The sequence below is a fragment of the Pteronotus mesoamericanus genome, unplaced genomic scaffold (genome assembly GCF_021234165.1).
Source record: "Pteronotus mesoamericanus isolate MK-2021 breed Mesoamerican mustached bat unplaced genomic scaffold, CSHL_Meso_final scaffold_651, whole genome shotgun sequence".
NCBI classification, from domain to species: Eukaryota; Metazoa; Chordata; class Mammalia; order Chiroptera; family Mormoopidae; genus Pteronotus; species Pteronotus mesoamericanus.
This window is the reverse complement of record NW_026555325.1, coordinates 23481100-23542047: the sequence shown is the minus strand read 5'-3', so window position 1 is coordinate 23542047 and position 60948 is coordinate 23481100. Positions and strand designations below refer to the sequence as shown.

General features: G+C 38.2%; 1 pseudogene; it reads right to left on the bottom strand.

The window, feature by feature from the left end:
* Positions 1-13850: 13850 nt before the first annotated feature.
* LOC129061810 (nascent polypeptide-associated complex subunit alpha-like) lies at positions 13851-53313 on the bottom strand (annotated as a pseudogene).
* Between the last annotated feature and the right edge of the window lie 7635 nt (positions 53314-60948).

Genomic DNA, 60948 nt, shown 5'->3' with positions numbered 1-60948 from the left:
TTTGCTAACGGGCTGATGCTCCAAGATTTTATTGGCCCAGGGCCACAACACGGTTGGGACCTGTGGGGATGATGAATACTGTTTTTCTAATACCACCCCAATCTTATAAACTGTACTGGAGGGAGCAGCCAGTATCGCTAATTTGCAGCCTACCATAAATTTATGCCAAAATGTTGCTTCTCTAGTGGGGATGCTTGCATTTTATGTCTTAGAGACTTGTAGAATTATTTAATTGAATTTCTGGCCACAGGGAGGAGGCAGGGAAAGGGAAATGTCCTTATTTCTTACAATTCTTTTACTTAAAGTGTAACCTAAGTTAATGACTGGCCTTATATCAGTAGGTACATGTAGTTAGCAAAGTGTGCTCAATTACTTATTTAACAAACATATTATCTATTATGTAGTATTAGGTTCTGTTCTGGGTATAGGGATTATTAAAATGTTTTTGCTTATGATATTAAGCAAATCATAATATTATATTGCTCATGATATTAAGGCAGAGACAGACAGGCAAACGATATCTTCTCCTGCCTCCTGCCAAAGACAAGAGCAGAGATAGGTATAATGTGCTGTGTGGGGAAAGAGGCAGTTCTCAGCTGGAGTGACTCATGAAGGGAATCCTAGATATCCAGGAACTGAACAAGCAAAAAGGATCAAGGGTTGCACATTTATTTGATACCTTTTCCTATGTTTTCTATAAGTTCACTTGATTTCCTTTAGGCTAAACTTGGGGCTTTTTGCTCTTTTCTATAACACTGTAAGTAACATTTTTCTAAAAATCTTAGTTTGCTTTTCAACACTGTAGAGGTTTAAACAAATTTGTGAGGTATGCAGATATCCTCAGCAGTTAAGAAGTACCTTAACTGTACTATTATTAGGCCTATTATTTTTGAGATGAGTAATACAAGTAAGACTGGTTCTCTTAGCTAACAATAAACCTCATTGTATGATGGATACATAATTTTGGCTATTAAAAGAAAGATGATACTTAGTGATGTATAATGAAAAGAAGGTTAACAGAACTAAAATCCAAAAATAATCTTGACAAACTCAATTTATACATTGATGCTAGCATGCAATTTAAGAAGAGTAATGATAAAGTTGTTTAGTCACTACTCTCATCTTACATCCTGTACCATCCTACAGCTACCCCACAACCATCCAAGATTTTGTAAACAAACAAAAAACAGGAAATAAATTACATAAATTCAGAGAGGCAATAATGAGATGCAATTTAATAACAGTCATACAAAAAAGACTTAATTTTAGTTGAGGTAAGGTTATGGGGATGTTAAAAAATTCCAAAATGAACAGGAACTTAGAAGTCCCTCCAGAATGAGGGAAACACTGCTTTCAGATCCTCTTTGGGTACCACTCTTTAAGAAGACTGGCAACCAACTAGTTATTAAGTACTCGTTTATATTATATGTGCATGATTGTAGGAATGGAGGATGTTTAACTTAGAGAAAATGAGAAAAATATCAATCAAATATCAGCTAAATTTTCCCACATCACTTCAAGGTGGACCTCAGACCAGTAAGTAAGAAATAAAAAAAAGTAAATTTTGTTTCACTATGCAGAGATCAACATTCCTAGAGCAAAAATAATAGTAAGTCAGCCTGGGAGATAATGAGTTCCCGTTCCTAGAGAAAACCAAGCATAAGATAAAGGACCACTTCTTCAGAATGCTGAAAGGGTATTAATATCAATAGGAGATAATAATGTCTCACAAAGCATTTACTTTGGTCCTGGAACAATTCTAAGTACTTCACATGTATCACTTTAATCCTTTTAAGTCCCCAGTAAGGAAGATGATCTTTTGTTAATACAAAACTGAGGCATAGAAAAGTTAACTAACTTAAACTAGTAAGTGTAGTTAGTAAGTAGGAACTCAGGCATCTGTCTCCAAAGTCCATACTTTTAACTTTATTATAGTGCAGCTGCGATGTTCATTAGGGTGCTCTTTATCAAGTACAGATTCCCTTTCTCACTGAGAGTATAGAATATTATTTTATTTTACTTTTAAGATTTTATTTATTTATTTTTAGAGAGAAGGGAAGGAAGGGAGAAAGAGGAACAGAAACATCGACTGGTTGCCTCCCCTATGTACTCTGACTGGAACCTTGGCATCTACCCTGACTGGGAATCAAACTGGTGACATTTTTCTTTGCAGGGTGATGTCCAACCCACTGAGCCCCACTGGTCGGGGCTATTTTATTTTATTTTGTAATTAATAGTTTTAATCCTCATCCAAGGACATGTTTATTGATTGGAGAGATAGATAGATGATAGATAGATAGATAGAGACAAAGACAGATGATAGATAGGTAGATAGATAGATAGATAGATAGATAGATACATAGATACATAGATACATAGATAGATAGAATGAACATCAATGTGAGTGAGAAACATGGATCAATTGCCTCCCATTCACACCATGACTGGAGAAGTGAACCTAAAATCTTTTGTGTTCAGGATGGCACTCCAACTAACTGAGCCACTCAGGACCTGGCCAGCGCTAGCATGGAATTTTAGAGGAGGTAAAAAGAAATTCAGATGTTTACTCTACCACATTTTATTCCTTTTTATACCCAATTTTGAAAACTTCCAATGTGACAAGAAGTTAATAAACTGAGAGTATGCCATCTCCAATCCCTGTTCAATAACTACCAGTTTGGTTTTGGGATGGGCACGTAAGAATGATATAATTGAAAACAGCAGGAGGATGGGAAAGCAAAGGAGGATGGTGTGGAAGTGGGGCTTTTGTTGAGATGTGGAGGAGGGAACTAGACTTACTGCTATTTCTCAAATGCCAATTTAAGAAGAAAAGGCAGCCTTGGAGCAGATTCAATGCCATTAGTGAGGGATGAAGACAGTGCAAAATTTGTTTCTGCAGATTACTTATCCTGCAATTCTTTCCTCTTCAGTCTGTTATGTATAGCTTAGTCTCGTAAAAAAAAATCCGTGATAATTTCTTCAGGGTACAAGGTGAACTATCTAAGGCTCCATAAAAAACTTTCTATAAGTTGACAGAATTTTATTAGGGAATGAGACACCTTACTATAGAAAAGTCTGCTTCAGGTATTATGCATTCTATTTTCTCTTTTAGTGGCCAAAGTAGCAATACATTTAGTTTATTGCCAAATAGCCCTTTTATTTTGATCTATGTACTGAGATTTCTCCTGTTCAGGTTAATGGGAACCACCAACCAAAAGAATGAGTTTCACAGCATTTTCTTTCTAAACTGAGACATCTAGAAAAGTGGTTTAGGTATTCGAATAAAGAAACAGAAATTACTTGGTTCCTTCACAGGGGCCCAGGATTTATAAATGGCAGAAAAAAATTAAATTACCTAAAACATATTTCTTTTGGATTTAAAAATTCATGAAATTGTAATTTCTGTGAAATGTTTAAGTTCATAATAATTTTCTATGTAAGCACACACAGTACAGTAGTTTCTAATATTAATAGGATTAATAGTTCACACTTGTAATTCTCTATAAATGAGGAGATAAAAAACATGCAAGCCCATCCATAGCAGTAGCAGCAAGAGAGAAATTGGAGAGGAGAAAGAAAAAGAGGGAGAGACAGGAAGGGCAGTCCATAAACAGAGTTTCTCTGTGACTTGACTAAAATAAATCAGACTTTCAAAGAGATCTGACCTTTGAAAACTGCTTAGTTTGACTCCAAGGGCAGGTTGGGAGGACTGACTTGCGGAAACTTGCAGAGGGATTTCAAGATTCCTTCTGTTATTCATTCTTCAGCTTACTAGTTAAGTTTCCTTTTAATCTGATCGTATTTGAAGGATGTCAGAGCCATGACAAAAGATTCAATAACATAGGTTCCAAGTAAAATCACAAGCTATTGTTTGAGGGAGAAAAACATACAATGCTAGAGGTGTAGGAATAATTGTCTCTGCGTTCACATGCTATTTTTTAGATAATCTGGTTGAATCCTTTCACTTCAAAGAGGAAGAAACTGAGACACAAGGAGAAAGATTTTCTCAATATCAAGTAGCTGATAATGGAGTTAACAGATTTCTGCTGGCATTAGAGATCTTGGCTCCAAAGTACTTGATCATCTCTGACCATAATTTGAGGACATTGTTAATGTTTGGAAGATGAGTAGGGTGTGATTGGAGAACTTTCTCTGATTATTCTATTGGTGAAAGGCCCATCTTGTCTCTTTTCATTTTGTTTCAGATTTTAAAATAGCATTTGAATAATAAAAAAAAAAACTCCTTCTAAGAATACTTCTTTCCCATGTTATTTATTTATTCATCAGTTTTCTATGTTGATCACCTCTGGGGAGAGGGCACATAGAACCAAGCTCCACTTTTGGTAGCACATCAGAGGAATTAAAAATTACCTCTTTGTTGAGAGGCAGTCTAGCAGAGGGTTAGGCACTCAGGTGCTAGAGCCGTATTGCCTAGGCTCCAAATCCTGACTCCATTATTTAAAGCTCCTTGCCTAAAACTTACGGTAGTTTGAGAATAGGAAGAATTAGTATATGTAAAACACTTAAAATACTGAGCACATGGTGAGGTTATACAGGTTTTTAATTATTGTTCTTTATTCCTTGGTATATTTTTATTCACTGTCTCTGTAAAACCATAATGTGACTATATATAAGTATTGATGGAAAACTAGAGAGACAAATCAAAGTATTTAAGCAAGATCTTTTTGTTCACTTATGCAACATCCATATTGCCTTTTAGTCATCCCCGTATAGAGTATGTGCTGTGTGGAAAGCTAACTCCACCCTTAATTCATGGGTAAGTTAACATTGGCTTAAACCAGTCAGCACAACACATTTCCCTGGACTTTGCTGTTGGTTTAGGGGTGGTGAGCATGTGTTATAAGCCAGTCTAGTCTGGGTGCATCCCATGACTCTAGTTTGGAATACAGAGCTCACTATTCAATTGAGAGTGAACAGTGAAGCACAGCCCTCCTTATGGCTGGCAGCCAGCCAGCCAAAATCTACAAAGGGCTTCAACCCTAGGATGAGCCTCCACCAGGGGTTACCCAAAAAGAGAAATGATATTGCTGAACCAATATAGAAGCTCCCTTTACCTCCTGACTTTCTTATAATGTTATCACCCAAATCTTTTTTTTTTATTGTTTAAGTTAATTTGAGTTGGATTTTCTGTTACTAGCAACTGAAATCTTTTTGATGTAATACTCAACATAGTAAATTAGGATTCACAAATAACAGCAACAACCACAAAAAAAAAAAAAAGTGCCTTTTGGAGAAGTTGCTACATGACAAGCACTGTCTTAGGTACTGATCTTTACAATAACCCCATGGACAGGTATTGAAATTCTCATTCTCCACTACTCAAACAGTATGACTCAGAATACCATGCTCAAAGTATCATGACTGTAGATCTTATACTTTTCCAGCTTGGCTTGTTTGTGAACTACTTTCTGTTAATATTTTTGCAGGGAGCGAATGCAAAAGCCTAATTAGTCAGGCTCCCTCATCTCTCATCCCCCAGATAATTTTTAAAACTAAATTCAGAAGATACTTATTTGGGTACAGCAATATTGAAACTTGACAGTTGATTAAGGAGCTGCTGTATTTAGCTTTGCATTTTTTAGTTTTTTTGTTTATTTTGCTTTATTTTATTTTTAGTTGCAGGTTCAATATGAGAATCTATTTTTCTAGGATTTGAGTGCTCACTGCCTTCCCCCGCCCTCTATATTTTTTACTGTAACCAAGATATTAGGCTCATTTGCAATGGATTACTCTGGCAGAAATTCAAACTATTTCTCTGGTTGTTGGCATACTTTGGGTTTTTTAGCAAATGCTTTGAAGCTTTATTCCTCAAGAATGAAGATCTTTTCTTCCTCTTCTTTTATCAGTCAGGGAACCAGTCAAAAGACAGACACCATATGGTATTATCATTTGAATAGGGAAACTTTAATGTAAAGAATTACTGACTATAACAGGTGATGATCTATAAAGGGATGAAGATAACTCAAAAGAATACATTAGAGCTCAGGGAGGGTATTCAAGGAAGGAACAAATGTGGAAAAGAGGCCTCCTCCCCAAGGCTGGGATTCAGGCCATGCTGGAGAAGGAGTGCCTATTGGTCATGATACACCAGAGAATTTTCCTGGGGCGCCTGCATCAGAGCTGGTCCACAGATACTGGGCACATAGGAAACACCCTTTCAAAATGTAAGTGGGCCACAGCTGGGAAAGTGACTTCTGGGATACCTGTGTGACTTACTGGAAAGCTGTCAATAGAGATGGTACTGAAACTTTACCAGAAGCCATCCATCCGTATGCCCCTGCACCTTGAGGGGGGTGAGTGCAGCTGGATGAACCCCACACATAAAGCTGGAAGCCATGAGTTGGGAGCAAAAAGCAAATGGAAAACACTGAAATCAAGAACAGGAGCCCTGTTCCTCTTATAGTACTTCTCCAGTTTCCTGTACTGACAAAGCTTAACATTGTGTTGGAGCAAAGGAGACAATTCAAGTTCCATTTTTTTTTCAGGGAAGACAATCAAGGGTAGCTTTGAAATTGGGAAGCAATACATTTTTAGCTGGCAAACTTTTGAATGTAAGGGGTTAGTTTTCATTGTATCTTGTTATGTCAATATTCAATAGTAGCTTTTAAATATATTATCAATATTACCTGAAGTTATGTAAAGGAGTTGTTAATTATAAAATGTCTTTTCAGGTATGGTCCCATCAAAGTCTTGGGTTCTCTAAATCCTCCTTGACTGATGTCTGAAATAGGTTAGGCCTTTATTTGTAATATAAGATTTTGACCCCAGTTAAAATGTAACTACCTTTTGAAGAAGAACAATTATACTGGTAGGGGCCATTCAACCTTAAGATGACTGAAAACTCTAATGCTAACTGATAATAAAGAAAATGAGAACATTTAAAGTAACTAAGATGGGGGTGGTCACCGAAGAAGAACATGGGCTAAGAATGAAGAGGCTATGAGTATAAGTCAGTTTACTCCATTTCTCAATTTTGTCTGAACTGATTACATGGAAAAGAGACAGGGGATAAGATTCTTAAGGATAAGAGAAACTGACCAGAAATACAGTTACTGGGAACTTTGTATATAATAGGGTGGCTTAGATAGTTTAAAGTGAGGTAATGAATGAATGATAGCCGAAGTCTTTGACTCCAAACATTGAATGAAGGGAAGGGTAACTCTATGATGTTTAAGATGCCATTCAGCTCTAACATACAAATAATTTGTGATTCTATTCCTTGGCATGATTGAATTTCTTACACAGAACTTGATTATGACAGGAGAGGATATAGGACCCGATTAAGAAAATAAAAGAAAGTGGAGTGGAGTGAAGGTGGGAGGAGAAAGGATGTGCACAAGGGTGGATGCATGCAGGTGGTCTGCACAGAGATGGGCTTTTGTTCAATGTGGAAGGCTAAGGTTGAATTTGTTTGTTTTTTTCTTCTTTTTTCTTTTTTTAAAAATTTATTTTCTTTATTTTTTCAAATACATTTGTCTCTGCCTTCCCCCCACCACCTTCCCCTGCCCCCTCCCCCCCATTCCTTCCCCTTTGATTTTGTCCATGAGACCTTGCTACACATTCCCCGACCCTCCCATTCCCTTCCTTTTCCCCCGTCCCCCACTCCCTCCATCCCTCTTGTCTCTGTTCGTTTCTTTTCCTTTCAGTGTTGTTGGTCTTATTTTCCTTGCATCTTTGTATTGTTGGTTAGGGTCCGCTTACAGGTGAGATCATATGGTATTTTTTTGAGAAGAAAAATAAAGTTAACCAACTTGGAACAAAAATAATGTATTTAGTATTTGATGGCACATTCATTGACATTCTGTTGTTGCATTAGATGTCTTTTTTTGTTGTTGTTCCAAGATGAACCTTTCCCCTACCATTAGTCAGAAGACTTTCCTAACTATTTTGAACTTTTCTATCACTGAGACTCTGAAACACACAGTTTAGTTATCTTATACATATTGTTTTTGTATAATTGTTATAGAATTACTCCAGCATTTTGAGATCAGAAGCCATGACTGGCACATAACTTGTAGCTTCACAGCACCTAAAAATGCTATGCCTTGCTAGGTGCTTAATAGTTAATGATATACCTAGTACATGAAGAAATATAGGCTTGTGTTTGAGATATGACATCCTCTACCACAACTGAATAGATAGCCATGCAAGATGAGTTTATATTACTGAAAGAAGGATTCATTATTTGGCATTATATGTAAGGAAAACTTCCTATAGCAACAATACTCTTATTCAAAGAAACAAAAGGCTAAAGCATTTGGGCATTTACACTTCTCTTCGATTGAGTACCACCCAGAAACTTGAGGAAAATATCTAATTGAATCCTTGGCTCTAATTATAGTCCAAGGTATTAAACAAAGAAACTTTATGACAACACTCGATACAAGCTAAAGTCATTATTGGTGGCACTCCAGGCTTTATTTCAAGATTCTCTAGGTACTTCAAAGCATAACATGAGAGATCAAAAAATAAATATTTAAAAAGAAGATAAAGAGACCTATATTTATCAAGTAACTTCACTGTACCAGGCATCATACTAGCTATCATATACAAATACATTATTGCTGGGAAACGCCCTGTCTGGTTTCAGGAACTGTAACCCTGCCGACAGGTGGGAGAGCCCCAAGGCTGGAAATAATCAGGGAGGCCTTGGAGAAACAGGCTCCTGAGGAGACAAAGCCTGTACCCCGGGCAGGGGCTGTGCCTTCGCATCACCCTGCTTGGCCCTGTGATGGTCGTTTGTTGATGATGGGTAAGTTTTTTCTCATACAGAGAAAAATGATGTAAGACAGACATGGGCTGGTATGGGCAGCAGACATGGAAATGGAGGACACAGAGAAAGGGCAAAAAGGCCTGCACCCCTCAGCTCGGCTTGGACATGGCCGGAGTCCTCCTTCTATCCAGAAGAAGTCTCCTCGTTTCTTGGCAGCTCCTTCCCTCCTCCTGGCCCAGGCTTGAAACAATACCAGAGACAGTCCTAAACCAGATCTGGCAGTTCCCAGGGGAATCAGGCCTAAAAGTAAATTCTTTAAAGTGTGCTTTGCTGTTCCCTCAGAAGCTCTAGCTAGCTCTTGCTGGGAAGGAAATTTACATTATTCACAGACCCTAACCCTATACTCTTGGGCACTCTTGTGTTTGCTATGCTCTCATGTTTAGTCGTCTCTCTTGTTTACTAGTCTCCTCTTGGACCATGTAAATCGGTGTGTTTCTGCCATTTGTTTTCTTCAAAACATCACGTATTCTCTGTGAACATTAGCATACTGATGTAATGTGATAACCTGTGCATGCCTGTTACTTAGCCCCACTGATACCCTTTTCAATAAAAGCTTTGAACAAAGGGACTGGGGCCTTCCTCACTAGGCGGATGTGCCATGTCCCCTCTCCTGACAAAGACAAGTGTTTGCGACGACTCATGTTTATTCCCTCCATCTGTGACACCCCTGGGATGGGCTCTGCGGGATTCAGAGTCTGCGCTCCCATCTCAGCTGACCCCAGGCGGTAACCCTCAGATCCCAGAGCACCGCACTCCCTGCCATGTGCTCCATCCGCCCAGCGCCATCTCCCCGCCGCCCCCCACCCCACCTCCCAGCTGCAGCTGTTGCCCAGACCGGGGTGGAACAGCGACCTGCGGTGCTCTGCGCCGCAGGCCACGCAGCAGTTATCCTACTGAATCATCTCAAACATACTAGGAAGTAGATTGAACTCTCCTTCTATAGGTGAGAAAACAGAGGAGAGGGGTCACATGGCTACTAATGTAGAGCTAGGATTTGAATTGAGGCCTAACTCTGGAGCCCATGCTCTTTCTACCACACGACACAGTCTCTTAAGAAGAAAATTTATGATAATTAGAATGAGTTGAAAGTTCACTTAGTTTAGGCCTATGACCTGGGTCTCCTCTAAAAGCAGAGAAAATTTTCATGGGGCTTGAGTTTGTAGCTTTGAGTGAAATTGACTAGAGTGGAGTAGGGGCTAGTTAGAAAAGCTGCCTAGACAAGAAACACAGTTTTAGCCCAGATGGTGGCCCAGCCGGAAGGGAGTATGCTGGTGAAGATTTTCTCCAACTGGGTGCTCCTTGCCGAAGGCACTTGCATGTTCTGGAAATAGGAGGTGTCACAGCTGGGAGAGCTTTGGAGCCTTGTAAATTTTTGAAGATGAAAGTACCTTAGATATTTATTACTTGGGGTTTCCCATTACAATTTTATTTTTGGTTTCTGTCAACTAAAGGAGATACCCTTTTTATATACACACCTTTCTGAGGTTTCAAAGGAAATTGTTATTTAATAGCTGAAAGCTCTAATTGAGTTTTCAAGTAGGAAAATTACTCCGTACTACTTACCATGTGGGGTACAAACAGGAATAAAACATCATAATCTAATCTAATGAAGAAGAGAGAAATTAGAGGCAGGGAGAATAATTATTTGACTGTAAAGCTGGCAGAATATGGGGACTGATAAAAATGGGAGAACCAAGGAAAAGAAGTTGTTGAAGATGCTACTGGGTTTCTAATTGTGTGACTGAAAGTTGGTCATACCAGTGACTGTGAGAGCAACTGTGGTGCTGGCACCAGTCTAGCTGCGCACACAGATGTGTCATGGAACCTTTTCAACCCCATTGGAGCCTAGCAGAAAGGGTGTAGAGAAAAGAGGACCATGTTGATGGAGATGTTCAGTGTTATAGAAGCTGATGTTCAGGAGCTGGTAGAGCATTTCTGTGGAGACATTTAGTAAGTAGTTGGACATGAGGTCTGTGAGGTTTTCAGTTCACCCATAAAGTGTTAGGATAATAAATCCTACCAAGGGCCTGAGGAGAAGACTTTAACTGAAACTCTGTATCTTAATCCGAGTCCCTTTTGAAACTTTACAATAAATGGTATCAAACTGAACTCGCAAAATATTCTCTTCTTAAGAATAGCATAGGAAATAGAGAAGCCAAAGAATTTATGTATACGACCCACGGACGTGAACTAAGTTGAGGGGCGGATTGCTGATCTGAGGGGGGTGCAGGGCAGAGGGGGATGAAGGAGGAAAAGTGAGACAACTGTAATAGCATAATCAATAAAATATATTTGAAATATTCTTGTCTAGCTATAGAAACATGATTGTCTTGAAGTTAGTACTCCTGTTTAAACACATGTTTATGTTAAAGAGAAAAGGTTAATTATTTTATGTAGGAGAAATTGTTTACTTTTGACATGTGATAAGATACAGTATGGGGCTATAATATTTCATACATTATGTGTTAGAAAACTTGAAGATATAGAAGTCCATTTCTTCTGTAAAATGGTAAAATTTCTACAACAATACTGAATTGAATTCTAACTTTACTTTTTAGGCTAATTTTAATTTGATAAAAGTACGCTTCAGAAGCTTTCCACAGCTATAAGACATATTGTATGTAAGTTAATAAGCAGAAAGAAACTTTCCCTTCATTAACTGGTTTACTATATGCATTAGTCTGCCAGGGCCACCAAAACAAAACACCACAGTCTAGGCAGCTTAAAGAACAGACATTTATTTTCTCATAGTTCTGCAGAGAACCTGGAAGACCAAGATCAAGTTCTGGCAGAGGTGGTTCCTTTGAGGACCGTGAGAGAGGAACCTGTTTCAGACCTTCTCCTATGCTCGCAGATGGCTGCCCTCTTGCTGCCTGTTCACATGGTGGTCCCTCTGTGCAGGTATGCCCCCGCCCCCACCTGTCGTTTCTTTGTGAGTCCACATTTTATTCTTTTTGTAAGAAACCAGTCATGTTGGATTAGGGCTTACCTTAATAACCTCATTTTAACTTAATCACCTCTTCAAAGGCTCTATCTGCAAATGCAGTCATATTCTTAGGCATTAGGGGTTAGAGCTTTAACATATGATTTTGGCGGGATACAATTTAGCCCATAACATGATACGAACTGAACATGGCACGGTACCAACAGGAAGCAACTTAATTCCTTTCATCACCACTTTAAAAATTTTTGTCCCGTCTAAATAAGTACTATTTTCCCCTGCAGCTTAGACCTGAATTGGGCTCAGAACCTGCAGTAGGGAAGGGGACACAAAGTGGGCACGATAGTCCTCTTCACTCCTTTCCTGACTTACCCTTACACTCCCCAGTCCTCACCTCACTATGTTACCGTCTATGTCCTTGCCACCTAAGTGAGGTTGGCAGATCAGCAGCAATAGCACCATTAGATTATTAGAGATGCAGAATGGTATTTCTCAACCTGAATCTGATAAATCTGCATTTTAACAAGGTCCCCAGGTGACCTTGCTCTGTCTAGGAAACCAGGGCCTTCAGGACTAGCAGACAGAAACTCTGCATCTTTCAGACATGTATATGGGGTTGTGAGAATGGAGGAGAGAGGTATGAAACAGAAGATGTATTGCTGGAGTGTTAATCTGACTTGGAAGGCCTTTATGTAGGGTACATGTCCACTTGTTTGTGAGACACTTGACATGTCCCTGGCTTGAACAATGCACTCTCTGATTTCTTACCATTGTCCCTCAGCCTCTGCTTTAACAGTATATCCCACATAGAGTCTTTGTTTTTGGACCTTGACTTAGACCTGGTTCCCCCCCACGGTGTTCACCAGAAAACCTGTGAGAATGCTCTGCTTAACTGTGGCAGTGTGGGCTACTTCTGCAACAACTCTCTCTCCTTGCTCTGTCTTCAAAGTCAGGTGCAGGGCAGTCTCTTGACTTTAAACTCTTCCAGGTAAGTGTCTATACCCAACCCACTTTAGTGGACACTGTCAGGCTAACTCTCCCCCTCACCTGGCTGGATGCATTGTGTGTTTGTGATTATTCTCCCAAATTCTACAATGAAATGGCTAGAGAAAATGCCTTCTGCTCCTATTACTCTCTCTGAACAACTCCACTACTATCATCTTTTTAGGATTCATCACTTTGCCTCCTTTTATTTTTTGGGTTGAGTTACTGGACCACCTTTTTTTGAGTAATCCCTGAACAAATATATGAATGTGAGCTTTTCTGAAATTATTTTAAAATTTTTTAAAAAAAATTTTTATTCAGATAAATTTGTCTCCATTTTCCTGCCCTGCCCACCCCACCCCCACTTTCCCCTGCCCCACCCATCCCCACCTCTCAGGCTCGATACTCCCCACTTTGGCTTTGTTCACAGGACCTTTATACCTGTTCCTTGATTTGACAAGTGTGAGCTTTTAACATTGCTCCTCGCTCTGGGGCTTCAGATAAAAATGAGAGGCAACAGGAACAAGTCTACTTATAGTGCTATACAAATCAATAATTTCACTATTGAGACATTAAGCACAATATAAACAGAGCTAGATGACTTAATTTACAGACTTGTTTTCTCAAGGTATTGCTTCAGTCAATGTGGTTGGACCAGTTTGGTGTGTGGAATTAGTCTCAGAGACTTTTATCATTCTTTCAGGGTGGTTCCTACAGACAGGCAAATGGAAGTTATTTTGCAGGCTGGAGATGACAGAGGAAAACATTTCCATGAGGTAGATTAAAGGTCTCTTTTCCCAGAAAGTCTTCTTTCCCAGAAAGTGTGAATCAAGGTGCTTCACTTAGCCTTCATTTATCTCTGATCTTTTGTGCTCCTGCTCCTCAAATAATGACCTGGTTTTGATCTACTGTATTCTTAATTTGGGCATAATCACCAGACTCCAACAGCCTGTGTTTCTGTGCTATTTCTGTTTTACTCTTGATTTTTTTTCATCCCACAAGTAGCCATAACTTTAATAATGATAGAAACAGCACAAATTTCAGACCAAGCTGCAGTTACTCTTTTGAAATACAAAAAAAGAGCCCTTATTTTTAGATGGTTACATTTACAATTACTGTTGTTCCTCGGGCTCAGGCTGCCTTTGCTTTTGACACATTTGCTTGTGACATGACCAATTTTATGTCCTGAACTTCCATACCTGTTTCATCAACCTCTTCCTCTTCACTCTTGTCTTACACATTTGGAGTTTGTGTGTTTTCTTGAATGTTTGCAACCACTTCACCTTGAACTTTGAATTTCTCAGCAGCTGCCTCCTGTGCTTGCTAAGATAAATCCTTCAACTTGGCTTCTTCCAAAACTATGTAGGTATCTGATGCTGGACTCTTATAGACATCTGGTTTTGTGATGATAAAGAGGATATTCTTACATTTTTGGATAGTGGCTCGAGTAATCCCTGCAACCTGTCGAAGACCTAGTTTGTCCATAGCCTCTTATGCCTTCTTTTCACTTTGGCTCTTTTTTGCTTTATTGACTAGTTCTTCATGCCAGCCAGGCTTGTGTGGTTGTGAAATCTTGTTCCTCGAGCTCCAGTACTGATTCATCACTGTCCGATTCTGTTCCACATCATGTCTCAGCCTGGGGCTCTGGCAACTCCTGCTCTGTAGCAGGGACAGTTGCTGTGGTTTCCCCAGGCTCTTTGTGCGGGAACACAGGGCCGAGGGGAGTGTAGCAAAAGAAGGGGCAAGAGCATGGTCCATGCCTTTTGTAAAAGGAAGCCTGGCAGCTTTACTCTTGATTTCAATGATCATATTTCTAATCCTGAATTTACTTCTCTTTCGCTTGAGTTCTGGTGTCTGGGGCCTTCAGTTTGCTTTTTCATGATTCACCCCATTGTCATGACTCAGGAGGAAGGATTCTGCCATTGCTTCTCCAGCTTGACAATTAATAAAGATTTCAAAAGTTAATATAACTAAGTCCAAAGGCCTTCTTTCTGATTTCATCTTTACTGTTACTTAAATGACTTTGAAAACATGGGAGAAACGTAGTTTTGCCTTCTTTTCAAACCTATCACAACTTCTTGAAAATGGTGACGGAAATGAATGCTGACTAAGACTCAGAAGTTTATTCTTTTTCTAAGTAATTACACTGTGTGGGCTACTCATGAATGGGTTCAGAAATGCAGCCCTCACAGTGGAGAGCAGTGGCAGCTTGATGGAAATCAGAGATTCCAGTTATTTCTGGAATAACTATAAAAGGAAAAAGTTCTTCTTGCGCATAGCCTGGTATTTCCTCAATAGATAGGAGAGAGAATTAACACTGGTTGACCTTGATAGGTTGATATGGACCAGCAGGTAGAAGAAGGAAGCTGAGGTAGAAAAAATGGAAATAGAAACTGGCTTTCCAGGAACTTCTGGGTGTCTACTGCACAGAGCACGAAAAGCAGGCCATGTGCAGGAGTGATTTAGCAGATACTGGTTTTCAACCTCGTTTAAAAAGAGCCTATTCATTTCCTGAGCAAAGCCCCTAGTCCATGTTGTTGATGAGGAAAACATTACTTGCTGTCAAAAGCTCCAGTTATTTAAGCCTGTGGTAACCAAAGGAGAATGTATGGACTGTTGTCTATGATAAAGTTTTAATCAGACCATGTGAAATGAGAAGGCTAATGCAGTGACATTATCCTCTAAAGCTAAATTTAGGTACTTTAAAGAACTGCTTTTAATTCAGGGATTAGTTTCCTCCTACTTTTTTTGTTGTTTTAATACGTAGTTTTTAAAAATAGAACAATAGTGTTAGTAGATTACAGTTACTTGCTTTTATATCTTTGCTAAACAAATTAAAGATTAACAACCTTACATTGGTCCCCCAAATGTTTTTTGAAAATATTACTAGTTCATAAATTCCAAACGTTTTTGGAGTTCTGATTTAAGCCACTCACTTTACAGTGACATACCAATTGACAAAGAAACAGACAACCTAATCAGGAAGGGACCATGTTCTTTGGATAGTGGCAAACAGATTGTGGAACAAGAGAGGCAGCAAATTCCAGACCCTGTTCTCCAAGTCAGCAGCAGGGGCTGAGCCCATCATAAATGTTACCAATGGACTTTCTACCAATGCTACGTCTGAGTACCATTTGAAACTTTTGTTGTTTTGTTATTATTAATAGTATATGAAGAAGAAGAAAATCAAGGATTTCATGAGAAGTATTAATAAAAAACACATTATAATTACATAGTTACAGATGGGATGAATATCTAATGTTACCTTAAAAGTGTGAACACTTAAACATTCTAGTTTATTATCACTGGCAGGTTGGTGTCATGAAGAAAGGGATTCTATTAAATTGTCTGGCCAGCTGAATCAAAATCAGTTCCCTTAGGGGAGTGCTCCTACTTGGAGTTGATGGTTTCCTCCTCTGAGCTCTCATTATGTCGATATCAGGGATGCCAATATTGGATATCAGATAGGTCTCTTTGTTGGGAAGGATTCTAAGGCTAACTATGAGCTTGAAGAGAAAGAATGTTATAAATGGTCATTGATATCTGCAAAAGGCTCCAGAGGCAAGACAGCAGTACATATTTATGGTTGTGGTGTATTTGCCATTTCAGGTCAATATCTTCATTTGATACTTAGCATATGCTACTCCAGATGTAATTATCAGTTTATTTATACAGGAAATTTGCCTTTTTCATCATGGTGCTTCCTATGAACTGAAAATAAAAGTAGGTTTTCATAAAATGGATTCACTTTTCCAGAGAAGTAATGGTTTAAGTCATTTCCACCCAAAGACTCAACACTAATAGACCAGAAATGACAAACAAAGAATGTCTCGCAGAAGAAGAAAGGACTTGAAACAACAGAATTATATTTTGTTCTACTTTTAGAGATGAAAAAGACTATCCATGTCTTTGCTACCTAAGTGTGGTTGGCAGATCAGTAGCATCAGCACCATTAGGTTATTAAAATGCAGGATGTCAGGGCCAGGCCTTTGCATTTCCCAAACTGAAGCTGGTGAATCTTCATTTTAACAACATCCCTGGGTGATTCTCTGTCCAGAAAAGCAGACCTGGAGGACTAGCAGACAGAACAAAGTCTATTATAGTCATGGGATGGGGTATTTTTAGCACAAGACTAGGAGGAGCTCAGTGCAATAGGACACAGGACCAGGCCAACTCACCTGGAGTGCCGAAACAAACAGCTGCATCGCAGGAAATGCTTCCAGGCTGGGGCTGGAAAGTCAGTGCAAACTCACAGGGCTCCTTCTTGGGAAGAGATGATGTGGCTCTTCTAAAACCCCAACTCTTGGCTAGAGTGGGCACTCAGAGATTAATCAGTGGGGAACAGGGATCTGAGTTGCCATAAACAAAGCGGGACAGAAATAGTCATGTCTACCTCATCTCGCTTCCTTCAGGCTGCTCATTAAAATCATCTGGGGAGCCTTAGAAACCCTCCAGTGCCTGGGCATCACCACAGAGATTCTTATTTAATTGGTCTGAGGTTTGTCCCAAGCCTTGGTATTCAAAAATTTCCCTAGTTGATTGTTATGTTTAAATAACATTTCAGGGTCTGTAATATTTTATTTCTTTGAAGACTTATAAAATAAATACCTGCAGGAAAAAAGAAGTACTTACACTCCATAAAAAAGCAGCTGTACTACACCATAATATCTACTCTATAAATTGATATGAAAACTAGAGTAAACACTTAATTAGAAATATCTTTTTATTATGTTGGAACCTAGAAGGATGATGGGGAAGATGAATTTGAAGATCTGTATATATATTTCTGAACTACAAATAAAGTATTGTGTTTTCATTTTGTTTAAACTGTTTGTCATAGATATTCAGAAGTATAAATTGGGGTTAAGAATTTGGAGGCTGTATCTGCTTTGTGACCTGCTACCGATTAACTGTTCTTGAAACTGATGAACATGTGAGTAAGGGTGAAGAATGGGTGTTAATTAGACTGTCTTGAAGTGGAGCAGCTCCACAAAAGGCTAATCTTGGAAACAAGGAGATTCTTTTTATTTCCTTAACACCTAGTTTGCCAATTCTTATGAAGATAAGGAGCAAGAAGCTGTCTTTCATTGGGTGCCTATTCTGTGCTGAGCTAGGCTTTCTCATTTCATTTTGACAACCACTTTATACATTAGATGTTTTTCAGGGGATAAAGCAGGCTCAGAAAGACTAAGTAGTTTGTACATAGATAGTAAATGGCAGATCAGGATTTTAAATCAGTTATCTTTGTCTACAAGGCCTAAGGTCTTCGTATGGCACACTTGTGTTGCCCAGAGGGCAGAAGAGCCTGTTAGATCATGTTTCTTTATATCCAGAACGATGTGTTCTACACATGGTAAATGGCTGACAATTATTTCTTTAAGAATCAACAACTGCATTGCATGTGAAACATATTAGGTACATGTGTACAGCTGTGTTTTGCATCCTGTGAGGGAGCTCTGATCTGGCTCCCCTTACTTTTTCATCACTTCCCTTCATTCTCTTTCTGGTGAATCTTTGACCCTTTCCATCCTATGACATGTTCCTTCTCTCCCTGTGGAAGAGCCAAATGTCTGCCTAACTTCCAGATTCTCTTTAAATTTTGTAGCTTGTGATTGTGGCTTGGCAGTCTGCAAATATGGGTGAAGGATCAGATTGGCCTAGCCTGGAGACACCCAGGAGAATTCAATGAGCTGTGTGGTGTTTGGGCCTTGATTGGAGTTAGAGCCAGGTAGAACTGGGAAAGACTTGTAGCCTCAAACACTTTAATTCAGAGTTTAGTTCAGGCTTAACATTCAATAGGTAGCATTATGGGTTTCTGAGATGCTGTGAATTTCTAAGTTATTGATGGGATTGAATAAAACTGTTTTCAAAGATTAATCATAGCGCTGTCTCTTATCTATAATTTGATGTATTCAAGACTGCTTGAAATACCAAGGCTGAGCTCATGGGAAAATTTTTTTTGATAACAATTCCACCAATGGACACTAAATATTGAAAAATATAAATGAAAGTTGTAGTTTTTGTTTGATTAAAAATTATTGGATTATAGAATTCAAAAAAATGAGGAGAGGCTTAGGAACCTCTGAGACAACTTTAAATGTTCCAACATGTGAATCATAGGGATTCCAGAAGGAGAAGAAGAGCAAAATATTGAAAACTTATTTGAAAAAAGAAAACTTCCCAAATTTGCTGAAGGTAATAGGCATGCAAGCACAGGAAGCTCAGAGAATCCCAAACAAGTTAGACTCAAAGAGGGCCACACCAAGACACATCATAATTAAAATGGCAAAGGTTAAAGATAAACAGATAATCTTAAAAGCAGCAAGAAAAAAAAGAATAGAGTTACCTACAAAGGCGTTCCCATAAGATTGTCAGCTGATTTCTCAATAGAAACCTTGCAGGCAAGAAGGGACTGGCAAGGAGTATTCAAAGTAATATAAAATAAGGATCTACATCCAGGATTACTCTGTCCAGAAAGTCTATCTTTTAGACCAGAAGGACTGATAAAGTGCTTCCCAGACAAGGTAAAGCTAAAGGAATTCATCATCACCAAGCCATTATTACATGAAATATTAAAGGGACTTATCAAAGAAAAAGAAGAAGATCAAAACTATGAAGAGTAAAATGACAAAAAACTCATAACTATCATCACCTGAACCTAAAAAAAGTAAAAAAACAAACTAAGCAAACAACTAGAACAGGAACAGAATCATAGAAATGGAAATCACATGGAGGTTTATCAGTGGGGCAGGGGAAGAGGGAGAATGGGGGAAAAGGTACAGGGAATAAGAAACATAACTGGTAGGTACAAAATAGACAGGGGGAGGTTAAGAATAGTACAGGAAATGGAGAAGCCAAAGAATTTATATGTATGACCCATGGACATGAACTAAGGGGGGGATTCCTGGAGGGAATGGGGGTCCTGGGCAGAGGAGTGCAAAGGGGGAAAAAATGGGACAACTCTAATAGCATAATCAATAAAATATGCTTAATTAAAAAAAAGCATTTCCACACAAAAAAAAGAAACTGGAAAAAAATTGTTGGATTAGAAAGAACTGAAAATGGGTAATTCTGTAAAAAATATCAGTGACTAAAAATGAATAACAGTTATAAGATGGGTTTGGCGATAGAAACAGTCTTGTGGTAGTTTAGGACAGCTGCACGGGCACATGATTGTCACATGTTATGGTTTCAATGCTACATATGGTATGAACTTTCATTAATTCAGATAAGGGTTAGCCAAGTGGAAAATACAGTTTTATTAACTAGTCTGAAACTTACCCAGTGTATTACTTTGGGATCTCCCCACCTCCAATTTAATGTTTGACTGATTTCTTCTTCACTCAGAGTTTAGATGAGAAACAATAATAATGCTATTAATATTATGATTCATTAGGTGAACTACTATCTTAGGTATTACATTAGGCAATTGTATACATTAGCTGTGAAGTTAAAGGCTCATTAATAGAGATGATTTATAGTTAGTACATAGTGTCATCTTTCGTCTTTTACTCCACATCATGAAGGAGTTATGCCATTTTCAGGGCCACCAGCATCATTATTATTGAGCTTTCCTGGAATTGTGCGTGGATGGGACAGATGCTAGATTTGAGAATTTTGCCCTTCTGTCAGGGAAATATGTACAAGTCAGACTATGTTCAGGAGTCTGTGTGCCCTGAAGAAATCGAGCACTAGGAGTAGTCTTGGCAGCATCTGCTCCAGCTCCTTTGTGTTCCAGTATAGTTAAAAGAGCAAAAAAATATATAAACACTAACAAAGGGAACAATTCTGTGTTCACAGGTTGTCTGTTATATTGAAGCTTTTCCTGGGCAGTCATTTTTGATGGGGTACACATCATGGAATCAAGGAGCTTTAAAAAATAAACAACCATGCAGCAGATTTCTCCTCCGAACAGAGAAATGTACACTCTCTTCTAGGTGTTACATCAACAAAAGAACAGATTTGGTGAGCAGAATTCTGGCTGGATGTTGGCTGCCACTCAACCTTTTGCCTGAACCCTTGTGTGGGGCACCTCCTGAAAGACCTTTCATGGCATCCCTGACACAAGATTTCATCTACATTATTTTACTGCTTATAAAATAAGGAGATGATTTAAGAAGAGTATTTTCACTTTGAGATTCTCAATATCATTTTCAACTTGTAAGTAGAAGAATAAAATTCTTCCTCAGAAAAATAACTGCAACAAAACCCCCCTCCCAAATATATCTAATTTTGACAGGTCAGTCAGTGGTTTTTGTATTGAAGAGCAAAATTTATTGTGAATTCTAAGTTAGGCCAGGTGACCCGTGGATTTCTAGAGAGGGGAAATGTAGGTACTTTCTGGAGGGTGGATCATGGTGCTACCCCTTGAGACCGTGAACAAATGCAAGCAGTTAGGTCATTTATGAGAGGGAGGAGAAGAGTATTTGCAATTTCAGTCTGAGTTAAGAAGTCCTGATGATAAGTGGTTGGATACTAGCGGGAAGGTGATGGGAAATAAAAATATCTTTATATGTTAGAGTGATAAAACTTCACCTATTTTCTTGTTTCATAATACTTCCCAAACTAGTGTTAATCTACTTGGTAGATGTGTCAGAGGCTGCCTTTGGAGTCCCACCTCTATTGCAATATAAATTTTATTTTAAACTTTAGGGAAATACATCATTAAATGTATTTTTTTAAAAACTGGAGGGAGTGGACTCACCCATAAGCTGATCTTTTCTCTATATTATTGTTCATTTTCTTATAGATATTTTTATATTGCTTAATAATTTTCATAATGATCATTTATAACAACTGCAGAATATTCCATTGACTAGATGTACTTTAGTTAACTATTTTCTTATTGTTGGTTATTTAATCCATTCAGATTCTCTGCCTTCTAATAAAAGAAATCAGGCTATTTATATATATATAATTAAGTCTGACCTTTAGAAATCATTCTATTTAGTGGTTGATTGATTGATTTTTAGAGAGAGAAACACCAATTTGTTGTTCCACTTATTTATGCATTGACTGGTTGATAGAAATCATTCTACTGAATTAAAAAATATTTTTTGTTTCTTGCCTTATTTGCTTTTCAAGGGATGGCCTTTACTTCTGTCTCATATTCTTTTTTTTTTGTACTTTTTTTTTCTTTCTTTCTTTCTTTATTTTAAAATACATTTGTCTCTGCCTCCCCCCCCCCCACCACTTTCCCTTGCCCCCTCTCTCCTTCCCTCCCTCAGCTCTTCCCCTTTGGTTTTGTCCATGAGTCCTTGCTATATGTTCCTTGACTTTCCCCTTCCCTTCCCTTTCCTTGCCCGCCCCTCCCTCCTTCCCTCTTGTCTCTGTTGATTTCATATTCTAAAACTTAGAAGATAAACGTAATTATTGACGTTCCATTGGTGATTATATTAAAGGAGCAGTTCTCAACCTTAGTGGCTATGAGAATCACTTGTAGTACTTATTAAAATGCATATTTCTGGACTCTATCTTCAGATGGTCTGATTAACCAGATGTGGTGTGTAGGCCTAGGCATTCTCTTGTAATGGTTATAGAGCACATGTGATACACATTGTCTTCAGGAAAATTGAGGACATTTTTAAACACAATTGCTGTAGAATTAACCATAGAATTCTGGAGATTCCATATTTGAACTTAGGTAAACTTTGAAATACAACCTGCATAGTCTAAAGATTCTATCTGACTTCCTGTCAAAATTCTCTAGAGAGGGAGTTACGACTGGGAGAGTGAAGAGATCAGCTATCCTTTAGCTGGTAGACAGGTAGAGAGACCGTTCTGCCAAGTGTGTGTGAGATGATGAGGGGTGTGGGAGAGAAATTGTGAGGAGGACTCTGGGATCACACATCAGCACTCTTTTCCAGCTATAAAGTGATGTGATTAAGAAACACATTGGCAAGCCTATTTGATTTCTTAAGAAATCTAAACAATGATGTCAGTAAGAACAGAGTACTTAAACATATCTAGTCATCTTTACAAGTTGATGAAACTAATGCCTTAAACTTATATTTACCATTTAAAAAAATCAGTATCTTCACTTTATCAGAATAAATATCTGTATGTTTATCACACTTCCTCCAAAGACATCAGAGAATAAAGATGTGGTTAGAACTCAGTATGTTTTTTACATGATGTCTTTATTTTAGAGCGTCCATCATGAAACTCAAAGCATTTGTCAGACTGTTCTTTTTTCCTCTATTACTCAAAATAAGCAGTGAGTGGGAAGATTTCATTTCTGTTTTATAATTGCAGCAAGAGAAGCACTGAAAAGTGGATTTCTCTGCTTATAGCCCCACACCTGCTGATTGATCTCTTTCACCAGATTCTCTGAGGGTCGAGGTCATGTTTCTTTAGTCTCTATAAGTGCTACAGAAGGCCTAGCACTACTGAGAGATAATTTTCCTTGTGTTTCTCACATTTCTGTAGGTCTTTAGAGCAGAGACATAAACTGTTTTCTGCCCTGGAATTTCTCTTCAAGGAGATTAGTATAGCAAACAGTTTTTGAAGACAGAGATAGTATTTCCTTCCAGTGCAAAAGATAGGTATGCTTACTGTCCACTATAAAAGATTCAAGTTCCCTAAGTTCAAGTTTCCTTTCCTGAAATGTGAGCCACTGAATATATAGGCATCTGTCTTGCAGCCTTTCAAGGCTGGGCAGGTTCACACAGGATTTGGGAAGAAAGAAGAAAATTCACAGAGCCCTCAGTATGTCTGACATGTCTTTATTCTGGGGTGGGGTGATCCACATGTGACGCAAGCCATGAGTCACACTGTGGAAAGTAACAACTCTCTTTTATATTAAGTACATACAAAGCCAGCAAGATGCTAATATTGAACCTTCAGGTTGTATAACAGAGCTTCATTCTATGCATGCAGGCCCTCATTCAAGGTTATATGAACACTGCTAAGTTATGTTTTCCCAGACATTTGGGTGAGGGAGACTGACTGACTCCATTTTCCCTACAACATCCACATGGGCCCATCTGTGTTGCCTCTGTAGGATTTGAAAATAAGGAAGAACAGACAGAAATATGCTACGCATGCAGCTTGCTGTGCCATGAGTAATAAAGCCCTTCATCTTTAACCCAAGAGTAATCAACCAACATCCAAAAAACTGTGGCAGGCTAACTTGTAATCTAATCAATAACATAAAACTAACAGTTCTTGACAACTGCAAACTGGTATTCAACTTAAAATTGTGAAGTAACCCATGGACAAAGTCAAAGTGAGGAAGGATTGAGAATGGGAGGTGGGGTTGGATGGGGCAGGGGAAAGTGGTAATGGGAAAATGAAGACAACTGTATTACAATAAAAAATAAATTAAAAAATTAAAAAAAAAGAAAATCAAAGACCCAAATAATAGAGTCTAATTAAATTGTGGAATAAAATCAACACCCAAATTACAGAGTCTAATTTATGGCTCTGGGAGAAGTCAGCACTATTCTGCAAAGTATATCCAGAGAAGAAAAAATAGCAGCCACGCATTCCTTGGGAGAAAAAGACACTTAGAATGAACTGTTAACAAATGTGGTTAGTTTGTTTTGCTTGTATTAGAAACTGTTGAATGTGAAGTGATAAATTTGTGTGATCAAGAACTGTTATACTGAAAGAAAATAAAGATGGAGGAGGAATGACTGGAAGTCATACTGACCTCCTCCCAGGACCAATCTGGAATTACAGCTAAATTGTGGAGAAATCACCTGGAACAACAACTGAACAATAGCGAGAGAGGGCCCTTATAACCTTGGACAGATGGAAGAATCAGCATTAGCATAACCTAACTAGTAAGGAGTGCGGTAGAGACTCAAGAAGGTGGGCGGAGCACCAATGGACAGCAACACCAGAGGGATATTGAAATGGCCACTTGGATCTCCCTGAGAAGAGCGGTGTCTAAACCATAAGCAGGGACCTCCAGCCTACAGCACCAGAGCCCAAAAATTACACAGATAAAAGCCAGCTGCAAAAAGCAGAGGGTTTCTCTCTGCTAGAGACAGGCAGATGGAGATGCAAAGAGCCTTTTAAAGGGCCAAAACATACATTTTTATTTGCAGCCACTTACCCTGGTCTCCAGCAAATGCGGGGGCAGAGTGGGCGCCTGGGGAGAGACTGGGGAAGGAGGCTTTGGGGAAAGAAGTGAGAGGGTGGTCAGCAGGATCACAGTGCTTACTCATCCCCCAAACGGCAGCAGCCATCTTGCTGAGGCAGACCATTCCCCAGTGTGAGCAGACACAAGCACCGCCCCAAGGAGGGACTCTGCCCTGGCCTGCTGGTGCTAAAGCCTGACTGTAGAGTACAGAGCGGCAGCCATAGACAGTAGATCCCTGGTTAAAGCGTGCACAGAGTGGTCTAGAGACACTTGAAGAAATACTGCAGATAGAGGTTTTGGGAAGAGAACAGAGAGTAGCCAGTGGGATCACAGTGCTGACTCCTCCCCACTACGGCAGCAGCCATTTTGCTCAGGCAGACCATTCCCCTGAGCAGAAGCAGCATGAGAGTACCCAATAACGCTGGCCTCAGGAGGGACTCTGCCCTGCCCTCTGGTGCCTAAGTCTGTCTGCTGAGTGCCAAGTGACTAGAATAACAACTGAAGGAGATAGCCACAGACAGTAGATTCCTAGAAGTCTAACAGACTGCCTAAAGTCAGACTGGGTCAACAGCGGACATCATCAGAGGCAGACCCAGAAAGAAGTGAAAAACAGCGGTCTCCTACCATAGACGTTCACACCACAAAGTCAGGAAATCAAGACAGATCAATTTAAGAAGCAGAAGCAAAAAAGTAAGAGTCTCACAAATAATGGAAAGACAAAGAAGCACCCCCTAGTCAAAGGCAAGGAGGATTCCCAAAAGAGAACTAAATGAAATAGAGGCAAGGAAATGATCAGATATTGAGTTCAAACAGCAGTTCTAAGGAAGCTCAGTGAGCTCAGAGAGAATTACCAAAAGCTGCAGGAAACTATGAAGAACTTACTGCAAACTATGTCAGCATGGAAAAGGACATAGAAACTATCAACAGGAGGCAAGAGAAAATGAAGAATACAATTTCTGAATTGAAGAACACAGTAGAAGGAATCGAAAGCAGGTTAGATGAAGCCGAGGACTGAGTCAGCGAGCTGGAGGAGAAGGTGGAAAAAGGCTCCCAGAAAGACCAAGAAAATGAAAAAAGATTCAGAAATAACAAAGAGGCCTTTAGGGATAGTAATATCTGTGTAATAAGGATACCCGAAGGAGAAGAAGAGGAACGGATAGAGAACCTGTTTGAAAAAGTAATGATGGAAAACTTCCCTCACTGGAGGAGAGAAAAAGTCACACAAGTCCAGGGAGCACTGAGGATCCCATTCAAGAGGAACCCAGTGAGGCCCGCTCCAAGACTCATCATCTTTAAAATGGCAAATAGCAAAGACAAACAGAGAATCCTAAAGGAAGCAAGAGAGAAACAGGATGTAACATACAAGGGCGTCCCGATCAGGCTAGCAGCTGACTTCTCAACAGAAACACTGCAAGCCAGAAGGGAATGGCAAGAAATATTCCAAGTCATGGAAAGCAAAGGCCTGCTACCAAGACTGCTGTACCCAGCAAGGCTCTCCATTAAAATGGAAGGCGAAATAAGGAGTAGCCCAGACAAAAGTAAGCTAAAAGAATACATCTCCACCAAACAAACATTGCAAGAGATGCTAAAGGGACTGCTTTAAGAAGATGAAGAAAAAGAGTCTATGAATAGCCAGTTCCTTTCACAGTCACCAATAGTTGATATCACCAATATTTTTAATACGTATTAATCCAAATGTGACAACGATGTGTTATTTTAATTGTTACTTTATTATTTGTTGAAACTAAACCCGTTTTTGGATATGTCTTGTCTATTTCTGTTATTTTAAAAAAGCTTTAAATGACTTTTTGGTATTCTTTATCCATTTTTTGACTGACCGTTCGTAGAATTTTATCCCTAACAAAAAACTGTTAACCTTTTTTTAGATGTGTTACAAATACTTCCCTATTCTATTTCTTGTCCTTCAGCTTTTTATTACTGTAGAGTCTTAAATGTTTAATATAGTCATATTGTCAATATTTTACCTTATAGCTTCTGGGTTTGAATATTTCACTTCAGGTTAAGAAAAATATTCGTTTGTATTTTCTCCTAAAACTCTTTAGCTTTCACATACTCATTTTTAACTCACCTGAATATTTCTTGTATAATGTGTGAAATAGGGCTCTATATTTGTTTTATTTCAAGTAATAGTACTTGAATAGTACTTTGTTACATAAGCTTTATTTTCCCCATTGATCTGAAATATCAATTTAATCATATGTTACTTTGTTAGACAGATATATATATGTGTGTGTGTGTGTGTGTGTGTGTGTGTGTGTGTGTGTGTGTGTGTTTGTTTCTAGAACACTTATTTTATTTCTTTGATCTACTTGATTATTTCTGTGCTGGTGTCAGGTGTCTTTTTTTAATTGCTGAGATTAAAATGGATTTAAATTTTCTAACATTTTATAATGGATTTTAATGTTAAAAAAATAAATAAAATCAATCTGCACTTAAAGAAAGACAAGAAAGAAGGAATTCCTCCTTTTGCAACACCATGGATGGAAATGGAGACTAGTATGCTAAGTGAAATAAGCCAGTCGGTGAAAGACAAATACCATATAATCTCACCTATACGTGCAATCTATTCAACAAAATAAACTAACAATCAAAATTAACCACAAGCATGGAAACATGGAGCAGACTGAAAGTGACCAGAGGGGAAGGGGAAGGAGGACAGTGGTGGAAAGAAGGGGAAGGGACTAGACAAGAGAACATGTATGAATGACCATGGACATGGACAACAGAGTGGGAATTGACTGTGGGAGAGGGGGTGGAGTGGGATCGGTGGAGGAGGGCAAAGGGGGAAAAACTGAGACAACTGTAATAAAATAAACATGGTGAAAAAAAGTATTGTTATACTATTTTGTTTTTTTAAGTTACTGAAGTGGTGGGAAATCCAAACTTTGTCACTATTCTGCTCCCTTTCCTTTCTCCCTGAGAGTTAAATTTTGCACAGAACATGGGGAAGAGCCAAGTATGATTCTTTATGGTCACCACCAGTAGGCTCTTTGAGCAAGTGCGGTCCCCTTGTAGCAGCCAATCCTGTTCCTTCAGTGATGACCTGGCCATAGACATCTCTGCTGAAGCTCCACCTGGGGAGGAAGGTGCAGGTTGCACACTCCCCATTCTCTTTTCAGGGAAGGTGAAACCTTCTCTCTCTATCAGACCAACTTCTTCCTCATCATCCTCATAACATAATACCTTCAAGGAACTCACAATGTTTGGAAGACGAAGTGAGGAAGAATATCTTTGGACTCCTGGAGCAAAGGAGTCCAAAGGGAATGGCTGTTTTTCTGGAAAGGGGCTGGAGATGGAAAAGTGGTTTAAGAACAAAGTGTGATTTAATATCTCAATGAATTATCCTGCCACACTCTGTTTCATATCTTTTTTTCTTACATTCTCCTTAGATTTTTCCCCCTCATAAAAGTGGATGACTATTTTTAGAGTGTTGCACGAATCATTTTAAAGGTGTAAGTTCCAGGACAGTAGCCTGGGGGTAAGTGTAGGTCTACAGGAAAGGGGCCGCATCGAGAGAGCCACAAAATGAATAAGAAATCTGGAGGTTAGTGCCTTGAGCTCCTGACCTCTTCGTTCTCTTCATCTAGTAACTTTTCCTCCCTCTGCTAGGCTCTCAAGGTAAAACCAATCAGCGAAACTCCTGCTTAGCCAGCACTTTTACATTTGAAGACTATGTAAATGACAATAAAACACTGGCAGTATGTGCAGATTCTCTTGCATACTAGATTCAGAAAGGAAAATATGGTCTGTCTTGACTCTCACTTCTGTCAAGTGTTTAAATTGTCCTTCCAGCATATATTTAAAACACATTGTCATTGCAATGTTACCAAACAGTGAGCCAGTCAATGTATCTGAGACCAAGCAATGATTGACACTTTATAAGTCAAACAGAGAGACATGGAACCTCATACTGTGACTGCTGCTTCCAGCTACGGGGACTGCTGATACCGTTTCTGACAGTGTGGAGAGATGTGCAATGTTGGTTCACAACCACAAGCCATAAAGTCAGAAGGTGGCCTCAAATCCTTGGTCACTTCGCACATGTTGCTTCCTTGAGTTGGGGAACGGAGGCAAAGGGCAGTGACGTGGCTGACACATTTTCAAGCAGTTCCTTTTTGTGTGAAATATGAGGGTGTCATTTTATCTTATTGTTTTTTGTCTTTTACTTTATTTAGGCTTGGAAAAGATGATCATATCTGGGTTACACGTTCATGGAGGATCACAGAGCAAGTCAAGGAGGAGACATGGTCCTTCTGAGTCATGTGGTCATATACGGATGAGTGAGGTCCTTGTCCTCAGTTCAAATAGTTTGCTAAGTTTTTCATGCATCGTCTGAAGAATTCTACTAAAAAAATGGAATTTGCACCTGACATGAAAGATCAGACTAATCTTAATTAGAATGAAGTTCTATCTACACAACTGCCCCAGCAACCACCCCGACTGAATTAGAGTGAAACGCTTTTTCAACTCCTATATTGTGAACCATTGTAGAAGGCAGAAAACACATTTTTCATTTTGTATTCTAAAAGTGTAGCTCAGTGCCTGGCACAAAATGCATATAAATGAGCGAAGGAATGAATGAATGCCAACAATTAAATAACAATGCAAAAAAAAAAGAGGTTTTCTGGGTTTTGTTTCCTGAGGTCACTCTTTCCTTGCCATTTTTCTCAGCTGTAATGACTACATCTCATTTTATTACATCTTTTATTTTTTTCTAATTAAGCTTATGATGGTTCATAAACCCTGTGGAAAAAAGGTTATCCACTAAAGAGCGTTTCTTGACCCTCATTTCCTTAATAAGCATCCCTGGCCATGTTTTTGACTTCCCGAAAGAGCTGTTGCATAGACTTCATATTATTCAGATGGAGAAAGAAGAGAACAACATGATCAATGAAATTAAGGCTTTTGCATAATTAGGGGAAAAAAAAACACCCTTTTGCCTGGCACAACTTCAATCTTCTTTTTCACCAGCTGCTAAGTCATTTTCATCTCCCTAGCTGCTTCCTCCAAGTGCAAACACACCTGTTCTCCCAGCTCAGTCCCCATTTTATGCTGGCTCCTTGTGAGCTGGAGATGTGTTTCGACTTGCATTAGAGAGCTGAATAATCATCTCTTTATTCTCAGATGACAATAGTCCTCTTGGGCAGACTGAGTGGTGGTCATTCTCAGAAATTTTCTCCTGAGACTGTGAGCAGGACATATCACCTTAGTAAAGCATTTTTATGCATAATTACAAGCTTGGATTTCTTTTTCTGGGCAATTTCTTGCTCTGTCAATCTGTGAAAACCCCTCTGGCCTGGTAGTACCTGATGCAATGACCAGGGCTTACTCTCTGGTGGCCAGTCCAGAAACAACCAATTTTATACTTCCACATCTGCCAGATGAAATCACCAACAGATTGGGGAACTGGCAGGCCAGCGTGGCACTCTTGCTCTGGCACTCAAGGAAGGAGAGGAAAGTAATGCATGAAGGCTGTAGAGCTTCTGTGTAAATGGGAATACAGCGAAGGCAAGTGTTAGAAATGAGATTAAGAAAAGTCAAAGATAAAGGAATCAGTGGGATGACTGGCAGTGATATTTGGCTAAAGCAGGGGCTATATCTACCTCTGCTGTTTCTATTATACTCTCATTAGGCATGCATGATTTACATGGAATTCAGGAGTTTTAGTCCTCAGCATCTTTAACGCTTTTTACCACAGATGATTCCAGAGGGACTGACTCACTTTTTGTTGGGAATTGCTTATAGGTCCCCAACCCCATTTGACATATAATAGTTTCCCAAATAATGGTGTCATTCTGAGAATTTCTTTCCATTGTCCCACTCTCTATTCCTCCCATCTGAATAGTATACCACTCCTCTTAATTAGTAAAATGCCATCCTGTCTGGTTCTCCCTTGCCAGTAAGTCATTCAGTTCCCAAATCAGTACTTTACCTCCATCATATAGTTTAGTATTTTACAATAGGAAAACTGTAACATAGCACATTCTTTTCCTAACAGGGAAAGTGAAATTCGCTATGGCAATGCTAATTAAGCAGAGTTTAACGTTAGCTTTAATTCAGAGCAGTCCTCCTGAGACTTCCTAACGTATACCCAGAGTGTCATAAAATCTGAAGCTACACTCCCTCTCAATTAGCATCCATTTATTTGGGAACAACACCAAGCAACAATAAACAGGCACAACCTGTTCTTTTTGTCTTATTCTGCCCAGCAGCAGCCTGCTCATGGGAGATTTGCTTTGGCGGCAGCAGCATCCTTTAGGCGACTGGGTTAAACCACATTGGGGTCAAATAAAATGTCTTACAAGGCATTTCCTTCCCAAATCTTAGATGTGTTTTTCAGCCTGAAGTTGCATCATGGCAGTGAATTAATTGTTGATATAACTTGTATTTAACGGAAGACTAAAACAAACACTAAAAATAGGACTGGTTTGGCCAGAGGGGATTTTAAATAGAGAGTAAGCTGGTGGTGGAGGCTGCTGGGCATGAGATAGCGGTCATGTTAAGTCTGTGATTCAGGCTGTTTTTTGAAAACTTTTTTATGCCTATCGTCACACTCCTACCTGCCAGATTTGACCTTTCACCCTGGCTGCTTCTCCTCTCTCTGGGCAGTCAGTGCCCCTATTACTGAGTCTTCCTTATTGTCCTCCTTTGTAGAATGGTAAAAGACTGGCATATCTCTGGTCAATAGTTGATGCTCCGCTGTTAGTTTACTCTTCCAAAGTGTTTGTGTTAGATCTTCCAGGCAAGCATTTTGAGTAGAGGAAGGGCTTTAAAATTTTTTCTATAGATTTTTATTTTCCAGATGTCAAACACCAAAAAAAGGGTGTTTTAAAAGAAAGAAAAAGAACTTACAATCCATCTACTCTCCTAAATTAAATCCTAGCATATCTGTAACTGCTTAAACCAACTGCGTCCGTTGTTCCTGCAGATAAAGACCCCGGTGCACTTAAAAATGCATGGGAGTAATACATTTTAAACTGTCTGGATAAGGTGAGCGTCACAAATTCAGCACAAACGCAGAGACTTCTGGGTTGTTTTTTTTTTTTTCATGTTATGTAGATCAGAGCTAGAATTTTAATAAATAATAAATAGAAGTGGAAAGAGGAAAAATAATTCAAGGGAAATATCAATAATATCAAACATCTTCTAAGCCCCATCTGCTGCATAGTCCATTAGCTGAAAAATTGCAGAGTCCTAATAATAGAGCTTGTGATTTAAATAGCACCTTTCAGATAAAGAGCTTTGCCATCACTAGTCTCATCTATCTTCACAACATCCTTATAGGGTGAGTGCCTGGGACAGGTATTATTATGTTTGTTTTACAGAAAGAAACACCAGGACACAAGGTTTAGTGATTTAAGCAAGGTCACGCTGTTAGCGGGCAGATATGGGACATGTTCCATGTGCTTTAATTACGGTATGCCTTCGCAGCAGCTACACTGTTCAGATCTATGCCAACCTAGACCTAAACGTAATGTAATGACCTGAACAACACTATGTATAAGCTAACTGTGGGCAAAGTTCAGGGCCTCTGCTTAAGGGAATGCTGGTTGCATACATAGTGATACATGTTTTTGTAATATTATAAATGTCCTTTGTCTGAGCAGGAACACTTAAAGGTCTTTCTCTGGCACAAATTTGTTCTTTTGTTAGAAATATGTTTATTATAGCCTGAGTTCAGTTCTGCGTGTGTGTCTATGTGTGTTTAGGTGTGGAACTTTTTGATACCCTGGTCCAATCTGAGTTACTGCTATTAGAATAAATTTAGACAAAAAGCAGCACTTAATCTCATCAGAGATAAATATGTAACAAAGTTCTGTCAGTCTTATATGCATTCTAGCAGGTTTCCTGGGGTATGCATGTGGGTGTCATCATCCACTAATGGAAAATATTCCTGGTTGAAAGGTCCAAGTAGACTTTGATGACAAGGCCTTGCTTCACAAGAAAAACCATAGGGAGAACAGCACCTCCTTTAATATTTAAGAAACATTTACTATTTCAGAAAAGGAAAGAATCACATTTAAAAAATGTTCTCTAGATTTCTCAGTTCTTTTCATTTTATAGCTCTGGAAGTAAGTATTCAATAGATGCAGTCTGTTCAGTCAATGAACAAATATTAATTAAATTCCTACTTTGTGTCAGATCTTTATGTAGCCGCAGGGGACAGAACACTGAATAAGACATCCAAGGTCTGCAAGAAAATGATATTCCATGGGAGAGACAGGTAATAAACAAGAAAAGAGTGGGGGCTGCAGGAAATAAACACACAGAAAACCAAACAAAGAAATGAGATAATTAGACATTTTTATAAAGTGTTCTGAAGGAAATAGGGAAGGATGGGTACACATACACAATGGCAAACAGAGAGAGAGAGAGAGGGAGAGAGGGAGAGAGAAAAAGATACTAGGAGAGATCCCATTTCTAAGAGAGCGACGTTGAAGCTGAGGCCTAAAGACACAGTTAATATAATATCTGTTTTATTTATGTGTTTTTTAATCTGTATGTGTTCCCTTATGCTATAAAAGTAAAACAATATTTCATTCTTGATTTCTTTGGTATAAGATTGCTACACAACACACACCTTAGTTCTCATACACCACTAGTTTTCAGGTTCCCTTTACCCTCTTAACAACTGTTGAGGATCCCAAAGAGCTTTGGTTTATGTGGATTACATAAATATTTACTATATTAGTAACTAGGAAAACTTAAACATATTTATTAATTCAAATATAAGTTTATTAATTTATTTAAAATAATGTGATGAGTTTATTTATAATTGTGATAATGTGATGTGATAATTTATATCATATATTATACATTTATATATAAATTTAATTATTTTTTAAACCAAAATAATTAATGAACAGAGTGGCATTGTTTTACATTTTTGCAAATCTCCATCTTTTTTTGGCTGAATAGAAGACAGCTGGATTCACATGTTTGCTCCTGCATTCAATCTGTTGTGAAATGCCGTTTTGGTTGAAGTGTATATTTTTAAAAATCCAGCTATACTCAGCTTTGTAGTTGGAAAAGGGAGGACCTCATATACCCTCTGAAAACCCTCTGTCATGGAATAGCTTTTATTTCAGTTTGTCTATACTACAATGCTAGGAAAAGTGAACGTTATTCACGGTAAGTAGATATCTGGTGATCTTGTATTGGCGTGCTGAGCTAGAGATCCCTAAAATGGAGAAAACGCCCTGAGCTATCACTTGGGGGGTGAAGGAAGCCGAGCAGGGCCGTAGAGCGTTACTTTGCATATCTGAAGAACTTGGCCAGTGTTTTAGTGATGTTAAGTGGCTGTGCCTGCTAGGAGCCAGGGAGATGGGCGTGACTCTAACCCGTGACACGGTGTAGCCAGAGGGGCTTCCTATACCTGTGCAAGAACGGGAAGGCGGTTAGCTCTACATCAGGGGGCCATGCTTATCCAGACTAACAATGGCAGCTGAAGAAGGCAGAAGAATCCAGACTACTAGCAGATATAACTCAGATGGGGTTACAGAGGAAGATCTGTGCGGGGATTTAAACCCAGGAGTAGCAGCCATGTGGGGGCTTAACCATGTGGTTTGGGAGCACAGAGGGACCTCTCTCCTCTCTCTCTCTCAGCCATGCTTGAGCTCTGGACCATGGGGAAGGAGAGAAGGAGAGCAGGAGAGCCATGAGAGGCGCTTTCTCCGTTATCTCTCTCTCTCTCTCTCTGACCATGAGGTTAAGGAAAGAGAAGCCTCTTGACCATGTAACAGCAGTGCAGGGTTTTGGTAACATGGTTTGAAACGACGCAGAAGGATTACCTGGCCCACCATGAGGATGTGGTTTTAGATTAAAAGCAGGAGTGTAGCTAGCCAAGCAGCATGGATGACCGGAAGACGCCAGAATATAGACAAGAATCTGCCCAGCAAAGCTACAGACTTCTATTTTTTTTTCTGAGAGATGTTATTTCTGACTGGCTTGGTTTGGCAAAGGGGGGTAGGCCTGTGTGTCTGTGAGTGCTTTTTGTTTCTAAAGGGAGTGAGATTTAATTGCGGAATTCTGCCATTATTCTAAATCTGTATAAGTTTTGAATAAATAGTTCCTTTCCTTTTCACAAGACTCTGGCACTGGGAGTCACAATTTTTATTAGCAGCGGGCAGTAGAACCCAGAGCAATAGAACCCAGGGATTCTATTATAATCTTATCATATTACATTTATTAATTTCAAGGGGGTTATATCCTTTATTGTTATCAGTGTGCATGGGTTTAAATTCCAATAGCAGTAAGACTCAAATCTTCCTTCCAGAAGCTTATCTCTTTTCAAATAATTTACAAAGTGACTTTTGAACCTCTGAACATAGAAAATGTGGCAGGTGGTAGAAATGTCCACATCAAGACTTATATTTTCATTTTATTTTCTGCAACTGATCTCACTGTACTCTGCAGACCCCATTCCCAACTGATGGCAGAGCACACTGGCCATGCCAATAGTACATAGCTTCATTTCTGCCAGCTCAAAACAGTCTGTTTTTGGCAATTACTCAGATTTTCATGGTCTCTTCCCAGAGGTGAATCAAGGGAAGCTTATGCTTAAGGTATCCTCACTTGCCTGGGACCATTATATGTTCCTGGAAGGAGCCCTAGCAATTTTCTGTTTATAATTTTGTGCTCTTTTTCCTGCAGATTAGTCCTTAAATTGTATAAGCTTCAGGAACTACAAAATCTGGATTTGCCCTTTTCTTCACCTTCTCAAGCATCTTCCCTTTCCCTTCTTCTCCAGATGGTATCTGGGTGAGAGGAAATGCTGATTATCCTCTTGGCAATGGGAGAGAAATGTCTGCCCTTGTGCTGCACTCAGGATTCTTGCTTAAGGAACTGCTGCAATGCCCTTGGCCACAGTAACTATGGCGTAATGCCTTTCTTTGCTGACTTGGCCCTCACCTTAGTTACAGTGAGAAAAACCTTCTGGAGTCTGGCTGCATTTCCTGGCTTAACTGTGGCTCTGCTACAGTCTCCTCTCCCATGATCTTTGTGAACATCTCATGAACTCAACAGCCTGAGCAACCTCTGTGACCACCCCAGACACACGTGTGTCCTGGGGAACAAGATATTCTGCTAGGCCCATCTGGTCGGGCACTTTGTCTAGTTGCTTCTCCTCTGTTGCTCAGGTGCCATGTTGGTTGGGCAAGGCCCTGTGTGATTGTGGAGCTTCTCTGAGAGGCTTATAGCCTATCCAGGAGTAATGTTCCTGCTCTGGGAAACTGTTCTCCTCAACCAATTTGAGCATTTCTACTATACAGCCCATGTAAAGCTTAACCTTGGGGAGGTAAGGGGGAAGTGAGCATATTTGATCTGATCTCTTGTTCTCTTCGGCTCCCCCTCCTGTCTTCCTCCTCCTTCTTCTTATTTTTTTAAAACTACCTTAACTGTTTTTGAAGTATACAGTTCAGTGGTGGTAACAGATCTTCAGAAATTTTGCATCTTGCAAATCTGAAACTCTGTACACATAAACCACAACTCCCCTTCCCCGTCCCCCAACCCTCCTAGCAACCACCATTCTACTTTCTGCCTCTGTAAATTTGGCTACTCCAGTCACCTCAAAGAAATAGAAGTATCTTTCTGTGACTGGCTTATTTTACTTAGCATAGTGTTCTCAAGGTTCATCCATGTCATAGTATGTGACAGTATTTCCTTGCTTTTTAAGTCTGAATAATCTGTTATTGTGTGATAGACAGCATTTTGTTTATCCATTCATCTGTGGACTTCTCGGTTGATTCCATGTCTTAAATATTGTGAATAGTGCTGCTATGAACATGGATGTAGAAATGTCTCTTTGAAACTGCTTTTAGTTCTTTTGGGTTTATAATCAGAAGTAGAGTGGCTAGATCGGATAGTAGTTCTATTTTTAATTTTTTGAGGAACCCCTATACTGTTTTCCATAGCAGTTTGTACCATTTTTTAATTCCACCAATTGTGTGCAAGACTTTTAGTTTCTCCATATTCTTGCCAAAAGTTATTTCCTTCCTTCCTTCCTTCCTTCCTTCCTTCCTTCCTTCCTTCCTTCCTTCCTTCCTTCCTTCCTTTCTTTCTTTCTTTCTTTCTTTCTTTCTTTCTTTCTTTCTTTCTTTCTTTCTTTCTTTCTTTCAGTAGTATTCTTAATGGGTGTGAGATGATATCTCATTATGGGTTTGATTTGCATTTCTCTGATGATTAGTGATGTGTACATTTTCATATCCATGTTGGTCATTCATATATCTTTGGAGAAATAGCTATCTTAGTCTTGTGCCCATTTTCTTTTTCTTTTTTTGTGGACATCTCCTCGCACCCTGTGGAAGAAGTTTCTCTTTTCTGGGTCAGAAATTGTCATTGTTAATTATTTTATCTCCTCTACACTCTGGTTTTGGAAAAAATATTCAATAGGTTGTCTTATGGCATTCATTTCCTGCTTTCCAGCTACTCCCACCTAATTTCCATCTTCCCTGCTATAATTCTAGTTCAAGTCCATATAATTATTTAATTATTTAATTATTTAATTTTTATTTTTTCATCATGTTTATTTTATTATGGTTGTCTCAATTTTTCCCACTTTGCCCTCCTCCACCGATCCCACTCCACCCCCTCTCCCACAGTCAATTCCCACTCTGTTGTCCATGTCCATGGGTCATTCATACATGTTCTCTGTCTAGTCCCTTCCCCTTCTTTCCACCACTGTCCTCCTTCCCCTTCCCCTCTGGTCACTTTCAGTCTGCTCCATGTTTCCATGCTTGTGGTTAATTTTGATTGTTAGTTTATTTTGTTGAATAGATTGCACGTATAGGTGAGATTATATGGTATTTGTCTTTCACCAACTGGCTTATTTCACTTAGCATACTAGTCTCCATTTCCATCCATGGTGTCGCAAAAGGAGGAATTCCTTCTTTCTTTTCTTTCTTTAAGTGCAGATTGATTTTATTTATTTTTTTAACATTAAAATCCATTATAAAATGTTAGAAAATTTAAATCCATTTTAATCTCAGCAATTAAAAAAAGACACCTGACACCAGCACAGAAATAATCAAGTAGATCAAAGAAATAAGTGTTCAAGAAACAAACACACACACACACACACATATATATATATCTGTCTAACAAAGTAACATATGATTAAGTTGATATTTCAGATCAATGGGGAAAATAAAGCTTATGTAACAAAGTACTATTCAAGTACTATTACTTGAAATAAAACAAATATAGAGCCCTATTTCACACATTATACAAGAAATATTCAGGTGAGTTAAAAATGAGTATGTGAAAGCTAAAGAGTTTTAGGAGAAAATACAAACGAATATTTTTCTTAACCTGAAGTGAAATATTCAAACCCAGAAGCTATAAGGTAAAATATTGACAATATGACTATATTAAACATTTAAGACTCTACAGTAATAAAAAGCTGAAGGACAAGAAATAGAATAGGGAAGTATTTGTAACACATCTAAAAAAAGGTTAACAGTTTTTTGTTAGGGATAAAATTCTACGAACGGTCAGTCAAAAAATGGATAAAGAATACCAAAAAGTCATTTAAAGCTTTTTTAAAATAACAGAAATAGACAAGACATATCCAAAAACGGGTTTAGTTTCAACAAATAATAAAGTAACAATTAAAATAACACATCGTTGTCACATTTGGATTAATACGTATTAAAAATATTGGTGATATCAACTATTGGTGACTGTGAAAGGAACTGGCTATTCATAGACTCTTTTTCTTCATCTTCTTAAAGCAGTCTCTTTAGCATCTCTTGCAATGTTTGTTTGGTGGAGATGTATTCTTTTAGCTTACTTTTGTCTGGGCTACTCCTTATTTCGCCTTCCATTTTAATGGAGAGCCTTGCTGGGTACAGCAGTCTTGGTAGCAGGCCTTTGCTTTCCATGACTTGGAATATTTCTTGCCATTCCCTTCTGGCTTGCAGTGTTTCTGTTGAGAAGTCAGCTGCTAGCCTGATCGGGACGCCCTTGTATGTTACATCCTGTTTCTCTCTTGCTTCCTTTAGGATTCTCTGTTTGTCTTTGCTATTTGCCATTTTAAAGATGATGAGTCTTGGAGCGGGCCTCACTGGGTTCCTCTTGAATGGGATCCTCAGTGCTCCCTGGACTTGTGTGACTTTTTCTCTCCTCCAGTGAGGGAAGTTTTCCATCATTACTTTTTCAAACAGGTTCTCTATCCGTTCCTCTTCTTCTCCTTCGGGTATCCTTATTATACAGATATTACTATCCCTAAAGGCCTCTTTGTTATTTCTGAATCTTTTTTCATTTTCTTGGTCTTTCTGGGAGCCTTTTTCCACCTTCTCCTCCAGCTCGCTGACTCAGTCCTCGGCTTCATCTAACCTGCTTTCGATTCCTTCTACTGTGTTCTTCAATTCAGAAATTGTATTCTTTGTTTTCTCTTGCCTCCTGTTGATAGTTTCTATGTCCTTTTCCATGCTGACATAGTTTGCAGTAAGTTCTTCATAGTTTCCTGCAGCTTTTGGTAAGTCTCTCTGAGCTCACTGAGCTTCCTTAGAACTGCTGTTTGAACTCAATATCTGATCATTTCCTTGCCTCTATTTCATTTAGTTCTCTTTTGGGAATCCTCCTTGCCTTTGACTAGGGGGTGCTTCTTTGTCTTTCCATTATTTGTGAGACTCTTACTTTTTTGCTTCTGCTTCTTAAATTGATCTGTCTTGATTTCCTGACTTTGTGGTGTGAACGTCTATGGTAGGAGACTGCTGTTTTTCACTTCTTTCTGGGTCTGCCTCTGATGATGTCCGCTGTTGACGCAGTCTGACTTTAGGCAGTCTGTTAGACTTCTAGGAATCTACTGTCTGTGGCTATCTCCTTCAGTTGTTATTCTAGTCACTTGGCACTCAGCAGACAGACTTAGGCACCAGAGGGCAGGGCAGAGTCCCTCCTGAGGCCAGCGTTATTGGGTACTCTCATGCTGCTTCTGCTCAGGGGAATGGTCTGCCTGAGCAAAATGGCTGCTGCCGTAGTGGGGAGGAGTCAGCACTGTGATCCCACTGGCTACTCTCTCAGTTCTCTCCTCAAAGTCTCCTTCCCCAGTGTCTCCTCAGGCGTCTCTAGCCCACTCTGCCCCTGCCTTTGCCAGAGGCAAATAAAAATTTATGTGTTGGGCCTTTAAACTGCTCTTTGCCTCCCCTGCTGCTTGTCTCTGGCTGAGAGCAACACTGCTGCTTTTCACAGTTGGCTGTTATCTGTGTACTTTTTGGGTTCTGGTGCCATAGGTTGGAGATCCCTGCTTATGGTTTAGAGCCTTCTCATCTCAGGGGCATCAGACTGGCCTTTTCAATATCATTCTGCTGCTACCACTTGTGGGTGCTCCACCCTCCTTCTCGAGTCTCTATCTCACTTCTTACCAGTTAGGTGTGCTAAAGCTGATTCTTCCATCTGTCTGAGGTTATAAGGCTCCTCTCTCACTATTGTTCAGTTGTTTGTTCCAGGTGATTTCTCCACAATTTAGTTGTAATTCCAGGTTGGTCTTGGGAAGAGGTCAGTGTAGCTTCCACTCACTCCACCATCTTGATTCTCTCTCAAGTCCTTATTATTTTTATATGTGAATTATTGCAAAGTTTTCTATTTAGTTATCTCATTTTTTTTGTCTTAATCTTTTCAAGCTATCTTGTATCCTGTTTCTGGAGTACGGCTATTTACAAAACATATTTTTGAAAACTATTCATGGTTTAAAAGTTTTCTTTGGTTTTCCTTGCCTGCAAAAGTCTATATTACTTAGTGCAGAATATAAGGTTGCTAACCAATCTGAGTTTTAATTACTGGTTTGTGTCTCTACCATATCCTGAATACCCTTTTCCCCTCTTAGGATTCAATTGCTTCTCCTATAGTAAATTCTATGAGAGCAGGGTCCTGTATTACTCATCTTTGCATCCTTATATCTTACATAATGTCTAACACAAGATAAGTGTCTAATAAATCTATGTTGAATTAATGAAAACAAATAATCCTTCCTAACTACCTATCCTATTATTTTGAATTTTATTACGTTGGCTTTTTCTTAAGTTGGAATACACACACACACACACAATTATATTGGCTTTTTGTAAAACAAATATGTATCCCATTAAAAAAGTTAGTATAGGGACAGATAACATTTTGTATTAGCTCCTATATCCTAAAAATCAATACTGAACATAAGATTTGGAGAGCAGAAAGAAAGTAAACGGCACCCATAAGAAAATTTCAACCTGCTAACAATTTCATAGCAGAGTTCAAATAAATCATCCTAAATAGCAAGGAATTATTTCACATTTAAATTCATCCCCATATAGTTTAATAGAGAGGGCCCTGCTATTTCTTCTGTCAACTTCCCGTCTCAGACTAATGACCTAGGGGTTTAATCATTTAGCCTGAAGAGGTGTCCAAACTTCTGGTGTCTCTGCCCCTCACTGGAATAAGAAGAGTTGTCTTGGGCCATATATTAAATACATTGTGACATGTAATCACCAAAAAAATCTCATAATGTTTTAAGTAAATTTACAATTTTGTTTTGGGCCACATTCACAGCCGCCCTGGGCTGCACGTGGCCCATGGGCTGCAGGTTGAACACCTCTGACTTAGGACTTTGAGATCTTGATATTTAAGAGGCATTCTTTCTCATTTTACCATGACTTAACTTTGCATGCTGATCCAAATATGACAAATCAAATAACGCATTATGTACTATATTTTCAAAGTTATTTGTTTGCTGTCTTGGATGTCAGTTTTATCCCTTATCAAGGATGACCATCAGAAAGCATTGTCATGGATGAAGTTCAACAAGGGCAGCTGCACTTCACATGTCCTTTCTCCCAAAGTTCCTGTGCCCCAATATTTCACACTCAGTATTTACCTGTTAACAGCAATTAAAGCTCAACTACAGCAAGAGAGTGTAACAACCCACACAAGGAAAACATCTGGAGCACCTGACTCAGGTAACAAGTGAGACTATACCACTGGGACCCACAGGATACCTACTACATAAGATCACTCTACCAAGACTGAAAAATATAATGGCAGGGAAATGGGTCTCATGTCTTTTGTATAATGGCATAAAGTTTTTCACAACCATAATGTGATAGCAGTCTTCTATTTTCTGCTCTGTATCTGTGCCTTTGACAGCTGGTTCCTAATGTGCCTGGGAATCAGTTACAGATGTTTATGTCACCAGAAATACCTTAGGGCTCAGTTTGAAAACTGACATGTCCTATTGGCAGCCAGAGGTAGATGTTTCCCACATTTTTTTTTTTTACTGCATTTATTTCTGTCTGGTCATGTGCTTCCTAGAATTATGGTTAGGTTTATGTTGGTTATCTATTTATCTATCATCTCTCTATTATCTATCTATCTATCTATCTATCTATCTATCTATTTTTACTTTTAAGCTTCCTCTTGCAATCTAAAAACCTGAAGGTCCTCAGAATTTGAACATGGTCTTAGATTTGGGGAATCTGGGATCTGTACAGGCTTGGATCCTAATTGAGGAAATTTGAGTAAGTTCTTTGACAGAAGTCTCTGTTTCCTCATCTATTAACTGGGTTTATTATCACCTGACAAAAGGATTTTTTTAAATTTCAAATAGATTATTTGTGAGCAAGTGCTTTGAAAGGTGTAAAGCATTGTATAGTTTTGACTTGGTGATATAATGATGTATTTTTTTGACCTGTAACTATCAAATTTCTGTTGGCACTTATGTGGTAACTCTTTGTTATAATAACCAGCCATTTTACCTAATTCAGCCAAGCATCTGGTCAAATACATTGTAATGTTATTTTGACTGAATTAAATAATAGACCTGTGTTGAGAAAGTCTAAAATAGCCTGGAAATTTAGCTTTGCTACTTAACAAAGAAGCTTCCTGTTTGTCTTGTAAATGACACCTGTATGACTCACTTTTGAGCCAGATGTTGTACTTCGTCATTTCATAACGTGTCATTTCTGTGCACTGACTTTTTTTCATAGTTCCTGAAGCAAAATCTATTTCATCCATCACCAGGATGTTGTTGGTGACAGCTGTAACACCTGAATAGGTATCTTTAGCTTTCACATGGACATAGAGATGGAAAAATTTCTCAGAACGGAGCCAGCAGGGAATGAAACATATGGCAGGAAGTGGAAGAAATGAGGACTAGCTTCTATAACAAATCTCTGTGAGTTTTGACAAGGCTCTCTGATATACTGTCAAATCACCCCAGGGCTGTGAGGCAGGTAACTCTTCTCTCCCTCTAGTCTGAACACTAAGACTTGCCTGTGGAAAGAAGTTTCTTACATTCTTATTTAAAAAAACCAAAACTGTTGGGAGGCAGTGAATTCTTCTTATTGGACACAATAAAGAAATGGTTTGTAACCCTAGCTGCTCATCAGATTTACCTGCATAAATGCTTAGGACGCTCCCACTCCCAACTCCATCTTCACCCTTGGATATTTTAATTCAGTAGGTGGTTCAAGCATCTATATTTATAAGAACTTTTTCTGGTGTTTCTGATGTGCAAAAAGCTAGGCAGAAATGTATTGAAAAATCTAATATCCTAATGAAAGATTGTTTTAGAAGATGGACTTTAAGGCCTTGTCAATATTGAGTGCGCGTGTGTGCGTGAGTGCGTGCGTGCGTGCGTGTGTGTGTGTGTGTGTGTATGAAGATAAATCTTCATTTGTAGGGGTCAAAATCTGAAATGTACACAGGGACTGGTCAGTTAAGTGAATGTGTGAAGTGTCTCTGTGAAATATAATAGGTCATGGTGGGGACTGTGGCAAATTGGAGACTGAAGCTCTATTGAAAGGCACTCTAGTAACAGAACACATGTGCAGACAAATTTGGCCCTTGTTCTGCAATTTTACCTGAGTATACAGTCTTGTGAGGGTTGAAGGATTTGGGGAGATTCTTCTCATGCCTGGAGTTCTCTTCAGTTTCTCCAGTGTGAAATAGTACTATTTTCTTTTTGAGGTTTTTAAAAACAATGTTGAAACATTAAATATAAGAGGTATATATTGTAGATTGCTGTTCACAAAGATGGAATAGAGGAATGTGATTAAAATGAATCTATTGTCTTCTCTTATTTTATCCCCCAGCTTATCCCATCTGACTAGACTACATGTTTGGTACATGTTTGACCTAAATGCAGATAAGCAGAGTATGGGGAGCTTGACATTTAGTTATCTTGATTTTCTGTTCCTGGATGCACTGCTAATCCTGTAGAAAATGGCTAGGAAATCTCAATAACATAAAAGGAATATCGATGAGTGAAAAACCCTTAAAGAAAGTTCAAAGAACTGTTTTAAAGTTAGAAGTATATTAGGGGCATCAGATGAAAATGTTGTCTGAGTGTGGTATCTTTTTTTTTTTTAACTTTGGGGCAATTAAATTTTATGAATCACTAAATACATATTTTGACATCTGGCTTCACTGCTTTTTATCCCCCCTTAAATGCTGTAAATTCTTATCATAAGAGTTTCCTTCTTGTCAGTCTTTTGATACTATACTTTCAATCATTTTCTGTGTGATTTACAGATGGTTGTACCTAACTGCTTTAGGTTTTAGTTTCCTGTGAATTCTGTAAGCTAGAGTAAGGTATGAGGGTAAGACATAGAAATGTTAACTTTTTATGTGAGGACAGGCTAAGTTTTGGCCTTTCTTAACTGTGTAATTTTTATCCTGTGTCTATTTCACTTAATGTAAATTCTTATACTGTATCCATTATCATTTAGACATTATTTCTCATAGATTTGAAGGTTTTCTTGCTTTAAAACTTCATTCTGACACCTCTATATTAATTACAGCTACCAGTTTTGGAATTCTTTTCCATGTGAGATTTCATGATGTTTTAATTTTGAATTTGTCTGTTGATTTTATGTTGCAGAAAAATCAATTTTACATTGACATAAGGTAATGAAGACTCTTTTTATCAATAAGTTAAAAAATTCTAAACTCGATATTTATGATCAAAAAAAGAGTTAATTTCTATAACTGAAGAAGTATGTCTATGTTGTTTTATGTCTTGGTTTTCTATTTGTGGGCTCACAGTTTGGCCTATGAATTTTTTATATCAAGAGTTAGATAATAAATGGGAAATAACGATTGACAGTACCACATCAAAACTTGTTGCCTAGACAGTGTGTATCTTTTTTTCTCTTATCTCCCACTTTTTGCATTTTAAGGATTTCCTAACTAGTATCGTTGAGTTTCATTAAAACCTGATCATCCTCATGGGGAGAAGGACCTGTGAAGAGGTAACCATTAGACAACCTTGTGAGGAGGTATATAAAGAAGGTGCTGGGGTGAGCTTGCAATCACACATGCTGGGAAATGTAGGATAATGTGAAGTCCCAGATCTCTACTAACTAGCTTGGTTAGTGAAGCTGAGAAAATGTGATAGCATACATGCACATGCATGTATGCTTTAAGGAAATTACCTCAGGATCCCTCAGGAAGACCCTACAGGAGTGTCCAAACTTCTGGCTTCTCTGGGCTACACTGGAAGCAGAAGAGTTGTCTTGGGTCACACATTAAATGCACAAACACTAATGAAACATGATGAGCAAAAAACAGGTTTTAAGTAAATCTATGATTTTTTGTTGGGCCACATTTATAGCCATCCTGGGCCGCATGTGGACACACCTGCATCTAAGATATCATGGAATCCTGGCTGGGCACATTAATTCTTTAACTGATATGGTCTAATCCTAAGAATTGCTTCAGGGTGTGGATGAGTGGGTTTTGGATAGGTTACTCTTCACATTTGCCAGCAATGGTCCTTGGGGTGTCTAGAGGCACAGAGTTAGTAGTTAATGCAAACTATAAGAACCCTGAGAGCTATAATGTCTTAGAGCTTCATTAAGAAACAAGAATTATCCTGACTTGCTAACATTTCCCGGTAACTTTGATTTCTAGGTGAGCATTAGCTTTCACTTTTTCTTTTGTCTTGGTTTGCTTTCACTTTTGACCTTGGAATTGGTGAGGAAGGTTTTGCCAGCCATAGATGGGGTCTGAATGGCCTGGCATCCTTGTTAGTTGCTTTAGAGAAGCCAATATTTAACCTGTTTGCCTGAGGGTAAATGACCAGTTTTATTTTCTGTCTTTTTCAAAGAAAACTGCTTCATTAGGCAGCCTAGCTTTGGCTAGGGCTAGATGTTAATAAAATTGAAGTCCAATTTTGAGGGATGATGCTTGAACTACTCCAAGTAAGTTATATATACATTTTTTGTTTCATAGGTTGCCTCCATGTCCCTTACTGATCTTTATTCTCACTAACATCACATAGGTCAGTCCCATAGAATTTGATTAAAATGTTAGAATATGTTTTTACTTTATTGCCTCTTACAACTAAGCATAACTTCCCCAGTCAGCCACATCACAATGAGCTCATTATTGATTATTCATGAAGACACCCTAGGCATTGTAATTATTAGTTTTTCTTGAAATCAAATAGGCTTAGTCATATAACTGAAAAGATTAATAGGAGCAGGGGCAGCAAATGAAGAAACCAGGAAGGCCAAATTACAAATCTGGTTAAAATGTCTAGTATGTTGAAATTGAGGAGAAGATGTAAAATTAAGAAAGTTACAAGCAGGAAATGGCAAACACCAGCTGAGGCGATAGGGAATGCCATATGTTATATGTTCTTCATTTTTTTTCTCTTGCTTTAAAAAAAAACTATATATAACATACACACTACACACACGCACACACACACACACACACACACACACACACACACACACTGCCCTGGCACATCTATCATTAAGGATCTCCTTGGAGAGGCAAGGTGATGTATTTATTTTTTAGAATAAAAAATCCAAAGTTATTTTCTGAAGCATCAGGTTTGCATTTATACCAGTAATCCCACAACTCTATTCATTGTTAAAGATTTAAAATTCTAGTCAGTTTTCTTTTGGTTTTCCTGTTGGATTTTATCTGTCCAAGTTCTGAGCTCTGCTGTCTCTCTGTGTTTCTGTTGATGAGCATCCAAGGAATACTTTGGAGCCTGTTCTCATGTATTCTTCCCACAACATTTGTTTAACACAAGATAAACAACTGATCACAAAGGATAAACAATGAGAATATTTTTAATCTTATTGTATTAGGGCCATACAAATTTGAGAAGTATTTATTACATGAATACAAATATGAATTTTATTATACCTCATAATGTGAAATTAGTTTTGGATGTCAAAATCGATTATCTCATTTATGTTCTCAGTTCAGATTTATTTTTAAAATTTGACATTCCCCCACAAGCCCCTCAGCCCCCACAATTTACTACTCAGACCTGTCTACATATTTATATTCTTTCATTGTATGCTGCTATAAACAGTAATTAATAAAACACCTAATACAAAGTCTAGAATTGCTGATTGTTGAGAAAATCAACAGCTTTTTTTAGAAGGAGCAGCTTTTAATCCTATTGGTTCATCTAAGTGTCTCCAGGCCTTAGATGTCCTTGATCTCCTCAGTTTGCCTTCCAGATGGAGGTAGCAACTAATTTTTCTCTACATGTTCTGTATTCATGGTTTCATAGAGCTTATCTTAATAAAAGACTCTTTAAAAATCTCTTAGTCCCAATTAACAATTTCTTATCAGTTTACAGATTTGCAAAATTTATATCAAGTATGCTTTTCCTCACCATTTCTGTTTTAGAAAGGCACTCACCACTTAAATGTCATAGTCTTAGTCCGTGTCTTAGCTCTTTGTGATTCTGCTGCCCAGAGTATAGTGGGGAGTGTTCTTTTGGGGAGACAATGGAAGTGGGCTCTGTTGAAACAAAAATGTGTTTCACTGGCATCAAACATTTCATTCTGGATGGACCATTGTCCTCTGAAGATCCATTTGCTAGAGAGAAAGAGTTCCTAGTTCAGCCAAAATTGGTGGTGACCTAGTATGTCAGCTTATGCTAGAAATAGACTGCAACAGATGCTATTTTAAAAATATTTTCTAGACAATGCTGACTTAACTAGCACAGTTACCTAGACCAAAATTTTAAAGAGAATTTATTGGTATGGATATAAACATTATAATAATTTTTAATACATAAAGTCAATAAGCTCTAAAATCTGGAGAGTATAAAGGGTTGGGGATTATAAAAAGCTTTGCCTAAAAACACGTCAATAAACTTGAGATTATTCTACAAAGCCCTGGGTACTTGATATTTCAAGTAAGTTTCTCCTTCTCCTCCTCCTCTTCTTCTTCTTTTTCCTTTTAAAAATTAAGTAAACAATCGACCTATTTCTTAGTTGCCTATTGTGTTTCATAAATGATAGCCTAGGTCAGGAAAATGGAAGCCGGAAATAAGGAAATAAATAGAAGCTTATTCTTTTTTTATATTATAAATAAAATAGTAGTTATAAGTAAAAATCCCAGGATAATTTGACTAACAAATGTATCAGACCTCGCTAATTCATTGCCTCAGTCTTTGCAAAGAGAGATGCAGGACAGCTGCCAGGAGTCACTGTAATCTGTGCTTCTCCAAAGAAAAAAGAAGGAAGGAAGAACCATGTCAGGAAAATGACTAAGAAATTACAACATTGTGAAGTTTTAAAGAACTGTATTATCAGGAGGACAACTGAATAAGAAAATAAGTTACTGAAAGTAAAGAAGATTTTGAAAGTAGGGAGGTGAGGTTCTTATATTAGAACCTTAATATAAGATGAGAAGTGAAATAGAACCATGTTCTTTTCAGTCATTCATCTTGCTTCCTTCTTCCCCACCAAATCATCATGTTGAAGGTCAACGAAACCAGTCAGTCTGGGCTGGTTTCACATGAAGATGTATACGAGTCATCCAGGATGTCAGCATACTTATTCAGAGTGATTTTGACAAATATGCCTAATAAATACATATTCTTATTTTAACTAAATCATTTGGTGAAAATCACAAGATAAAATTTCACATTATCAACCATATCACTTGTTCCCTGAAAAAGTGAAGGTGCAGTTTTTGTGCTGGTAAATACTGATAACTGGTAAGTGTTTTATATATATATATTTTACAATGATACTTGCCTTCTGTGTGATATTCAGATACTGAGTAAGGTAGAAAGATAGATGAAAAGAAAGGCAAGAAGGGGGAAAGACAGGAGAAGTATTTTACAACTTTGGAACATTTCCAGAGTACTGGTGCCTACTTTTTGTTTCTTCTTTTAAGTTTGCTTTAACTGATTTCTCTTTTTTGTACATGCTCTTAAACAGAGCTATCCTTGAGTGACCTTACAGTAGGATTTAAGACTTACTGGGAGAATCCTAGGCCTTCCAAATATTTTAATTTCTTATTCTTTCAGTTTCTATGATCTAATTATTCAGAATTGATTTCTTTAGGTCTTCAAAAATGTCCCACTGAAATTTAATTATACTAGGGGCGATAACATTTTGACCTTCCAAAAGTGGAAATCAAGGTGAGTAGGTGAGTTTGGACTTAGTTTAGTGAAATAAATCTGTTTGAATATAATATAGGTTAAATGTGAGGACAGAAGGGACAGCACCAAGGGGATAGCTGAGCACAGATAGAAGAAGTTGCTACATAGGTAAGGAGACATGTAACTTGCTATGAAGAGAACTAGTTAGCAGTTGAATGTAATTTCCATTCTAGGAATGAACAAGATAGTTATTTTAAATGGTTGCTTTGGGGGGCAGGTCGAAGAATTTCAGATGATATGTAGTTTTACTGAGAGTCACATATAAACAGGCTTACTCTTCATTTTAAAACAAAGAAAACAGAGGGCTCTGACAGAAGCACACTGTAATTGTGACCGTGTGTGGAACCCAAATATAGGCCATCACACTGTTTCTACATGCCTCTACAGGAATTAAGACATTTGGTGAACTATTTTGTCAAACTTTAAATAAATGACAAAAATTCAGAAAATATAAAGAAAAATACATGTAGTTTCATCTTCCAAAGACAACTGCTGATATATTTTTGAGTATTTATATCTAGACTTTTTTATGTAAATAATGTTTTTCATTATATTATGAAGGAAATAGATAGTCATTGTGGAAAGCTTAGACAATTCAGAAAGTATAAAAAGAAAAATCACACCAAGTTCTACTAGTTAGAGATGGCCACTGTAAACATTTGTGTATACTTCCTGCCTCTATTTTTTTTTTAATGTATATAATGTGATGTGGTAGACTACTGGTTGACCTCAAAATTCATTCTGCTCTTCTTCCTAGATACATGACTGTCAAACTAAAATCTACATCTCCCAGGTTCCCTGAGGCTAAGTGTACCCATGTGACAGACTTCTCCCTATTGAGACATGAGCAGAAATTATATGTGCAATTTCGGCTCCTTTTCTGTAGTCTCTGTTTCATTCCCTTTCATAGAGCTTGATTGTTAGGAGGGAGCTGGCATTCGGGGATAAATGGGAAATGGCACATGCACTCTGGATCCTGCCCATGTTCTTTGTCTTGGAGAACCCATGGTTTCCAAAAGGGTGTTTGGCAGAAGGAAGCCTGAGGGTTTGTAACTTGGAAGTTAAGAGTGAATGATCCCTTGGATTTAGTGTCCTTCCTTATGAATAAGATGATGGGAGTGAGGGGAAATTTGGATTTCTATATTAATATTTTTATGAATACTTTATACTTTTATAAATGCTCCATACATATTATAATACTCTATATTAGTTTTTGTACATAGCTCTATATCATTAACTATTCTTCAAAAATATGCTCTTTAACAGTTTAATAATTTATTATATGGATAAACATTTATTGGACATTTTAGTTGTTTTCAATTTTATTAGAAATAATTTTCAATACATATAATTTTTGTTTACTTTGACATAATAATTTTTGAATTTTGGGTAAAATAGTCAAAAGGCATGTGCATTTTAAAGACGCTTAACATTCTGTGGTTCATAAGCTATGACCATGAGTGTGAGGTGCTCTGTTTGAATGTGTGAATCTCTTCTTAAAAGATAAATTATACATGTGCAGCAAGGGAAGAGATCGTGTAATGTTTGTACAAGGATCATACAAAGTCCCTCATTATAAAAAAAATTATGCTTGTTTACACTTTAATATTTCCATTAGAGAATAGAGTAGGACTTTCCTTTCAGTGGACTAGATAAGTCAAGAAATTTGAGATTGATATCACTTTGGATCTCAGCTTAATTAACATAAGACCCCTGCAATCTCCAAATTTCTACTTCAGTGGAGGTGACAAAAAGGGAAAGAATTTATTCCTCGTATGAAATAATTGCCTACTTGCCAACTTGGAGGTTGGCTGTAGTCTAAGGTCAAATGCTTCCCTGGCAGCCATTCTTAAAACAGACTGGCAGTCCAGAGAGGGCCTTATACTTCAAAATATTCCATCTTCAACAGAGGCCTGGAAGTTGTAAGATATTATTTGAATACTATTTAGTGTTGTATGTGTTAAGGACTAAAGGAGAATAGAAGGACTTGGCTCAAAGCTTCTGTTTCAATGTGATGAGAAAATCTAAGTAAAACTTAACTTGTTGTGGGGAAAGCAGTCCTAGTTCTGGGAGCTCACAGCAATATGAGATTTCATCAGTTTCACAGATGAAATCTATAGTCTGGGGAAGGCTAAAGCTTCTACTACCTAGATTTGCCATTTGCTTCTACTCCAATTTTTTTAAATTTTAGATTACAGTTTTTAAAATTAAATTCAATACGGTTTTTCAACCACATTTAACAAAAAAATTTGGGGGGACATTTTAATTTTTATCTAGAAAAAAATTTTGATAGTAAGATTGTGTTATTCTGAATACTGTAAATGTTATCCATAACAGGGAAGGAGATGACTTTCTAGTAGGGTCGCAAGCTAGAAAATATACACCATATCTACCCAGTAGTGTGCAAGTCAAATTCTCCACTTCCTCCACTCTAACTTTGTTTATACATTCTGCATCTATAGGATGGCCCATCTATTTGTTGTTTGCAATAGTAAGCCAGACAACGACTATGGTTCCTTGCCTTGGAGGTAAGAATAGGAACACAGTTTCTCTTAACTCTGTGGCCTTTGAATGGCAAATGCATTCATTATTACCTATCCCCTCTCATGTCCACTGTGTTTCTCACTAGCATTTCAGTGGTGGGAGCAATTTACCCAGACTTACCTGCTGCCCGTAGTCCAGCTGAGAGCTGAATTCAATATAGCCTTCCTGCTTGCCAGCAATTGGAGGAGCAATTATATTATTACATGCTTGGACTGGCCAGTGAATAATTGGCCAGGTTCAATTTTAGCCTTGTTCTTCTACAGAAATCATAAAAATAAGGGAAATTAATTTTAGAGTCCGAGGTAAAGGTCTACAGTCTACACTTGTGATTTTCGAATAGTGTGCCACAAGAATTTTTAAAACATGAAATACCTGACCCCTTTGCCTTAAGATTGTCAAATAAAAAAATAACAATAACCAACACAACAATAGCTGTCCAGAGTGAATGAATCAAAACTATACCTGTTTTCTTTGTCAGGTGGGCAAAAATTATACTTTTTGATGTGCCACAGAATTTTACTAATTAGTTTATGTGTGCCTTCAGATGAAAAAGGCTGAAAATCGCTGGTCTACACGATACTTCACTAGTAGACCCTACCCTCTCATTTTCCATTTTTTGCTGCATTCCTGAGGTCAGACCTCATGCAAAATGATACTGAAGTTCAGCTCATGGTTAATGTAAGGAGAGAACCAGGCAAACTGTGAAACAAAAGAGTAATAATAGGGGGTGGGGCCAGGTGTGGAGAACAGCCACACCAAAAAAGTGTATTGTAAGGTTTCAGCAATTTGAAAACTTTGAAGATAGACATACCAGTGGGATAGAAATGAGAATCCAGAAACGGACCCAAGTATGTAAGGAATTTATTATGTTGTTATTTCAAATTGGAGGAGCAAGTATCTGTATGCAGCCAAGATGTTGGGGTTCTGGTTAGCCATCTGAAAACTTTAAATTTGCATCACTAATTTATTCCCTATCCCAGATAAGTTACAAATAAATCAAATATTGAATGTAAAAACTGAAATTGTAAAAAAAAATTGGACAAAAACATGGGCAATTAAAAAATCTTGAAGCAGGAAAGGCCCTTCTAAGCATGACACAAAATCTAGAAATCATAAAGGAAAAGGCTTACATTTAATGAGCAAAAATTTAAGATACCTGAATAGGAAAAAAGGCACACTATTAAAAAGTAAGAGACAAATAACAGGAGAAAAATAACTTCAGCAAATAAGAATTAATTCTTTCAATATACAATGAATGCTTACAAATCAATAGAAGAAAGATGCCCAGTTTAAAACTAAGTGATGGACATGAGCAGTGGAGAGTCACCTGGGATGGTAGAGAATGAAGAAAAGTGGGTGGAAAAGGACTTTAAAATAGATTGGAGGGACCCAAGATGAGGCAACTGGATTTTCAGGGAATCATAGAAAGTAGCAGAGTCACCATCGTCAGACAGCTGAGTACGGCAGTCATCAGCAGCAGGGACTCCTGTGGGAGCCAGCCAGTGCAGACCATCTGTCGCCATCCAGAGAACATCGCCCATAGCACGAGCTGGAGCTTACTTGGCTGTTTCTGTATCATTGTTCTGCTGAGGGTCTTACATGGCAAATTGCCTGCACATGGTGTGTGAAATGTTCAACAGGTGTTCCCCTGGCTGTGACCTGATACTTTGTCTAGCCCCATCTGATTGCCCCAAGTGGTTTCCTTAATCCTTAGGGGATGTACAAGTTACTTGATGTCCAGAAGGACACTGGAAGTCAGGAAGGAAAAGTCCAGCACATGTACTTTGGCAAGCATGGCCAGGGACACAGCTTTCTTACCCTTGTATCTGCAAAAACACTTTGTGGAAGGATGAACTGAAAGGGAACTGAAGTAAGAAGTTCTATAAAATTTATTTTATAATGATGAATATACATTAATTTATAATAAAATTGTTTGAAATACAGCAACAAGGAACCTATTCACCATCTCTCTACAGTTATATTTCAATCAAGTTTAGGCACTGTCATAGCAATGTATATTACCTGTCATCAGATGATCTTAATTATCCAGATGCCCTTAAGCCTTGGAGATGCTTCAAAGTCACAAGGTTGAAGTTACCATACATTCTTTAAGATCGGATACTTGGTGAGTAGAAGGAACTAGGTTGAGTGCCTGGCTCATAGGTCTACTAGTTAAATGATTCTGAGGCTCTTTTTTTTGTTGTTGTTCAGCCTCAGTTTACTCATTTGTTAATGGAGAATAATAATACTACTTTTTGCTCTGGGTTGCTATGAGAGCTAAAAGAGATAAATATTAAAGCATTCTGTAAGCTGTGAAGTGACATTTAACTATTAATTATTAAAAGCAATGCCTTAAGTATAGTACAGATGGAAGTTTTTGTTATTATTTAGAGCAATAGTGTAGAAAGTTACACTGTGGCTCATGATATGAATTATTGAATAAATTATTAAAGAGAAAAAAATCTCTCCCACTGGTAGATGCCTGGTCTGCACCAAGTCAAAGACCTTTAGAGAGATCCAATCTCCAGAAATCAAGGATGGACAGCTAGGGTAAACATCAAGTCTAGAAATAGAGTTTGGGTCCAGTTTGATGTTATGACCAGGTGCTCATCCCAGATGGGCAGTTTGGTTGAGCTGAGAGTTTGTATAGATATAAGGCCACTATGCAAAAGTCACTCACCTGAGTATTCACTGGATTCTAGGTGAGGCACTCTATTTTCAGTGATGATTTGAATGTGCAAACATCAGAGGATGAGCTAGTGGAAAGATTTCAGGACTTCTGAATATTTTTCTTTTTTACTTAAAAAGATTGAAATAAAATGTTAGTTTCTGGTTCTCAAAAAAAAAAAAACAACCCAGGTTTGCATAACATTTGCCAATTTCCATGACATAAATACTTCTACCATTGGCAATTTCAAACTACCAATATGACATCACTGAACGTAGATTTGGGAAGAGATGTACACAACCAGCTATTGTAAACTGTTACAAACTGACTCTAGCAATCCCTGGCCATATGTCAAAATTATTATGTTGAGCAAAAGAAGCCATAGCACACATTATATTTTTTCATTCATATGAAGTTCAAAACATCATATTGCATGTAATAGAGGTATATTCCTTTTGATTGCTGAGTAGTATTTCTTTATATAAATATACCACAGTATGCATATCTATTTACCTATTGATGAGCATTTGGCCTATTTCCAATTTTTTGCTATTTTAAATAAACATTCCTGAATAAAACATCTATAAAAATTCTTGTACAAGTGTTTTTGTGAATATATGTTTTAATTTATCTTGGTAAATACCTTGGAGTGAAATTGCTGGGCCATAGGATGGGTATACATTTTACTTTACAAAAAAATTCAGAGTTTAGGCTTCCAGTTAAGATGGAGGAATAGGTAGACATGTTCTGTCTCTATGCACAAACACAAAAAGGAATTACAGCTAAATCTCAAACACAGAACTGTCAGAAAATTGAACTGTATGGAAGTCCAACAACCAAGGATTTAAAGAAGCCATGTTCATCCAGTTGTGTAGGAGGGGCAGAGACAGAGAGACAGGGCAGAGAGAGGAGAGGACACAGTGTGGTGTGGAGAGGTGGTGGTGGTGGAATGGGCATGGGTGGTCCCACATTCACATGTGGTGGATAAAAATCAGGAGGGATGCCTTGGGAGCAAGTGATCCCAGTCCCAGGCCAGACCACAGCTCAGGGTTTCAGTGCCAGGAAGATAACTCCCCATAATTTCTCACTGTAAAAACCAGTGGGGGTTGAAGCATCAGAGAAACTGCCTGATTTTCAGGAAACTTTGCTTAAAGGGCCTGCATGGTCTTAAAACATATGCAAACCTACCCAGTCTGGGATTCAACACCAGGGCAACAGCTCAAGGGTGTCAGTCACGTATAGGGAATGAGTGAGGTGACTGGAAATGGGGTAAGTGCTGAGCAAATCCCCAGAAGCCAGGCAGCAACGCAGTCCCCTCTCTGAGCTTTTTCCCAACATGGAGCCACAAAGAGGTGAAGCAGGTTTCCCCACACTAGTGATTATCTAAACTTTGCCCCACATAACTTACAGGTGTCTTTTACAGGGAGTCAAAACAGCTCTACCTAATACACAGAAAAAGACACAGGGAGGGCTGCCAAATTGAGGAAACAAAGAAATATGGCCCAAATGAAAGAACAGAACAAAACCCAAGAAAATGAACTAAGTGAAATGGAGATAGCCAGCCTATTTGATGCAGAGTTCAAAACACTGGTGATTAGGATGCTCAAAGATCTCACTGAGTATGGCAACAACATAAAGAAAAAAAATCAAGTTACACTAAGTGAAATAAAGAAAAATTGACAGGGAACCAACAGCAAAGAGAAGGAAGCTGAAATTCAAATAACCAATATGGAACATAAGGAAGAAATAAACATTCAACTAGAATAGAATGAAGAAACAAGAATTAAAGAAAAAGGGTATAGTATAAGAAGACTTTGAGCCATCTCCAAACATGCCAATGTTCACATCATAAGGATGCCAGAAGGAGAAGAACAAGAAATTGAAAACTTATTTGAAAAAATAATGAAAGAAAATGTCCCCAGTCTGGTGAAGGAAATAGACATACAAGTCCAGGAAGCACAGAGAGTCCCAAACAAATTGGATCCAAAGAGGACCACACTGAGACACAACATAATTAAAATGCCAAAGGTTAAAGATAAAGAGAGAATCTTAAAAGCATCAAGAGCAAAGCAGAGAGATACCTACAAAGGAGTCCCCATAAGACTGTGAGGTGATTTCTCAAAAGATAATTTGCAGGCAAGAAGGGACTGGCAAGAAGTATTCAAAGTGATGAAAAGCAAGGACCTACAACCTAGATTACTCTATCCAGCAAAACCATCATTTAGAATGGAAGGGCAGATAAAGTGCTTTCCAGACAAGGTTGAAGCTAAAGAAGTTTACCATGCTTTAGCCATTATTACATGAAATGTTAAAGGGACATATTTAAGAAATAGAAGATCAAAACTATAATCATCAAAAAGGCAACAAATTCACAACTATTAACAACTGACTCTAAAAACAAACAAACAAACAAACAAGCAAACTAACTAAGCAAACAACCAGAACAGGAACAGAATAATAGATATGGAGATCATTTTTGGAGGTTATCAACTGGGAGGGTGAGGGGAAGAATGGGAGAAAAGATGCAAGGTTTAAAAAGTATAACTGGTAGGTACAAAATAGACAAGGGGATGTTAAGAATAGCATAGGAAATGGAGAAACCAAAGAATCTATAATCAGGACCCATGGACATGAACTAAGAGGGGTATTGCTGGAGGGAAGTGGAGTACCAAATGGAGGGGGAGAATGGGGAAATAATTGGGGCAACTGTAATAACATAATCAATAAAAATATATTTAAAAAAACTTCACATCATTTCTGAGGCACTGGGTATCCAAACTGAAAAAAAGAAATGTGGAACCAAGGATGTCCAGTGCCCTCTCTTGTCCTCTCTTTGGACTCTAGTTTCAATGCTACTGGTACCCATCCTATCCAAGTTTAGAAGAGAGAAAGCCATGACAGTTTGTTAATTCAATCATTAGTTTATTCTTTTAAAACTATATATTGTACACTTACTATGCCCAGGCACTGTGGTATACATAGGAAATACAATGGTAAATAGCACATCGTTCTTGTCCTTAAAGAACTTACAGTCTATTGAGCGTCAAATCTCTCTTGGATTTCTTGATTTCTGCCACATTTTTCATATGTAAAAGGAACATTATGAAGCCCTTCTTCACTGGTTACTGGGACTAAACATTTCATGGATAGCGATTCCCTACTACAAAATCCAGCCAAATTGGAGAATTATTAAGAATGATGACTTGGATTTGCTTAAGGTCACTTTTGCTTTTTTTTACTATCTAAGCAGAAAACAGTTTGGTTGTCTCAATAGTCTGGGCAGAGTGAAGATTCCACAGGATGAACATAGCTCAGACCTGTAGTTATGTGCCCCCATTCAGGATGGCATTGAGGATTAATCTTATGACAACACTTAAGACTCTACTCCATCCTGATATAAAACCAGACATTGCTCTGCCACAGTTATCCAGTTTAGTATTTTATTACTTACTGTGTCACTGGGCCTACTGAAAATCCCCATGTAGGAGACTCTGTATGCTGTTATTGAACTTGTAAACAGGAAGACAATATTTGTTCCATCTAACACTCACCCTCTTGTTGAGTGTTAGAGAATGTAGTGGGTGTTATATTCTCTCTCTGAGAAGAGGCAGATAAGTGGTGAGAAAATATCCCCCAACTACTCATGTTGTTGCTGCAAAATTATCATTGTCATTTTGAAGATGAGTAAACTGAGATTGAGTCTTATCTGTGCTACTCAACTTAGAGGACTTGAACTCGGGTTGTACACCTTCCTGACTCTATGGTGTATAATACTGAGATCTAAAGAGATGGAGAGATTTGTGTCTCCTTGGAAACCCCATGGCTCAATGTTAGGTATTTGCTCCTTTGGGATTCTGATAATACCAGGCTAAGCCAACTGGTACTGGAGTTAGGCCCTCCAGAAATTTTTGCCTCTTTAAGGGCTACTTACTAAAGGTTTGCCTGTATTTTTCTTACTTTAATTCTTCTGGAAAATAAGATAAAACCTACCTGCTTATTTGTCTACTTTACAAAATTGCTGGCACTCGTTATAGACTGCCAGTACAGATGCTAACTTACAAAGATCCCAAATTATATATGGGTATTAGACACACTGCCTGAGTTTTCTTCTGGAGGAAATTGTGTGGACACCTGTGTTCGAAGAAAGACATGTGTTTATTGTATATGAGGTCAGTTCAGAAGGAATCCAGCCATGTGATATGAAAAATAGAGACATTTATTGAAGAAGATACAAGATAACAAGAAGCATTGTACATAGGACACTGATGCCTCTGTGCCCTTCAAAGTAGGTACCTTCAGACCTCATAGAGTTCTCCCAATCACCATCAGCTGCCTTGTCATATTTTCCTGAATCTCATCAGGATATCTCTTCCCTTAGAAAGGTGATTTTAGTTTTGGGAAAATTCAGAAGTTGAGGGCGCCAAATCTGGGCTGTAGGGAGACTGAGTCACCTGGGTGATTTGATGTTTTGCCAAAAAGCTCTGCATGGGGCATAATACATGAATGGGCATGTTATTGTGATGAAGCTGCCAATCATCATTTGCCTGTAGCTGTGGATGTCTGAATCATCCGAATAGTTTCCATGGAGGAATGTTCAAGCTTAATGCAAAATTTGATGCAGATTCGCTGCTCTACTTACTCAGTCATTTTGAATGCAATGGCCACACAGTACACATGCTCACTCAATATTGTCACCACTGACTGGTACAGTGAAGTGGTCATTGTTCATGCACGTGCATTCTAGTCCACTCTCCTTGGCTGCCAGGTTATGTCAATGTCTAACTGTTCTTGTTATGTTAACAATAGTTGGACATTTTCCGAACAGATCTAGTATAGCATGGAGGAAGGTGCCTTGATATAAAAACTGTTTGAAGGCATAGCTTACTGTGCTAGAATTTTTTGCCCATGTGTTGTTGAGTAAAAATGCTGTGTAGCTTCTTTTTCCACCTTTAAACAAAGCTCCATCTATAATCACAAACCAACCAGGAAAAAATCCCCCCGAAGAGTTGAATTCAAACACCGGCGGTCATTTTGTAGACCAATGATTGACTGAACTTAACATTTTCTCTCAGCAAAAAGTTCTAGTGTGAACACAAAACTTTGCAGAGCAAAAAGCTCTAGCAGCACAAAATAGGGGAAAAAATGTACTTTTATTTAGTCATTTAGAATTACTCAGTTCAGGTTGTTCTTTACACAGATTTTTGAATTGAATATCTTACTTTTCTTTAACCTTACCAGGGCTAAAACTAGGATGTCAGACAGTTTGGTCTTAAAGTATGAAATATGTCAATCTACACATATACTACATAACCACTAGAAAGTGACTTTTTCTTGTTCTTTAGCTTTTTCTGTATATATTCAACAAAACAAGGGGGTAGATTTACTATGTTTATTAGCATTGCAGAGACAGTATCTCATTTGTTTACTTAGTAGGTCTGCAGCAATTCTATGTTTTCTTATTGCATTTCTTTCTCAGTAATTAGCATATTTTTTCTTAGAGGAGCATATGGTATACTTACTTGTAAAGAAACCCTTTAAACCTATTTCCATATTCTTGAGATCTGAACTGAGCTATAATTTTATTGAGTTATAATCATGGTAGCACAATGTAGAAGATAATGAAATTCAACACAGACACAATAGGTATATTGTCAGAAACTAGACTAACTCAGTCTTTTATAACAAAGTGAATCAGAGTATGCACAATGTATAGAACTAAAGGATGAAGTGAGGAGACCTAATTGCAGCAACCTCAGTCTTCAAACACAGCTAGTAAAAATAAAAAGGTAGACAAACAGAGTGCTACTGTGTTTGAACTACAAATCAGGATTCAGTGACTGACAAAACTGAAGTTATTTGTTAAGCAAAACACATTTTTGCTAAGAAGATTCTCATTGTCTGAGATAAAGAGACAGGACTAAACACAATTTTTAACTACCTGTTTTGTCATAACTCATTAGGAAAGGGGTGGTTATATATGGGCACATTTTGGAATCTGTTCTGTGAAATTGTATGTGGAAATTTTGCTTGACAATCATTGTAATTAATATGCTCATCACAGTTGCATTGTATTTAATATGCTCATCACAGCACAAAAACAACATTTATCTAGTTCTTACATGTATGAATGTAAATGTAGTCATTCTAAGTTAAAAAATAACCCCAAACATTTAAAAACTCTGGCACTCAGTTTGGAAGGCCAGTTTTACAGGAATCAACCACAGTGAGTATTTATAAATAGGTCATGAGAAAAATCCTAACAGGATAATTCAAATACCATTTTTTTTTGTACTGTGGTACCTATGTACAATCAAGGAGAGAACATAGGAGACTAAACGCAGAGGCTGAGGGTGCTTGTCTTTTTGACACGAGAATCATTCTAGCACTTTGAAGCTGTATTCTTATGGCAACTTATGTAAGATATGTAAGATGTAGTGAGCATGTGAATTGTCCATACCAAAGAATAGAGGGTGAAGACTGAAGAGTGTTTAGAGATTCTCCCTCATCC